Here is a 68392-nt window from a genome sequence, read left to right on the forward strand (position 1 = left end):
AGGCACAAGGCTGAAGGCGTGCCATGGCGGTGGAGGTGGAGGTATTTGCAACAGTATTACAGTGCTGCGAATACGAGGACATCGAGTCCGTCCGCGCGAGTTGTCGATGGCAGGCGGCTGACGGTGACGGTGACAGGTCAACCCTAAAACAGCTCAAAACACCAGTCACGACCACGAACCACGACTCTCGCGTATAATCGTATCCCTCATGGCCCTGGCTTTGGGCTTTGGGCATTGGGCTTTGGGTTCTGGGTTTTGGGCCTGCTGTGATTTTCGGGCCAACCTCCCGCTGGGATCAGAGAGATGCGCCGCTAAAGTCGCATCCCAGCAGCAGCATCCTTCGGCTGTCGCCTGTCGCTTGGCTTTGACATGGTGGCTGGCCCTTCCTTTACACAGTCCTCATACCAATCCTCATCCAGTCGAGAGTTACTGTTGTCCCCGCCATTCGCCAGTCGGCAGTCGGTTGTTTGTTTTGCCGCACAGGGACATGTGCAACACTCCGGGGCATACATACTCCGACTCCGACTCCGACTACGAGTTTATGTGTACATATGCCATTCACTTTTTCGAGTGTGTATTTCACGGCCCGTCGAGCCGAGTTCCCATTTCCCATTTTCCCATCCATCCACCACCCCACAAAAGTCCGCCCAGCCAACCTTGAGCCGCCTTCCCGCAGTCCACCCCTGAAAATGTGGATCTGTGAAAAAAGGGAACTATTTTGTTTGTATTTAGATTGCATTACTAAGCAAATTGCGGAAAAATTAGCGGCTGATTTGGGGATCATCTAATTACACACCAAGTGAAACCCAGAGAGAGAAAAGGGAGAGGGAGAGAGCAGACCAGATGCACGGTCCATGAGGCATGAGCGCAGAGGGTGGACGATTGAAACAGAGACTATATATCACATTACTTTGATTCCGTTTTTGGTCTGCCACGGACCACGGGACTGTGACCAGAAACTGCCATATGTGCCCTTAAATGCATCTGTATCTTTTTTTCCTTTCTTCTTTCACCTCCTCAACCTCATCCTCAACCTCAACCCACCCCCCACCACCTCTTGTTCGCCCAGCGCACTGGAGTGGGATCTCTTCTGATAGAGAAGATTCAATGAAACTACTTATAGCTTCTTCCGGTTCTTTTATTCTTAAAATGCAACTTTTGGAATATACTTGGCACGAAACAAAAATTAGGTTGTATTTCTGGAGGAGTAGATCACATCCTCATACCTGGAATACCCGAATATACCAGAGAATACCAGAGAATACCAGAGAATATTATCTGTAATGGAGAGGCTACATATATCTCGTACACGAAGAGAAAACACTTGGGAGAACACACTGTGATCCGTGTGTCGGATTTTGGAGGTGATCACCGTGGAAGGAAGTCAGCAGTACAGACTGTATAGCTTTCAATCCCAAACTTGTTGCATGATGCTGGGGTCCTTCAAACAACTACTCGGAAATTGCGGGAAACTGTGGTGGAATGGTGGCGTCCTGTATGGCGACATCTTGGTCAATTCCAGTTACAGTTTGCCGCCCCCTTCCCCATTGAATTATTGGTCTCCTCTTGATGATATGTATTTTTGGGGACACATGTGTAGTGAGGCAATCATTAATTGCAACAGTGCAACGTTCATGTTACGACAAGTGTGTGGGGCCCTTCAGTGAGAAGAGTTCTAGTTGAATATGCCACGAATAAATGAGCTGGGGTGCTGCTTCGATCTGAGAGCTCATGAGTGCAACTGTGATCCGATCCCATCGCTTGCTGCAATCGAAAACTCATCGTTGTGCCATTGAAAGTCATTTCAATTGATTGATCGCTTTGGCTTCAGCGTTTCAGCCGAAGAAGCATGGCCCAGAGGTGGGATCATGCAGCAGGCAGCAGGCAGCATGCAGCATGGGGTGCCATCATCAGAATCAGCATCATCGTTTTGGGCAACCGTTTTTCCTCCTTTCTGTCTTCTGCGTACGTATTTATCTTAACAGATGCTAACTGGCTGCCAACTGGGGCTCTCCTCTCCTCGGCATGGCTTGGTTTGGTTTGGGTCTCCGTCTCCCAGGGGAGGTGTTACAGCAGTAACAGTAGCAAGTAGCAAGTAGCAGCAACACCTTAATGCCACACACACACACACACGCACACGCACACAGGTCATCTATATGTAGCAGCATTCCACTCCCTCATTGGCGGCCAACCCCTGCCTGGCTCCCTGGATACTCCGTATCTGTCCTCTATCTCTCTACCCAAAGCACATAAATACTAGTAAGGAGAAAGGAGAAAGGAATGGAAAAATGCAAATCACTGAAGCTCAAAAGCCCAAAGCGAGTACGAAGGGAAGGACTCTGCCTCAAGGGGAAGGGCATGGGGCACTCGCTTTGCCGGGTGGTTTGCGTTTGCCAGCAGCAAAGTCAAGCCATGCAAAAGTATTACAATAATTATGATAATCTATGCCATAAAAAAACGACAGAGAGAGCCCAGGCCCAGTCCCAGTCTCAGGCCCAGTCCCAGGCCATGGCCAGAACCGAAACGAACCGAACCGAAAGTCGCATTTGTGGCTTGACTTTGCTGTGAGTGTGGGTGTGGGTGTGAGTGTAGGTGTGGGTGTGGGTTGAGCTGCTGCGGGTGGTGGTGGCTCAAAAGGAATTACCATACTTTAAGCTACCGCTGGCAGAGAGACGGCAGCACCAGAGAAATGTGCACGAAAATCCCAAAGTTCTGCCAACTTGGATATTTCTCGATTTTATGCTAAATACACAAACGGGGGACTGTGCTCTGTCGAAAGAAGGGAAACCTCGAATGAGATCTTGTCTGGGAGTTGGAGGACTCTGGAATGATATGGAATGGAATGGACGGAACCATCATGAGATTATGAACAGGAAAATCGGTGAAGCAGGATTGTGGTCCCATGGCCATACAGGTGTCGACTTGGCTACACATCCTCTGGTCTCCGGTCTCTGGTCTCTGGTCTCTGGTCACTGGTCACTGGTCTCTCCTGCCCCGTCTATCCTCTGCTCCCCTTTTTCGATGCTGTTTTTCGGACATTGTATGCTTGATTTTTATCTGTGTACGTGGCGTGGACTGCAGCCCCCACGTGCCCCGACATCCCCGTTCTCAGCAAGATGCCTAATGGCCATTGGCATCCAGACATCGTATCGACAGCAACATTGTCCCCAGAGAGTGCCGCGTTGGCAACGTTTGCCAGTTTGCCAGTTTGTCCCCATCGCATTTGCGATGACGCCTACATATCCTTGTGGCCTACCAAAGGGGATGTCAGTCCATTCCCGGTCCCTGTCCCTGTCCCTGTCCCTCTCGTTGCTGTTGCTGTTGCTGTTGTTGGAGCCTGTGTTTGTTGTTGTCGACAGGCCGTCAAAATCAGGCAACGCTGCCACTGCCTCCCAGAACGCTCGTATTTCGTTTACAATTTGACCCTTGAAAGGCACAGACAACAAAACAAACAAACAACTGAACGAACGACGAAGCTCCCAGCCCCAGCGAGGGGTGCCACAGCACCATTCAATATGAACATTGACATTCAGATGAGTAACGCCCTTACATATCTTTGGTACCCGATTTTTTGAAGCTGGCTTTTCACCTGGCTCCAGGCTCGGCCTCAAAAGCCACTCCAACTCGGCTGATCTCTCGTATGAGTCTCGGATTCCCATGCATTTAAACTATGCCTATATACAAGTGTAAGGTGTTTGATAGAACCCACTCGTAGAGCCGTATGGGCCATAGTAATACTGCTTCGGCTCCCATTCTCTTCGTTTTCGTTTGGGGATGCCCATCTATAAGTGTTCAATCCGCCTTCGCTCTGCCATTGGTCCTGTTCGTCCTGCTGCTACTGCTCCTGCTGTTCGATGGGAGTGCAGTGGACGACAGGTTGCTGTTCTATGGCTTTTCTACATTCTTCTTTTTCTTTTTTTTTTATGTGTGTGTCCTTTTCATCCCATAGCTTTCCATGGCTTCAGTTGCCACACGGCTCCACAGAGTCGATGCTGCCTTCTCTGGACTATGGGTTCTGGGTTCTCTGGGTTCTCTGGGTTCTCTGGGTTCGCTGTGTTCTGGGGCCGTGGGTAGTTTTGATAAAACGTTTCAATGGCTGAGCACATAACAGTTGACTGGCTGCCAGCCTCGCCTGCCTGCCCCTGCCCCTTCCCCAGCGACTGTGGGGATGTATGTGTGTGTGTGTGTGTGTGTGACAAAGACCATAAACTCCAAAAAGAAAAGAAAGAAAAAAGAAAAGCTGAGCACACAACCGAGGACAAACGTTAGTGCCCCAGGCTGATGCTTCCAGCTCCTCCGTTCGCCGTCCTCCGTCCTCCGTCCCCCATCCTTCTGCCTCCTGGTTTTGCTGCTGCTGATTCTGATTCCGATTCCTGCTGTTGACGATGCAACGCTGACTGGCATTTTGGGGGGTGGCAGCGGTGATAAAAAGTTGTGCTTGTTGTAATAACAACAGCAGCATCGAGAACTGACGCTCGATGCCAATGCCGATGCCAATGCCAATGCCGATGCCGATACTCGGGCTACAGCCACACAGCTCCCCAGTTCCCTTTTCCCTGCTTCTGTGCTGTTGCTCCTGGGGCTTCTGCTCCAGCTCCTTTACCATTGAACTGCACTGAAAGAAACTCCTCCTCAATATCGATAAGGATCATGTCTTTGTGCTTCAGAACCTATCTGTATATTAAACTCACATTTAGTTCCTGTCTGTAGGAAAAGTCGGGCCCGCTCGAGAGACGTGTGGATCGTGACAGCGAGCGGTAACAGTGCGCTGTAACCGGTAGCGGTAACAGGCTGTTAACCTGAGCTGGTAACAGCGCTCTGTTGCTCTGTAAGAGCTAGGTCCTTTATCAGATTGCCTTCAAGCTCCTCTGCTGATCAGAGCATGATCCTCATACAGTTTCTGGCTTTATCCTTCGATTGAATTTTGCTTGAATTTCCATCTAAAAGAACAGCTCTATATGTGTCTTTTCTTTCAGTGCTTCAAACAAGCCTCGATTTTTGGAGAGCCATAAGAGCATGATGGTGGAGGCGGAGGTGAAGCTCTCTGATGAGAGCTGGGAGCGAATTCCCGCCCGACTCAATGAGGCTATTTGGAACACAACGATTTCGCGACGACGACAACGACAACGACAGTGCTCCTGATGCTGATAGTACTCATGGAGATGGAGATGAGGATGAGGATGGGAATGACGATGAGGATGAGGATGACGATGATGATTACACGTTGAGGATGACGACTGTGTCGCTGCGTGCGTGGGGGGCGGGGGTGGGGGAGAGATACTCATCGAAAGGAAAATGACAGCCCAGAGACACATTCAAGGCACAGGCACACCAGATAAGAAATGAATGACAGGCGCAAGACGAGAGGCAACAAAACAACAGCAGCAGAAGAGCTGGGAGCAGAAGAGCTGAGAGCGGGGAGCAGGAGCTAGCCATCAAGCCAGGAGGAGCATATCAGTCAGTGTCAGTGTGAATGCGAAATTGCGTTGCTTTTACGAGTCCTTGGGCTGGCTGGAGCTGGGTATGGGGATGGGGATGCCCTTGCTGGCAGCCATTGCTTGCCACATAAAAGTAATGCCTGATGGATATGCCTGCCCCCAGCCTCCTTGCTATAGGAAGGTAAACCAGAGCCAGAGCGGGTGTGCGAATCCTTGTCGAATGGATGCTGGCTCCCCCCCAAAAACATACACGTATTTGGGGCCATGGCATGGTATCTGTGAGGAGCATAAATCACAGCTGCAGTCCCCAGAAAACCATTTTGGGGGGCCATACGATAGAAATCTGTCTCGGAATTAAAACGAATATTTATATGCTAATGCTGGAAAATCTGGAGAACTATTTCCAGTATTAAGTGCAAGGACATCTACGGATCTAAATGGAAATGGAAGCCTTGGGAAACCATTCAGGTTCCTTCAAGATTATGGCAAATATTTTTGGATGCTCTCTGGAAAAGTACCAACCATCTACTTTTCCACATTTCCACAGCACAATATTCTGCCATCTGATAACAAAAATGTCAATCAGGAGACCACCTGCACCTCTGGAGAGCCCGTTCCAAATCGAACTTTGCTCTGGGAATTATGCTTATATAAAGGAGTGCCACACAAATCAACTGTGGCAACAGCAAATACGTGCAACAGCGCTCCAGTCACGTACCCCAGAGAGAGAGAGAGAGAGAGAGAGAGAGAGAGTGAGCTTCTTATGGCTGTACGGCAGTAAAACAGAGAAAAAGCTAAAATTCCGTACGGATATCAACAAAATATAGTTCGGGGCCAAACGGGACCCACTCGATACACACAGACAGATACACAGAAATGCAGATATATGTGTGTGTATCGTGTATTTCTATATCGTATATATTTGTACGTGTATTCTCCAGGTCCTTCCTTCCTTCTATATAGTAGTGGGCGTAGCATGTCAACTCTGATGCCTGTGATGGCTCTGATGGTGGCCGCCTCTGGTGTGAGGCTTTTGGGGCGCACTCTGGTGGTTGCCACGCTTTGGCGACCATGCCACCACAGCCGCCATCCCCCCGTCAGTCAGTCAGTCAGTCATTCGTTCGGCCTGGGCCTATCTCCCCTGCATATCCAAGGCCCGGATGTAGTCCTCCTCCTCCTCCTGCTCCTTTTGCTGCTTCCTTTCGCTATATACATACATATGTATGTATGTATGTATCTGTGTAGCTATGGGTGTATCTATGCCCAGACCGTAGCCATTGTTGCACAATGGAATAGAGATACAAAAATCACTATAAGAATATTTATAAACAGAGTAGAATGGACCATTTACAGGAAGTTGTTTCGGTGTTTCTTTAGATATTCTTTAAAGGAACACGATACTTGATAAAAGCTCTTACCCAAAGTCTCTCTAACATTTTAAATAATACCCGATACTCATTCAGTTTGGCCCCCCTCCGCCAGAGGGCGCAGCACACTGCACGATGAAAAGTGTGTGAAAAAGATTGTACGCGATCTACTAGATATGGTTCTTCTCTGCGATTCTGAAAGTAAAGTAACCGGAGTCTGGATACAAAATTGGGCTGCTCTAGCTCTTATAGTCTCGGAGATCTAGGCGCCCATCGGCCAGACATGGCTATATGGACTGGGCTATTGATGCTGATACTTTATGGGGTCGGAAACACTTCCTTCTGGGTGTTACACACATCTATTTCCACCGCAAATCTTTATTTGTGGATCTTCTGGAAAACCGAAAATTAGAAATTAAAAGTATTTTCCCATGGGAAAACGACTGCGAAAGGAAAAGAGAGTTCTCTTTGCATAGTATTTTCCATGCATAATTTTCCATTTGGCATCCATAGTACTACCAAAGTTTTTGTATGGCGTGGCATGGCTGTGGAAGAAGAGGAGGAGGAGGAGGAGGAGGAGGAGTAGGCCAAAGGCAGATGCCAGGCCAAGCATGATGATGCGCCCATCAACGAAGAGACATCGAGAGAGACACCCAAGCTCGTTTGTTCCGCTCCAACTCAGACTCTCCCGTCTACCGACTACCGACTACGGACGGTAACAGCACGAGCACCAGTTCCGGACCCGGACCCGGACCCGGACCCAACCACGACCACGATACCGACACTGACACCATCATCTAGCGATGGACTCCTGCTCCCGCATTGTTTTTCCGGCTTGGGGTATATTTTTCCTGCTATTTGTAATCCTACTGCTGTTCCCTCTTTCGGCATAGAATATTGTTACCTATGGGGCGCCCATGGTAGCCCTTCTCCTTCCTCCTTCCTTTCTTCTCGATGCTTTTGCGAGTAATAACTTTATGCGAGGGTAACACGGGGGTCGGAGGGGGCCAAAAACCAAACCAAAATCGGGCTCAAACAAGCATAAAACTTGCCAAACGCCCAATGATGATGTCGGTGTGTGTGCCAATATCTGTGTGTAGCTGTGGGTGGCTGTCTATGTGTATCTGTATCAGTGTGTGTGTGCAACCCTCAGACAGCACGAGAACGAGAGACGAACCAACGATAAAGCTCCTCCTGTCCTCCTGTCCTCCGTTTGTCCGCTGCTCATTCGTGTTCCCTCTGAATCGCTCTCGTCTCATCCGTCGTTATATCAGCGCAGTCATCATCGATATAAACTCCTCGACTTGCGGCCCAGCAGACTGACAAACTGACAGACCATGCCCATGGCCCCATGGCCCCTTGGTTGGAGCAGAAACACTGACAGAAAAGAAACCCAAAAAACCCCCCAAAACACACGCAAGAAGGAAACTTTATTAACTTCAGAAAAATCTTCAAAGGAAACCCTTGTTTTATTGCCCCTTTATTTCCCTCACTGTTTGGTGACCTCTTCATATATTAACTCTGATTTTTCGTTCAGTGTTGGTGCCATTCCCAGGGACTCACTCTATCAGAAGACTCCTTCGCTGCGGCCGCCTCCTGAGCTCATTCATCCATTCATTCATGCCATATCTCGGTCTCAGCCTCCCAGCAGGGAGGGGGCTTGGGGGCAGGGGGCGTGGCAACACACACCACAGATAGAGATATAGAGAGAGAAAGAGGGAGATAGAGAGTCCAAAGAGAGTCCAAAGTTTGTGGGTCTCGCCATGCGTATACGTAATCTGGTATTAGATTACTGATCCATGTCAAATCTTTGGCTTAGGTCCGTCCTTCCGTCCTTCCGTCCTCTCCGTGCGTCCGGCTGTGCGTTCGCCTGTCCGTCCTGCTTCCCTGCTGTCCGCTCGGTTGTCCGTTCACTTGGTTGGGCCTTTAGTCGCGTTGTTGTGATTGATACGAGAGGAGAGAGAGGCTGGGACTGGGACTGGGACTGGACCTGGGCGAAGACTGGGTATCCTTATCTTCCCTGGTCTCTTGGTGTCGACAACCTCCCTACCCCTCCTCCATCTCTGCCTCCTCCTGCAACCGCTGCTGCTGCTCATGCCGCTTCCATACGCGCCGCTGATTTTATGCGCATCGTTTCCACATCACAAAGCAGCAGCGGCGAAAACGCTTCTCAATCCCCAATCCCCTTTCCCCTTCCGAAGGTGGATCTGAGGCGTGGAGGCTGGTGAGGAGGCATCCGAGGGAAAAGGCGAATTACTTATAATATTAAACAGTGGCCAAAACGATGGACACGCCGAGCAGCAGGTGAATGATTGGACGGATCCAGTGTCCGAGTATCCAGAGCTGGAAAAACTTCAGTTGATTGAACTTTTCACAGAGCGAGTCCGAGTGGGATGGCCATGTGGCATGTGGGGCATGGGAATGGCCGGCGTAAGCCAAAATCCAATCTCGCACTTCAGTTCCTCGAAAAAAAACAAAAACCAAAAAAAAACCAGTGACCATTGTAATCAGTGGGAGATTATAACCAGATTGCGACTGCTATTCCATTCGAGGCTTTCCTCCGATTAGGTGGCCATAATCCCCGGTTCGGTCTAAGCACTTAATTCTATTAGCCAGCAAAAAAAAAGGAGTTTACTAGAAGTACTAGAGCCCACGGAGGAGATTCATCAATTGAAAAACATTCTTCTATAAATACCGGCAATTTTTCAGCCACGAAAAGTGAAAGCACATTTTGTTTTTGCTTTCTTGGGACCGACTTTTGCGCCTCGCCAAAGACTGCGTACATTGTGGTTGGATTCTGGGACCGATGCAGTTGCCCGAGGAGTGTAGAAATGTGTCTATTCGTGCATGTGACTCAAGGAAGCATTCAACTTACTTATCATTAGGTGGTCTTCTGACCTTATGTCCTAATAAAACTTTTCATCACAATAAAACTAGAATGAGAATAATGTTTGGTATAGATTGTAGTCCTCAGAAATTGCGAAGTACTGCCTCACACCCAGATAATGATGAGTGCTTCTTTTGTGGATAAAACATATTCTGATTCAATCTACAGATATCCATCTTCACTTTATGTCATATAAATCCTAAGTAATGTTCATTTATGAAGGAAAACGGGATCGAGTCCCCACTGTAAGTCCTCTCATATTCCTTGTTTTTATGGCAGCCTTAGATCCTAGACATCTTCTATAGATACATATACCCCTCGATATTGTTTTAACCTTTTGATTGTTTTAACCCTTTGACCCCAAAGAAAAAGGAAAAGGGATAGCACTGGAATAATAAGAGCAGCAAAAGTTTACAGGGTTCCCATGGCCCCGTAGCCCCGTGGCCCCGCATGTCCCCTTTCCCTTTTTTGGTGGCTGTTCGTCCACCTTCTCATCCCCATCCTCATTCTCCACCTCCACCGTCTCCATCTCCTCCACTTCATTAATAATGCACAGTTTACCTTAAGAGGATTTTCAACGCCTCCTCTGCTAATAATAAGGACACACAAAAGCACACAACACACTCCCCGCTCCGCCCACTTCTCGTATCCTCCCTCTACCCCTCTACCTGCCCCCGCACGCCCCCTTGCAATTCCCGCCCACGACAGAGACAAATATGAAACAAGAAAGAAATACACGAATTTTGTTGGAGGAAAGACTCGAAAACTTGATACCCTTTGCGGCGATTGATTATAAATAGCTGATCCTCTACAGACATTTTTGTGTACAAAAACGCAGACACACAACAATAGATAATTAATAAATAGAAATGTCAATGTATATGTACAAGATTTAAGTAATTTGTGTGACTATTGCCTAAAAAAAATCCTTGTGGCACTAGGATAGAAGATCAAATAAATTAAAATCATCTCGGAATGTTAGCCATAATGTTTAGTGTCCTAGCAAGTTAAAGGTATTTTATTTATTTGTCAAAAAGAATAAATTAACCGATTGTTCCTATGATAGATATATTATAAGGTTTAGCTTAATTAAGTAGTGTACTAAAGTACTGTCTTTTGTAGCATTTGAGGAATTGACGAATGTCTTCAGAAGCAACAAATGCATGTGTTTCCACAAAATAAGAAGATTCGATCGTATTGCTTTTGATCTACCTGTAAGAATATGTTTGAGCACAGAGTTAGCACGAAGTCCCATATCTATCATCAAGTCATCATACCCTGTCCTTTCGCAGGGTATTCCAATATGAAAATATGTGGGAATATGACGTGCTGGCGGCTGGAAGATCTCTTTCTCTTCTCTTGGCCAGCAAACTGAAAGAAGGAAAGGGCAGGGGAGGGGAGAGCGACCAAAGCACGCCCTAATTTTGGCTTATTATTAACCAGCTCGCTTGGGTTCCGTTCCTTCGTGTTCCTTCGTCCCTTTTTGCCATGGGGTTCCGCTCCTCTACTCTGAACCGTCCTTCTCCCGTGGAGCGGCACGAAATGGGATGGGGGTTGCTGTGTGTGTGCGAGAGTGTGTGGTGGGGCGTGGCCCAGAGTTAACGGCAACAACATCTGTGAAGATGCTGCCAAAAACGCCAGCATAATTATAATAATCATTTCATAATCATATTTTATTTTTATGTTAGTTCTACCCCCGATCACCCCCTCACTCCTCACCCCATGGCGGCCGCGAGTCCCCCGCGGGTTTTTCGCTACGAACTTTTTTCGAAACAGTTGCCAAAAAAAAAAATACAAATAGCGCAGGAGGAGGACCAGGACCAGCATCATGGCCCAAAAAAGGAGAGAGAGGGCGAGAGAGAGGGAGAGGGTGCAACATCGACAGATGTGTTTCTCATTCGATTTTTAATATGCGGCCAATCTAACAGTAATTGGTTTGTTATTGTCTCCCCCGGCAAGGACATGCCAGTGGAACAGAGACAGCACTAGCCTCCAGAGACCAGACCTCCGAAGAGCATCCCCTGTTCCATGCTCGAGCAGTCCCGTCCGCAGTTCCGTCCGTACTCCCTGCTGCGGTAAATATCTATCGTTTATTGTTATTGCTCTTGTTCGCTCTATTGTCCTCTATTGTTCTCGAAGGAGAACAGAACAGAACTCCCCGTCCACATGGCATACCCCCCTGTTGGTCGGTCGACCTGTTTGGTTAAATTTATGAAAAATGTTGTTCACACTTTCCGTTTTTACGTACAAAAGGAAGCACAAGGAAAGAAACGAAACGAAACCGACCTGAAACCGCCTGCTGCTCCGGGGTGAGAGCTTGAAGCGGCGGGAACGGGGCAGGGGGCAGGGGGCACGAGGCAGGCGGACAGACAGGTTGCCCTCAGGGGGAGTCGACCTTTTGTTGGTGTACCAAATGGGTTACATGGTTGCACATGTTGTGCCTCAGTCCGCAGTCCTGTTTACCCATTTGCCCAGGATTCTACCAGCACAATAAAAAAAAAGCTAACACCCCCCACATACAGACACACACAAAAAGATAGATGGAACTTTGGAGGAGGGATGGATAGATGGATGGATGGATGCTGGAACAGCAGATATTTTACAAATCCTTAACCAGATTTTAAGAGGATCAACATGAGGATATCTGACGGAGCTTTTGGGGAGAGAAAAACCTTGAAGAGAAAAGTTATATGTAGGAGATTAAAGTTAAAACGAGGGGGAACGTTTTGAGTTGCTGCGGACACCGCAACTCTACAGTTATACCCGATACTAAGTCAGTATGGCTCTCCTCCGGCAGACGCTGCTAATATTAAACGACACGACAAAGAGTGCGTGCGAGAGAGACAGAAAATCAGTCTGAGCGTGACGTCGGGGGCTGCGTAGCCAGTGCAAATGATTTGTTCCTTTTGGCTATAAAAATGATCTGATCTGATCCAGATGCAGCAATCTGATAGATATGGTCATTATCTATGATTCTGCGTTTTTAGTTTTCTTGAATCTGCAATATTGTGGATGCAACAGATTTTCGTCCTTTGTGGGGGCGGAAGGGGGTGGGGCGAAATTTTGAGATATACGTTTTAAAGTGAGATCTAACAGGAGTGCGGATACCAAATTTGGTTACTCTAGCCTTAATAGTCTCTGAGATTTGTGAATATCCCCAGATTTTCATCCTTTGCGGGGGCGGAAGGGGGTGTGGCGAAATTTTGAAACAAACTCGTCTCGGTCCGATATATAAGGAGTGTGGATACCAAATTTGGTTGCTCTAGCTTTTATAGTCTCTGAGATCTAGGCGCTAATGTTTTACTCTAAGCAAAGCCGGCTATGCTACGTGTGTGTTAGAGAGAGACAGGGCGAGAAAAAATGAAATTGTTTTCTTGATGCTGGCTACAATAAAAATACGATCTTATTCAAATTCTGCAGTCTAAAAGATATGGTCATTCTCTACGATTCTGCGTTTTTGGTTTTCTCGTATCTTAAAAATTGTGGATGCCACAGATTTTCGTCCTTTGTGGGGGCGGAAGTGGGCGGGGCGAAGTTTTGAAATATTTTTGTAGCAGTGACATATCACAGAAGTCTGGATCCAAAACATCGTTGCTCTAGCTCTTATAGTCTGTGAGCACTAGGCGCTGAAGGGGACGGACAGACGGACGGACAGACGGACGGACGGACGGACGGACGGACAGACGGACGGACGGACGGACAGACAGACAGGGCTCAATCGACTCGGCTATTGATGCTGATCAAGAATATATATACTTTATGGGGTCGGAAACGATTCCTTCTGGACGTTACACACATCCACTTTTACCACAAATCTAATATACCCCAATACTCATTTTGAGTATCGGGTATAAAAATATTAATCGTTGCAGAACTTTTGTTGAGTTTTCTTTGCCTTTCAATGCAGTCTTTAATCTATTATATTTTGGCCATAATTCAGCTGGCTATCATCACTTCTTCTACGCCTAATCAATGCCCTCAAAATACTATTTCGGTTATACGATGGCATCTCCTCTGCTCTGTGGAGTGGCCTCTGTCCCGTTTTTGTTTGGTAATACTCGAAAACGAAACGTTTTTTTCGTAAGCTGTCTGCCTGCCTTTTCACTTTCTTCGGCGATACGTATTGGCCACGGCTGAAAAAGGGAAACCCCAAACATTCAGTGGCTTACGCGAACGAATGCAAGAAGCCCGGCCTTTAGTGTGTGGTAGGGGGGCAGGGAGGGAAGGACAGGGATAGGGATATCCTTGAGAGCATTGGGCCCTCCGACAACATTTTATTTGAGACAGTTTGCTGATCAAAAACGTTGAGAATTTAAGTACATTTTATGGATCGTATTAGTGCCGGGAAGGGCGCGGGAATGGCGGCTGACGAAAGTCCAAAATGTAGCGATCACTCACACCCGGATAGCCACCCACGGATCGGGCTCCTCCTGCGTTGGACGATGCCTTCGGCGCATCGGAGTCGCTTTCCTTGGCATTCCAGGCGCCGTGAGACTTGGTCCTGATGGTGTGCGGACGTGTCGTCCAGCTGTGGTCATAAGTGTCCTTAAAATTGTTGTTCGCGAAGCTGCGAATCTTCGGGGAGCTGCACCCGTTTGCCGGCTTGTTGTTCGGCGTTGAGGTGCACCCGGTCCACATTGAGTGATCGAAGATGCCCGAAGGCGGCTCCGATGACTCCTCGCTCCCCGCGGACATCTCCGACATCATGTGGTGGGACATCTCATCGATTTCGTCGCGTATCTCCTGTATGACCCTTTCGAGGGCATCCAGCACCCGCCCATTCGCCTCCTCCTCGATGGCATCGTGCAGTCGCTGCTTTTGCTCCGATGTCAGCCGGAATTTCGGCGACCGCTTGACGGTCACCTGCGGATCGTCCGCCTGCGTGGAGATCCCGATCATGCCGAAGCTCTCGAACACCAGATTCATGCAGCGGGCATCCAGCGGTGCCCTCTCGCTCCTCGCGGACGAGGCCCCAAAGGGTCCCTTTCTGGCGAGCACTCGGGCCGTCTGAGTGGTCACGGGCTTGGGCGCCGTCTCAAATTCATTCTCATCTAGCGCTCTTTCTGTTGCCGTGGCCGTTGCCGCCTCCTGGTGCGGCACGGGTGGCTTGCTGCTGCTTTTGCTGTTGCTGGTGACGCTGTCCTGCCAAATTCTGTCCTTCATACGCACCCAATGGGGCAGCAGGGTTCGTGCCAATGGAGGCTGCTCCCCGGTGCCCGACGACGATTTGGACTGCTGCCGCCGCTTCGATGCGTGCCGTGGCTCCTCCAGGGGCGGAAAGTGTGCGGGATTGTCGTACGGCAGATCCCCCAGACACCCGGGATTGCTGCTAGTGCTGGCCGGAGCAAAGTTCCGCCAGACCCCGCGAGACCTCGCCTGCAACCGATCGCCCATCTGTCCGGACGGCGACGAATGTAGCTTTCTGTGGTTTAGGGGAGGAGTCTCGTTACTCCTTTGCCTTGCTCCTCAGTCCGTTACTCACTTGGCTTTGTGTCCCTTTGGCGCTGTGGCTTTTCTGGTGGCGACGTTCATTCTAATACCTGTTTGACGTTTTTGCGTCAGTCGAAATATTCTATTTGGTTGGCACTCGTTGAGGGATTCACGCACGGCACACAGCCTTCTGGGATTGCCTTGAAGGTTTGAACCCCCTATGGAACGAATTCGACTCGTCTCTGAATTTGGTTATTGCCGGTAAATCAGCTGTTTGCGTTTGCATTTCCCATTCGCGCGTTAACGTTGAATGATGGCTAAAGCAGCTTTTAACTGTGGCATGACTTCTCTCTCTATCAGTCGTTTCCCCCCTTTCCACGCAGATTCTGTGGTTGATTTATGTCGATTTGCAGATCAATTATGCAATAGTTCCACAAAGTAAGAACTGAGGGTCATATTATTTAATATACATATATGATTAATTTATACCCAATATTAGACCAATTTTCGTTGAAAAATGTGTACAAAATAATGAAAAACGAGGGGGAACGTTGTGAGTTGCTGCGGACACCGCAACTCTACAGTTATACCCGATACTAAGTCAGTATGGCTCTCCTCCGGCAGACGCTGCTAATATTAAACGACACGACAAAGAGTGCGTGCGAGAGAGACAGAAAATCAGTCTGAGCGTGACGTCGGGGGCTGCGTAGCCAGTGCAAATGATTTGTTCCTTTTGGCTATAAAAATGATCTGATCTGATCCAGATGCAGCAATCTGATAGATATGGTCATTATCTATGATTCTGCGTTTTTAGTTTTCTTGAATCTGCAATATTGTGGAAGCAACAGATTTTCGTCCTAGAAGGGGGTGGGGCGAAATTTTGAGATATACGTTTTAAAGTGAGATCTAACAGGAGTGCGGATACCAAATTTGGTTACTCTAGCCTTAATAGTCTCTGAGATTTGTGGATGCCCCAGATTTTCGTCCTTTGCGGGGGCGGAAGGGGGTGAGGCGAAATTTCGACACAAAACGGTCAAGGTCCGATATCACAGGAGTGTGGATACAAAATTTGGTTGCTCTGGATCTTATAGGTTCTGAGATCCTTGAACTCATATTTTGCAATTGGCAAAACCGACCATGAAACCTGTGTCTTAGAGAGAGACAGAGCGAGAAAGAATGAAATTGTTTTCTTGATTCTGGCTATTATAATTATACGATCTGGTTGAGATCTTACACTCTAGAACATATAGTCATCCTCTACGATTCTGCGTTTTTGGTTTTATCGTATCTTTAAAAAAGTGGATGCCACAGATTTTCGTTCTTTGTGGGGCGGAAGTGGGCGGGGCGAAGTTTTGAAATATTTTTGTAGCAGTGACATATCACAGAAGTCTGGATCCAAAACATCGTTGCTCTAGCTCTTATAGTCTTTGAGCACTAGGCGCTGAAGGGGACGGACGGACGGACGGACGGACGGAGGGACGGACGGACAGACGGACAGACATACAGGGCTCAATCGACTCGGCTATTGATGCTGATCAAGAATATATATACTTTATGGGGTCGGAAACGATTCCTTCTGGACGTTACACACATCCACTTTTACCACAAATCTAATATACCCCAATACTCATTTTGAGTATCGGGTATAAAAAGCACAGAATGCGTGTCCTGCAACAGCGCTCATCGGTTGGAGGCGTTTCTGTGTTGGGATGGTGCCAGCGTTCTAATACATTGAAAAATGTGAAATATGATGGAACTATATACACCAAAAGGTATGTATCTAGAAGGACAAGGTGAAGATACAATGTAAAGATACTCCAGGATACACTCAGGAAAGGCCACTCGAAGGAATTGTAGAAACGTAGAAACGAAATACTTCGCGGAGTACGGAAGGCCTTCTTCTGCCTCACACCCATTAAGCCCCACCCGGAATCCACTTGCCATTCCATCACTCGACTCCCCTCCCCTCCTCTCCACTCCACTCTACTCCCCAACCGCAATGACATTCGTACGAGGCACGTCGAATGAATACCCACCGAATGGGTTAAAGTGTTGCCAAAACTTGCCATGGCTCGATGGTCCAAGTGGTCCAGGGGTTCAGGGATTGTGGATGGGGGGTCGATTTTTGTGGGTGTGCGCTTTACACGCACTTAAGCCTCGTCTCGGGACGCATCTGATATCAGATTTGTCGCTATTGCTATCGCCCTGGCACTGGGTCTGGGTCTGGGTCTGGGTCTCCGGCTGGATTGCCGTACGGCTTGCGCTGCTCCTCTCTAAACGATTGATGGCAGGCGGCAGTCGTCTGCCCTGTCAAAAATCCGTATCCGTATCCGCATACGCATTCGCATCTACTCGTACCATCTCGCAGACCCAACCCCCCTCCTCATTCCAAAAAAAAAAAAAAAACAAGAGCGGATGAACAATCCCTTTGCGATGGGTTGTGTTAGGGGTTTTCCTGGTGAGGAAATGATAAATTGCGCATTTGGGAGTTTTAAAGGTCAATTTAGGGGTTAGTCCTCTCAGTCGTTTCTCGACAGAAAGACAGAACGCCACAACGACTGACTGACAGATGAACGCACGGAAGGGAATGGACGGGTTTTAGCTCTGGCTCTGGATCTGGCACTTCCGCAGCCCATAAACAGCGACACTTCAAAGTTAACTCGCACAATAAAAAATCCGTGTACGAGTTCGAGTTCGAGTTCCTCCTGGTGTCTGGTGCCTGGTGCTGGTGCCTGGTGCCTGGTGCCTGCTGCCTGGTTCCTGGTGTTTTCCAAGCGTTTTGAGTGTCGAATGGCGAATGTCGCAACAGCGGGGTTGTACTTGAGCGATCCAAGGGGCAAGGAGTGGTGTGCAGTGCTGTGGAGTGGCGTGTCGTGGAGTGCTGTCCCGAATTTGCTTATGGGATTTGTTGTCTAGTGCGGCGCCTGTTGACTTCCTAGTTGGCATTTATATTAATGGTTCGGGCTCGAGTTCTACTTGCACTCGTTTTCCCTCGTTCCCCTTTGGATTGTTAGCTCCTGACGCGTGCCTGTCCAGGGATATGCGGGGCTGGAGTTAGGGTTGGGGTTGGCTTTGGGGATGGGGATGGTGTTTCATAAAGTGCCTAACAAGGTGCAGGCAGCAGGTCAGGTAAATCCACACGGCAATTATTTACCCATTATTATTATTTATTTCCTATTATTTGGGATAATTCGATTGGTAAGAAATGGGATTAAATTCGTTTTGAGCATCCGAATTGAATCACAGCCGCAAGCCTATCATGGGCCTCAATAAATTGAGGGATACGGGGAGGTATCTGCTAAATGCACCTTGGTTGAAGCTGACTGTGTCTCAGTCCGCCGGTGGCCAAATAGGTGGCAGCCCACTCTGGCGTTCCGATCATATTGGCTGCGTAGTTCTCCTCTACCGGTGACATCACGGTGACCTCGTCATCAGTGCTTTTGCTCTCCGATTCACTGTTCCTGGGTATCCGTACTGTCTGGTATTGGATATCCTGGACTTCCTCTTCGGGGTCCCTGCCTCGATCCACCGCTTGTTCTTGTGGAGGATCCGAGCTCCCACTTTTGACAAAATTCCGACGCAATATTTTATAGAAATTAAGAGTCAATGTGATGAGCACCAACACGGAAACCGCCACGTCCCAGGCGACAAGCATAGCCTCGACGCGTTTGATAATCCTGGCCTCCAGGCTGGCTGCCTCATTGAAGATCTCAACCAAGTTGTACACGTCGTCGGCCATGAGGAACATGCTCATATCCACTGCATTCTTGTTGAACATCTTGATAAACGCCAAAACCTGAACCCAAAATTATTGAATTTTGTACTGACAATTTTGTGAAGTGCCAAAGGAACGCTCTGATAATATATAAACAAACATATGACGCAGTACTCCCTGTACGATAGTAATAGTTTCCCAATGCATTAGATGTTTTCTGAAAAATATGGTATGGTATTTCACTATTATTATTTTTATATACAAAAAGTCCTTTCTTCGTTCCTATATTCCTATTCCTATTCCTATCCATCTTCCATTGCTTCCCATTCTTCTAGTTATGTTATATCATATTATTGTAGATGGGAGCATGCTCGCAAGTGTCACCTTCCAAGGGCCTTAACCAAATCAAATCCTTTCGATCTCCCAATTGAACCGCCCTCTCAGACCGCTTCCCACGTCTATAGCACTCTTTCTATGAATTTGTATGATTATAATGTTCCCAAAATGGGATTATACATTCTGTTGTAAGCTCGTTAGGTCGCCGCTGCGTGTGAATGGGCATGGGAATGGGAATGGTTGGGGGACAACGCTTTTCGGCCTTTTCCGCGCTTTTCTTTTGCTAGCCCGAGCCGAAGCGTTTTTCTCATGTCAAATGCACACGATTCACGCGTGTCGGGGGCGGTGAAGCGGCGAATTAAGATATTTACGGGAACAAAACCATTGACACAGGCAGCAGACAGCAGACAGCAGGCAGCAGGCAGCGGTCCCCCGGTCTACGCTGTACCTTGCCTCTTCCGCTGATGCTGCCGGTACTGCTGCTGCTGCATCATGATAAGCGGGACGTCTAGAGGGCGGGGCTGCAACCCAAGCTGCTGCAAAAACGGAAACGCGAGACCTGGTCTCTGACATCTCTTCAGGAACACGCGTGTAGAGTTGCCAGGTTGCGCTTATCACAGCAGAACAGGCGACAACTGTGGCCGGGGGACGGGGCCTTGCCACGGGACGAATGTCCCACGTGCCACGTGCGGCCACGTGACCGGGGCTACAAACTTTACACGTGCCCCCAGAACGTTCCACGTCCCACAGCCCACAGCCAACATCCCACACCCATCCAATGTCACGGTTTTTGAATGAGGATATGACTGAGGATGAGGACGAGGATGTGGCTGTGGGCGTGGCACTTGCTCAGCGTTTACTCGAGGAAACGGGGAAGCGGGGTAATGGCCACAGATGTCATTCGCAAGCCAATTTCCAGATTCCAGAGGTGTTTCTAGAGGGGCGTAAGATTCGGCATCTCGGTAACATACGAGTGGATACCCCATAGAAGAGACCAGTGAATGATCTTCTGATCTGATAGAAAAAACATGGGAGTTCGCTTCGCAGAATGGAGGAAAGGAAATTCTGCATTGTCCAAAGACTCACACAGACATTTCCCTCTTGCATTTCAGATGTAATGCGCTTTCCTACTATTCGTGCTCTGTTTCGCGAAAAATGTTTGAGAATTATATATCTGTTTATCATTGAAGGTATTGTGGGGATTTATATATATTTTGGGATATTCTAGAGTTGCGACAAAGAATTTTTGATAGTGGACTTTGGCGTTGGTCCTTGCATACGAGAGAAAACCGAATCAGAAGGAGGACAGACTCCCCCCACAGTAAAGTAACCTCCAATTTCATGGATATCCCTCGCTGTGGGACTGGTGGAAGATGCAAAATGCTGGGTAAATTATCCCCAAAATAATCGTATTACACGACCATCCATCGCTTTTCAATCCATCAATCGTTTTGGCGCTGGAAATGCCGAGTGAAAATTAGTCACAAAGTCAAAGATTTTTGAAAAATATTGCACGTTCTTAGTATGGGGTTGCGATCATCTCCTCTCATCTTTCGATACCGCTTCTTTCGTATGTTAAGAACCGTGGATATCAGATCCATCCGCCCCATGCTCAAAGGCTCAGAGAGACACTCAATCATGGAATGTAAACAGATTCGGGTTTCCATATTTTCGGTTAGGGCTTGTTAGGGTAAAAATCAGAGACCGCAGGCGACAGCCAGAGAGACAAACAGACAGACAGACAGACAGAAAGCCACCATAAAAACATATGACACCATATTCTGATGAGTCGCGTCGCGCGTTTTGGCACGCCAAATTATGCACAAAATAGATGGCTGTGTTGACACTTTCCAGGGCACACGACCCACACTACACGGGAGGTACGGGATACGGTTTACACACGGGAGGATGGACTCGCTGACAGCGCCGCAGCGAGAGGGAGAGGGCGAGAGCCAGAGCCAGAGCCAGATCCCGGACCAGAGCCGGCGGCCCTAATCGGACTTGTCATGTGCGCATCACAACAGCAATCACAGAGGTCGGGTCGAGTCGGGCCCAGGGGTGGGACGACGCGCGAACAAAGCCAAAAATACGCGACTGAAAGAAAGCCTTCCACAAATTTTTTAACTAGCATCAATTGGGTTTGTAATTTGAGACCTAGCTTTGTGCCCCCTACCCGATAACCGGGAAAGGGAATGGGAACGGCAACGGGAACAGTAACGAAGGGTGGTGGTCGTGCAAAAAGGCGATTGCGGTGCAGCATGCGGCAGAGATTGTATGAGGACGAGGGAGTGCCACCACCCTTGGCCCTAGGTCAGGGTTTCACATGAAATTAGTTGACTGGCAACAAGCTCGAGCGATCCGCGACAGTTTCGCTTTTCCTCTTTTTTTCAAGAAGTATGGGATTACATATTTCCATAGCTCTTTGCGGTCTGATACTTTCAATTGCACTTCTGCGTGCTGTTCTGTTTTTTTTTTGTTATTCATTCAAAGCTAAATTGTTTTTTGTGTAATATATTAACACAGTCTCAGAGAAGTGTGGTACTAAATGAGGAGAAACAAGCCGCAGACACCTTGTAGTGCAGGCACTTGGGACCATCAGGATATACTATAGTCCCATCCTTAGAAAGTGGTCCGGCAGAAAAGGGAACTCTTAGCAATGCAGCCCCCAGGACTGGTTTAGGTATTGGCTAGGCACACACAACGCCCTCTCGTGGGTTCGTTCACTTTAGAGCATAATTAGAGCAAGGTTCGTGTCTGTGATGATGGGAAAGCTTTAGGGATGTTAGATGTAAAATTGTAATGAAATTATCGATTGCAGCCATAGCAATATCGAGAGGTGACATATCTATAGTTCGTTTAAAACGATACTTGATTCTGCAGCCCTAGCAGTCCTAATGAATCTTGAAGAATTTTAACACAGTTTAGTGTAGGATATCATTTTTTCCGATGGCAGTCGATTGGCAGGACTCTCCCGATCATGGAGAGACATTCCGCGCCAAGATCGGCTTCCGTATTGCAGAGATATAGCGTACAGAAGAAACCAGTATTCTACAGATACGCCAATCCAAGTCTTCGGAAGGCTATATCTGAGACAAATAGGGCCAGATCGTCCTTTGTGGGGGCGGAAGTGGGCGGGGCGAAGTTTTGAAATATTTTTGTAGCAGTGACATATCACAGAAGTCTGGATCCAAAACATCGTTGCTCTAGCTCTTATAGTCTTTGAGCACTAGGCGCTGAAGGGGACGGACAGACGGACAGACGGACGGACGGACGGACGGACGGACGGACGGACGGACGGACGGACGGACGGACGGACGGACGGACAGACAGACAGGGCTCAATCGACTCGGCTATTGATGCTGATCAAGAATATATATACTTTATGGGGTCGGAAACGATTCCTTCTGGACGTTACACACATCCACTTTTACCACAAATCTAATATACCCCAATACTCATTTTGAGTATCGGGTATAAAAATATCAATCGTTGCAGAACTTTTGTTGAGTTTTCTTTGCCTTTCAATGCAGTCTTTAATCTATTATATTTTGGCCATAATTCAGCTGGCTATCATCACTTCTTCTACGCCTAATCAATGCCCTCAAAATACTATTTCGGTTATACGATGGCATCTCCTCTGCTCTGTGGAGTGGCCTCTGTCCCGTTTTTGTTTGGTAATACTCGAAAACGAAACGTTTTCTGCCACTGCCAAACAATTGGCGGGCGCTGACAAGTCACTTTTTTGTGCCCCACCATTCCCTCATTTTTTGTTGCCATCTTTCGTAAGCTGTCTGCCTGCCTTTCTTCACTTTCTTCGGCGATACGTTTTGGCCACGGCTGAAAAAGGGAAACCCCAAACATTCAGTGGCTTACGCGAACGAATGCAAGAAGCCCGGCCTTTAGTGTGTGGTAGGGGGGCAGGGAGGGAAGGACAGGGATAGGGATATCCTTGAGAGCATTGGGCCCTCCGACAACATTTTATTTGAGACAGTTTGCTGATCAAAAACGTTGAGAATTTAAGTACATTTTATGGATCGTATTAGTGCCGGGAAGGGCGCGGGAATGGCGGCTGACGAAAGTCCAAAATGTAGCGATCACTCACACCCGGATAGCCACCCACGGATCGGGCTCCTCCTGCGTTGGACGATGCCTTCGGCGCATCGGAGTCGCTTTCCTTGGCATTCCAGGCGCCGTGAGACTTGGTCCTGATGGTGTGCGGACGTGTCGTCCAGCTGTGGTCATAAGTGTCCTTAAAATTGTTGTTCGCGAAGCTGCGAATCTTCGGGGAGCTGCACCCGTTTGCCGGCTTGTTGTTCGGCGCTGAGGTGCACCCGGTCCACATTGAGTGATCGAAGATGCCCGAAGGCGGCTCCGATGACTCCTCGCTCCCCGCGGACATCTCCGACATCATGTGGTGGGACATCTCATCGATTTCGTCGCGTATCTCCTGTATGACCCTTTCGAGGGCATCCAGCACCCGCCCATTCGCCTCCTCCTCGATGGCATCGTGCAGTCGCTGCTTTTGCTCCGATGTCAGCCGGAATTTCGGCGACCGCTTGACGGTCACCTGCGGATCGTCCGCCTGCGTGGAGATCCCGATCATGCCGAAGCTCTCGAACACCAGATTCATGCAGCGGGCATCCAGCGGTGCCCTCTCGCTCCTCGCGGACGAGGCCCCAAAGGGTCCCTTTCTGGCGAGCACTCGGGCCGTCTGAGTGGTCACGGGCTTGGGCGCCGTCTCAAATTCATTCTCATCTAGCGCTCTTTCTGTTGCCGTGGCCGTTGCCGCCTCCTGGTGCGGCACGGGTGGCTTGCTGCTGCTTTTGCTGTTGCTGGTGACGCTGTCCTGCCAAATTCTGTCCTTCATACGCACCCAATGGGGCAGCAGGGTTCGTGCCAATGGAGGCTGCTCCCCGGTGCCCGACGACGATTTGGACTGCTGCCGCCGCTTCGATGCGTGCCGTGGCTCCTCCAGGGGCGGAAAGTGTGCGGGATTGTCGTACGGCAGATCCCCCAGACACCCGGGAGACCTCGCCTGCAACCGATCGCCCATCTGTCCGGACGGCGACGAATGTAGCTTTCTGTGGTTTAGGGGAGGAGTCTCGTTACTCCTTTGCCTTGCTCCTCAGTCCGTTACTCACTTGGCTTTGTGTCCCTTTGGCGCTGTGGCTTTTCTGGTGGCGACGTTCATTCTAATACCTGTTTGACGTTTTTGCCTCAGTCGAAATATTCTATTTGGTTGGCACTCGTTGAGGGATTCACGCACGGCACACAGCCTTCTGGGATTGCCTTGAAGGTTTGAACCCCCTATGGAACGAATTCGACTCGTCTCTGAATTTGGTTATTGCCGGTAAATCAGCTGTTTGCGTTTGCATTTCCCATTCGCGCGTTAACGTTGAATGATGGCTAAAGCAGCTTTTAACTGTGGCATGACTTCTCTCTCTATCAGTCGTTTCCCCCCTTTCAACACAGATTCTCGCAACTCTACAGTTATACCCGATACTAAGTCAGTATGGCTCTCCTCCGGCAGACGCTGCTAATATTAAACGACACGACAAAGAGTGCGTGCGAGAGAGACAGAAAATCAGTCTGAGCGTGACGTCGGGGGCTGCGTAGCCAGTGCAAATTGATTTGTTCCTATTGGCTATAAAAATGATCTGATCTGATCCAGATGCAGCAATCTGATAGATATGGTCATTATCTATGATTCTGCGTTTTTAGTTTTCTTGAATCTGCAATATTGTGGATGCAACAGATTTTCGTCCTTTGTGGGGGCGGAAGGGGGTGGGGCGAAATTTTGAGATATACGTTTTAAAGTGAGATCTAACAGGAGTGCGGATACCAAATTTGGTTACTCTAGCCTTAATAGTCTCTGAGATTTGTGAATATCCCCAGATTTTCATCCTTTGCGGGGGCGGAAGGGGGTGTGGCGAAATTTTGAAACAAACTCGTCTCGGTCCGATATATAAGGAGTGTGGATACCAAATTTGGTTGCTCTAGCTTTTATAGTCTCTGAGATCTAGGCGCTAATGTTTTACTCTAAGCAAAGCCGGCTATGCTACGTGTGTGTTAGAGAGAGACAGGGCGAGAAAAAATGAAATTGTTTTCTTGATGCTGGCTATAATAAAAATACGATCTTATTCAAATTCTGCAGTCTAAAAGATATGGTCATTCTCTACGATTCTGCGTTTTTGGTTTTCTTATATCTTTAAAAGGCCGATTTTTTGAGAATTTAATGATGGTTACATCATGATTTTTTGCGAAAATCGCGAAAACATGGATGTCCTGTTTTCCGATGGCAGGACTCTCCCGATCATGGAGAGACATGCCGCGCCAAGATCGGCTGCCGTATTGCAGAGATATAGCAATCTGATAGATAAGGTCATTATCTATTATTCTGCGTTTTTAGTTTTTTTGAATCTGCAATATTGTGGATGCAACAGATTTTCGTCGAAGAAACCAGTATTCTACAGATACGCCAATCCAAGTCTTCGGAAGGCTTCAAAATCTCGACTACGAAAATGAGGCCGATTTTTTAAAAATTTAATGATGGTTACATCATGATTTTTTGCGAAAATCGCGAAAATATGGATGTCCTGTTTTCCGATGGCAGTCGACTCTCCCGATCATGGAGAGACATTCCGCGCCAAGATCGGCTTCCGTATTGAAGAGATATAGCGTACAGAAGAAACCAGTATTCTACAAATACGCCAATCCAAGTCTTCGGAAGGCTATATATGAGACAAATAGGGCCAGATCGAAGAAGGACCCACTCTCCCAGGATTGTGAGGGTCCAGACTGTCGACTGGCGTCAAAATCTCGACCACAAAAATAAGGCCGATTTTTTGAAAATTTAATGATGGTTACATCATGATTTTTTGCGAAAATCGCGAAAACATGGATGTCCTGTTTTCCGATGGCAGTCGATTGGCAGGACTCTCCCGATCATGGAGAGACATGCCGCGCCAAGATCGGCTGCCGTATTGCAGAGATATAGCGTACAGAAGAAACCAGTATTCTACAGATACGCCAATCCCAGTCTTCGGAAGGCTATATCTGAGACAAATAGGGCAAGATCGAAGAAGGACCCACTCTCCCAGGATCGTGAGGGCCCAGACTGTCGACTGGCATCAAAATCTCGACTACGAAAATGAGGCCGATTTTTCAAAAATTTAATGATGGTTACATCATGATTTTTTGCGAAAATCGCGAAAACATGGATGTCCTGTTTTCCGATGGCAGTCGATTGGCAGGACTCTCCCGATCACGAATAGACATAGACAAATAGACAAACCAGTATTCTACAGATACGCCAATCCCAGTCTTCGGAAGGCTATATCTGAGACAAATAGGGCCAGATCGAAGAAGGATCCACTCTTCTAGGATCGTGAGGGCCCAGACTGTCGAATGGCATCAAAATCTCGACTACGAAAATGAGGCTGATTTTTTGAAAATTTTATGATGGTTACATCATGATTTTTTGCGAAAATCGCGAAAATATGGCTGTCCTGTTTTCCGATGGCAGTCGATTGGCAGGACTCTCCCGATCATGGAGAGACATGCCGCGCCAAGATCGGCTGCCGTATTGCAGAGATATAGCGTTCAGAAGAAACCAGTATTCTACAGATACGCCAAGCCAAGTCTTCGGAAGGCTATATCTGAGACAAATAGGGCCAGATCGAAGAAGGATCCACTCTGAGCCACTCTGATTTGGCCCGAGCGGGACGAGCGATGGCCTCCCGTGATCAGAAATATGTCCTTGATCCTTCGGTAAGGACTCCAACAACCAAAACCAAACATATTTTATTTTCTCGGCTATTTGTGGGCCGATCTGGGCGTGCGATGGCTTCCTGTGATCGAAAAAATGTCCCTGATTTAATGCAGTCCTTATCAAGGACCAAGGACTATTTCCCCAATACAAAATATTTAGTTTTCTCCGCTATTTGTGAACCGATCTGGGCGTGCCAAGCCTTTTTGTAATCGGGATAGTTTCCCCCATACAGGATACAGCAAGGATGATTTTTCAATATTTTTATTCATCAAAACTCAGCTTAGGATAAATAAATAAACAAGTGAAAAACATTTGTATCTACTATCTAAATGAATGCACGCGTATATCCTTAAACCTAACAGCAACGAGATCTATCTAGAGTCTAGTAGCGCTCGTAGCTCCTCCCCTGGTTTCCATAGTCAAACTCCTTGATGTCGATTCCCAGTTCGAAGGATGCCGATGGTTTGTAAGGTGCGGATCTTGGAAGGGGTGCGCTTCTGTCCTGCTGGGATACGATTCTCTCTGCCTGGGATAGGACTTCGTTTGTCTCGAACACGCTTCGGTGCTTGGATGAGTCTCCGTCTGGCGGGGGGAAATCGGATACGACTCGGCTTGTGGAAAAATGTTGGGTACATAAGTCGTCTGTGAAAGAAAATATATTTGAATATGTCCACAATTATATACTGATTCACTTACGCGTTTTGAAGCTGTAGCCAAGGACCATTGCTGCTCAGATCTTTGTCTATAAACTCTATGTGGGTAACATCGATAGCCCTGACCTGCTTGGTAGGATTGGCTTGAGTACGCCTGCAAGGAGCCTAATGACCCAAGCACCCTTTGAAGTTAATCTCCACCGGACCAACTATGGCAAGCTGGGATGCGAGGGGAAAGTAGCCATCAGACGGTTGATTATAGATGTTTTCCTATTTCATGTATGATTTTTTAATTGTTTGTTATTATTTAAGATATTAATAAGTTAGCTAAGGATTATTTTGAGCCCGCTGTGGAATAATAAAATAAATAAATAAATACTGATATGTTTGATTGGGAAAAATATTCTGGATTGCCATCGGAAAACAGGACATCCATGTTTTCGCGATTTTCGCAAAAAATCATGATGTAACCATCATTAAATTTTCAAAAAATCAGCCTCATTTTCGTAGTAGAGATTTTGAAGCCTTCCGAAGACTTGGATTGGCGTATCTGTAGAATACTGGTTTCTTCTGTACGCTATATCTCTGCAATACGGCAGCCGATCTTGGCGCGGCATGTCTCTCCATGATCGGGAGAGTCCTGCCAATCGACTGCCATCGGAAAACAGGACATCCATGTTTTCGCGATTTTCGCAAAAAATCATGATGTAACCATCATTAAATTTTCAAAAAATCGGCCTCATTTTCGTAGTCGAGATTTTGATGCCAGTCGACAGTCTGGGCCCTCACGATCCTGGGAGAGTGGGTCCTTCTTCGATCTTGCCCTATTTGTCTCAGATATAGCCTTCCGAAGACTGGGATTGGCGTATCTGTAGAATACTGGTTTCTTCTGTACGCTATATCTCTGCAATACGGCAGCCGATCTTGGCGCGGCATGTCTCTCCATGATCGGGAGAGTCCTGCCAATCGACTGCCATCGGAAAACAGGACATCCATATTTTCGCGATTTTCGCAAAAAATCATGATGTAACCATCATTAAATTTTTAAAAAATCGGCCTCATTTTCGTAGTCGAGATTTTGAAGCCTTCCGAAGACTTGGATTGACGTATCTGTAGAATACTGGTTTCTTCGACGAAAATCTGTTGCATCCACAATATTGCAGATTCAAGAAAACTAAAAACGCAGAATCATAGATAATGACCTTATCTATCAGATTGCTATATCTCTGCAATACGGAAGCCGATCTTGGCGCGGAATGTCTCTCCATGATCGGGAGAGTCCTGCCAATCGACTGCCATCGGAAAACAGGACATCCATATTTTCGCGATTTTCGCAAAAAATCATGATGTAACCATCATTAAATTTTTAAAAAATCGGCCTCATTTTCGTAGTCGAGATTTTGAAGCCTTCCGAAGACTTGGATTGGCGTATCTGTAGAATACTGGTTTCTTCGACGAAAATCTGTTGCATCCACAATATTGCAGATTCAAGAAAACTAAAAACGCAGAATCATAGATAATGACCTTATCTATCAGATTGCTATATCTCTGCAATACGGCAGCCGATCTTGGCGCGGCATGTCTCTCCATGATCGGGAGAGTCCTGCCATTCGACTGCCATCGGAAAACAGGACATCCATGTTTTCGCGATTTTCGCAAAAAATCATGATGTAACCATCATTAAATTTTCAAAAAATCGGCCTCATTTTCGTAGTCGAGATTTTGATGCCAGTCGACAGTCTGGGCCCTCACGATCCTGGGAGAGTGGATCCTTCTTCGATCTGGCCCTATTTGTCTCACATATAGCCTTGCGAAGACTGGGATTGGCGTATCTGTAGAATACTGGTTTGTCTATTTGTCTATGTCTATTCGTGATCGGGAGAGTCCTGCCAATCGACTGCCATCGGAAAACAGGACATCCATGTTTTCGCGATTTTTGCAAAAAATCATGATGATAAAATTAACCATCATTAAATTTTCAAAAAATCGGCCTTATTTTTGTGGTCGAGATTTTGATGCCAGTCGACAGTCTGGGCCCTCACGATCCTAGAAGAGTGGATCCTTCTTCGATCTGGCCCTATTTGTCTCAGATATAGCCTTGCGAAGACTGGGATTGGCGTATCTGTAGAATACTGGTTTGTCTATTTGTCTATGTCTATTCGTGATCGGGAGAGTCCTGCCAATCGACTGCCATCGGAAAACAGGACATCCATGTTTTCGCGATTTTTGCAAAAAATCATGATGTAACCATCATTAAATTTTTAAAAAATCGGCCTCATTTTCGTAGTCGAGATTTTGAAGCCTTCCGAAGACTTGGATTGACGTAACTGTAGAATACTGGTTTCTTCTGTACGCTATATCTCTGCAATACGGCAGTCGATCTTGGCGCGGCATGTCTCTCCATGATCGCGAGAGTCCTGCCAATCGGCTGCCATCGGAAACAGGACATCCATGTTTTCGCGATTTTCGCAAAAAATCATGATGTAACCATCATTAAATTTTCAAAAAATCGGCCTTTTAAAGATATAAGAAAACCAAAAACGCAGAATCGTAGAGAATGACCATATCTTGTAGACTGCAGAATTTGAATAAGATCGTATTTTTATTATAGCCAGCATCAAGAAAACAATTTCATTTTTTTCTCGCCCTGTCTCTCTCTAACACACACGTAGCATAGCCGGCTTTGCTTAGAGTAAAACATTGGCGCCTAGATCTCAGAGACTATAAAAGCTAGAGCAACCAAATTTTGTATCCACACTCCTTATATATCGGACCGAGACGAGTTTGTTTCAAAATTTCGCCACACCCCCTTCCGCCCCCGCAAAGGATGAAAATCTGGGGATATTCACAAATCTCAGAGACTATTAAGGCTAGAGTAACCAAATTTGGTATCCGCACTCCTGTTAGATCTCACTTTAAAACGTATATCTCAAAATTTCGCCCCACCCCCTTCCGCCCCCACAAAGGACGAAAATCTGTTGCATCCACAATATTGCAGATTCAAGAAAACTAAAAACGCAGAATCATAGATAATGACCATATCTATCAGATTGCTGCATCTGGATCAGATCAGATCATTTTTATAGCCAATAGGAACAAATCAATTTGCACTGGCTACGCAGCCCCCGACGTCACGCTCAGACTGATTTTCTGTCTCTCTCGCACGCACTCTTTGTCGTGTCGTTTAATATTAGCAGCGTCTGCCGGAGGAGAGCCATACTGACTTAGTATCGGGTATAACTGTAGAGTTGCGAGAATCTGTGTTGAAAGGGGGGAAACGACTGATAGAGAGAGAAGTCATGCCACAGTTAAAAGCTGCTTTAGCCATCATTCAACGTTAACGCGCGAATGGGAAATGCAAACGCAAACAGCTGATTTACCGGCAATAACCAAATTCAGAGACGAGTCGAATTCGTTTCACAGGGGGTTCAAACCTTCAAGGCAATCCCAGAAGGCTGTGTGCCGTGCGTGAATCCCTCAACGAGTGCCAACCAAATAGAATATTTCGACTGACGCAAAAACGTCAAACAGGTATTAGAATGAACGTCGCCACCAGAAAAGCCACAGCGCCAAAGGGACACAAAGCCAAGTGAGTAACGGACTGAGGAGCAAGGCAAAGGAGTAACGAGACTCCTCCCCTAAACCACAGAAAGCTACATTCACCGCCGTCCGGACAGATGGGCGATCGGTTGCAGGCGAGGTCTCGCGGGGTCTGGCGGAACTTTGCTCCGGCCAGCACTAGCAGCAATCCCGGGTGTCTGGGGGATCTGCCGTACGACAATCCCGCACACTTTCCGCCCCTGGAGGAGCCACGGCACGCATCGAAGCGGCAGCAGCAGTCCAAATCGTCGTCGGGCACCGGGGAGCAGCCTCCATTGGCACGAACCCTGCTGCCCCATTGGGTGCGTATGAAGGACAGAATTTGGCAGGACAGCGTCACCAGCAACAGCAAAAGCAGCAGCAAGCCACCCGTGCCGCACCAGGAGGCGGCAACGGCCACGGCAACAGAAAGAGCGCTAGATGAGAATGAATTTGAGACGGCGCCCAAGCCCGTGACCACTCAGACGGCCCGAGTGCTCGCCAGAAAGGGACCCTTTGGGGCCTCGTCCGCGAGGAGCGAGAGGGCACCGCTGGATGCCCGCTGCATGAATCTGGTGTTCGAGAGCTTCGGCATGATCGGGATCTCCACGCAGGCGGACGATCCGCAGGTGACCGTCAAGCGGTCGCCGAAATTCCGGCTGACATCGGAGCAAAAGCAGCGACTGCACGATGCCATCGAGGAGGAGGCGAATGGGCGGGTGCTGGATGCCCTCGAAAGGGTCATACAGGAGATACGCGACGAAATCGATGAGATGTCCCACCACATGATGTCGGAGATGTCCGCGGGGAGCGAGGAGTCATGGGAGCCGCCTTCGGGCATCTTCGATCACTCAATGTGGACCGGGTGCACCTCAACGCCGAACAACAAGCCGGCAAACGGGTGCAGCTCCCCGAAGATTCGCAGCTTCGCGAACAACAATTTTAAGGACACTTATGACCACAGCTGGACGACACGTCCGCACACCATCAGGACCAAGTCTCACGGCGCCTGGAATGCCAAGGAAAGCGACTCCGATGCGCCGAAGGCATCGTCCAACGCAGGAGGAGCCCGATCCGTGGGTGGCTATCCGGGTGTGAGTGATCGCTACATTTTGGACTTTCGTCAGCCGCCATTCCCGCGCCCTTCCCGGCACTAATACGATCCATAAAATGTACTTAAATTCTCAACGTTTTTGATCAGCAAACTGTCTCAAATAAAATGTTGTCGGAGGGCCCAATGCTCTCAAGGATATCCCTATCCCTGTCCTTCCCTCCCTGCCCCCCTACCACACACTAAAGGCCGGGCTTCTTGCATTCGTTCGCGTAAGCCACTGAATGTTTGGGGTTTCCCTTTTTCAGCCGTGGCCAATACGTATCGCCGAAGAAAGTGAAGAAAGGCAGGCAGACAGCTTACGAAAGATGGCAACAAAAAATGAGGGAATGGTGGGGCACAAAAAAGTGACTTGTCAGCGCCCGCCAATTGTTTGGCAGTGGCAGAAAACGTTTCGTTTTCGAGTATTACCAAACAAAAACGGGACAGAGGCCACTCCACAGAGCAGAGGAGATGCCATCGTATAACCGAAATAGTATTTTGAGGGCATTGATTAGGCGTAGAAGAAGTGATGATAGCCAGCTGAATTATGGCCAAAATATAATAGATTAAAGACTGCATTGAAAGGCAAAGAAAACTCAACAAAAGTTCTGCAACGATTGATATTTTTATACCCGATACTCAAAATGAGTATTGGGGTATATTAGATTTGTGGTAAAAGTGGATGTGTGTAACGTCCAGAAGGAATCGTTTCCGACCCCATAAAGTATATATATTCTTGATCAGCATCAATAGCCGAGTCGATTGAGCCCTGTCTGTCTGTCCGTCCGTCCGTCCGTCCGTCTGTCCGTCCCCTTCAGCGCCTAGTGCTCAAAGACTATAAGAGCTAGAGCAACGATGTTTTGGATCCAGACTTCTGTGATATGTCACTGCTACAAAAATATTTCAAAACTTCGCCCCGCCCACTTCCGCCCCCACAAAGGACGATCTGGCCCTATTTGTCTCAGATATAGCCTTCCGAAGACTTGGATTGGCGTATCTGTAGAATACTGGTTTCTTCTGTACGCTATATCTCTGCAATACGGAAGCCGATCTTGGCGCGGCATGTCTCTCCATGATCGGGAGAGTCCTGCCAATCGACTGCCATCGGAAAACAGGACATCCATGTTTTCGCGATTTTCGCAAAAAATCATGATGTAACCATCATTAAATTTTCAAAAAATCGGCCTTATTTTTGTGGTCGAGATTTTGACGCCAGTCGACAGTCTGGACCCTCACAATCCTGGGAGAGTGGGTCCTTCTTCGATCTGGCCCTATTTGTCTCAGATATAGCCTTCCGAAGACTTGGATTGGCGTATCTGTAGAATACTGGTTTCTTCGACGAAAATCTGTTGCATCCACAATATTGCAGATTCAAGAAAACTAAAAAAGCAGAATCATAGATAATGACCTTATCTATCAGATTGCTATATCTCTGCAATACGGCAGCCGATCTTGGCGCGGCATGTCTCTCCATGATCGGGAGAGTCCTGCCAATCGACTGCCATCGGAAAACAGGACATCCATGTTTTCGCGATTTTCGCAAAAAATCATGATGTAACCATCATTAAATTTTCAAAAAATCAGCCTCATTTTCGTAGTCGAGATTTTGATGCCAGTCGACAGTCTGGGCCCTCACGATCCTGGGAGAGTGGATCCTTCTTCGATCTGGCCCTATTTGTCTCAGATATAGCCTTGCGAAGACTGGGATTGGCGTATCTGTAGAATACTGGTTTGTCTATTTGTCTATGTCTATTCGTGATCGGGAGAGTCCTGCCAATCGACTGCCATCGGAAAACAGGACATCCATGTTTTCGCGATTTTTGCAAAAAATCATGATGTAACCATCATTAAATTTTCAAAAAATCGGCCTCTTTTTCGTAGTCGAGATTTTGATGCCAGTCGACAGTCTGGACCCTCACGATCCTGGGAGAGTGGGTCCTTCTACGATCTTGCCCTATTTGTCTTAGATATAGCCTTCCGAAGACTGGGATTGGCGTATCTGTAGAATACTGGTTTCTTCTGTACGCTATATCTCTGCAATACGGCAGTCGATCTTGGCGCGGCATGTCTCTCCATGATCGGGAGAGTCCTGCCATTCGACTGCCATCGGAAAACAGGACATCCATGTTTTCGCGATTTTCGCAAAAAATCATGATGTAACCATCATTAAATTTTCAAAAAATCAGCCTCATTTTCGTAGTCGAGATTTTGATGCCAGTCGACAGTCTGGGCCCTCACGATCCTGGGAGAGTGGATCCTTCTTCGATCTGGCCCTATTTGTCTCAGATATAGCCTTGCGAAGACTGGGATTGGCGTATCTGTAGAATACTGGTTTGTCTATTTGTCTATGTCTATTCGTGATCGGGAGAGTCCTGCCAATCGACTGCCATCGGAAAACAGGACATCCATGTTTTCGCGATTTTCGCAAAAAATCATGATGTAACCATCATTAAATTTTCAAAAAATCGGCCTCTTTTTGTAGTCGAGATTTTGATGCCAGTCGACAGTCTGGACCCTCACGATCCTGGGAGAGTGGGTCCTTCTACGATCTTGCCCTATTTGTCTTAGATATAGCCTTCCGAAGACTGGGATTGGCGTATCTGTAGAATACTGGTTTGTCTATGTCTATTCGTGATCGGGAGAGTCCTGCCAATCGACTGCCATCGGAAAACAGGACATCCATGTTTTGGCGTATCTGTAGAATACTGGTTTGTCTATTTGTCTATGTCTATTCGTGATCGGAAGAGTCCTGCCAATCGACTGCCATCGGAAAACAGGACATCCATGTTTTCGCGATTTTCACAAAAAATCATGATATAACCATCATTAAATTTTCAAAAAATTGGCCTCTTTTTGTAGTCGAGATTTTGATGCCAGTCGACAGTCTGGGCCCTCACGATCCTGGGAGAGTGCGTCCTTCTACGATCTGGCCCTATTTGTCTCAGATATAGCCTTCCGAAGACTGGGATTGGCGTATCTGTAGAATACTGGTTTCTTGTGTACGCTATATCTCGACCTTTTATGGACCGATCTTGGCGCGGCATGTCTCTTCATGATCGGGAGAGTCCTGCCAATCGACTGCCATCAGAAAAAGGACTCGGAAAACCGAGTGTCAAACTCGAAGAATATGATTTCCGATCATGGAGAGAGAACGATTAGCCCATTATCCACTCCACACTCCACGAAAATGATGAATCTTGAGGAATTTCAACACAGCTTATGTGAAAGTGGTTCCGAATTAAGTCGAATTTCTTTCCTTGTTTTGGATCACGATTCTTGTTATACACCCGCTATGGATGCAGATGCATCCATAAAGTGGAATTCGGAGGCAAGAATCCTGTCTATATTCCTCGACCGTTCAGTAATTGGACACGTGTGCCAGTAACACTTAATCGCTTTATTCAAAGAAAAAAAAAAAAGAGGAACTTTTGGTAATCCCTCACTTTTTGCGCTCATAGCGGAACTCGTAGACCGGTGCCCTGTCCGCTGTGGCGGGCTTCAGCTTTTGTGGCTTGATGAGACGCGGTTGCTTGAGCTGCTTCTTCAGCAGCAGCTTCTGCTGGACAATGCTCAGCTCCCGTTCGCGCTGCACGCGTTTTTTCAGCTCGTTGATGCGCTGCTGCTTAGTGCTATTGGGTGCGAGGGGCTCCTGGTGTTGGGGTGGAGAGATGGTACATTAGTGTACATTGGCTACTCAATCGAGGGGGAAAACTTACCTTTGTGGCCTCCGTCTCCTTGAGGCGCTCGCTCAGGGTAGCTTGCTGTTTTCTGCCCTGCTCATCGAAGGTGTAGTGCTTGTTTGCCTTACCCGCATCGATGTCCATGAGCTCGACCTTCAGGCGGTCGATTTTGCGACGCTCTATGGTACGCTTCATCACCACATACTTAAGATCCTGGGTCTGCATCAGGGACAGCTGTTCGGGTGTGTGCTCGTCTTTGGCCTGCTTCTCGTGGTGAACATCGTCCGAGAGCTTCGAGTTGATCATGTGGTGGTAGAACTCGTCAGGGTTCTTGTTCTGCGCCCGCTTGTAGAGCAGCTTCAGGGTCTTCTCCTTGCGTTGGGCGTCGAGTGCGCGCTTCTTGTAATCCTTCTTCTTCTCGAGCAGCCCCAGATGCTGACGCGCATCTGGCTGGTGGCGCTCGCGATGCACCTTCTGGTTGCTTTTGTTGGCCTTCTTCCATGAGGACATGGCTCCGATTTATATATGTCTTCTACAGTGTAACTAATGTTTAAGACTCGAAAAACATTTGTTTACACAAAAACGTGCGAGCCACAAATGGAGTGCTGGAAAAGACAAGACATTCAAGTGCTGTGAAGCGTCTAAGCGGAACTAGTTCATTCTGTTCTTAATAAAATACATATAATAGATCTATGTATTACATACATACAAAACTACTACTAGTTATGATTTTATATATAATTGAACTATGAAAATTTTTTGGAGTTCAAAAATCACTAAATTTTGAATATACGCGTTGCATTGGTATTTAACACTTGGTTCCCTCTGAACCATTTAGTTCGTTCAGAATGGAACTAAGTTTTGAGCTGCTATCGCTGGCTATCTGGGGATGGGCGATATTTTGATACCGTGACAGCCGCAAGTAGTTATGCGATTTCTACCTTAAAGCATTAACATTCTAGTAAATTGTGAGCAATATGTATTAAAATTACTACGACTAATTTTTGCTGTCTTTAACCATACAGTATATTGTTATGCCAGTTCATACAACGTTCATGCACTGAATTAGATCCCAGCGATCCCAACGATATATGTACATATATAAACATATATGAAAATTGTCACGGAATACTTGTGAAGAGGAACAACTATCGCACATAGAGATGCGTATCGAGACTAGAGCGCACACGTGCATTTTGAACTTCTGCGGCTCTCGCAGATAATTCTTTTATTTATTAGATTTAGAGCTTAGTACAAGAGTTAGCCAAGATGGTCAAGAAGAAAATTGACAATCGCATACGCGTGATGATTGAGAATGGCGTCAAGCTGGGCCATCGGACCATGTTCATCATCATTGGCGACAAGGCGCGCGACCAAGTGCCCATACTCTACGACATCCTCACCAAGTCCACGGTGAAGGCGCGCCCCACAGTGCTGTGGTGCTACAAGAACAAAGACGAGGCCATATCCAAGTGAGTGGGGGATCAGTTATTGTCTGGCAAATGTCCAACTTTCACGTAATTCCCTTCCTTTCCTTCAGCCATGGCAAAAAGCGGGCCAAGAAGATTGCCGTGGGCAAGGTGGACGTGAATGAGGCGGATTTGTTCGATTCCTTCCGTGTTGCCACCACCATCCATGGGCGTTACTACTCGGAGACACATGCGGTCCTGGGCCGCACATATGGCGTGTGCGTGCTGCAGGACTTTGAGGCTCTGACGCCGAACCTGCTGGCTCGCACAGTGGAAACCGTCGAGGGCGGCGGCCTTATCATTCTGCTGCTGAAGACCCTACAGTCCCTGAAGCAGCTCTACACGATGAGCATGGATGTGCACAAGCGATTCCGCACCGAGGCCCATCAGACAGTCACCTGCCGCTTCAACGAGCGTCTGATCCTGTCGCTGGCCGACTGCAAGCGCTGTCTGGTTGTCAACGATGACCTGACAGTGCTCCCCCTCAGCTCAAAGACCATCAATGTGGACCCAGTGAACGTAAGAACCGATTCGATCAGTGGTTGTGTGGTAATATCATTCCAGTGCTTTTATTATAGCCTGCAGGAGCGGGGCGCTCTGAGAACGATAGCAGCCTAAAGGATCTGAAGGAGAGCCTGATGAATGTACAGCCGGCGGGGGCCTTGGTTAACCTCTGCAAGACCTACGACCAGGCCAATGCCGTGGCCCAGTTCATTGAGGTGCTGGTGGACAAGCAGCTGGAGCCGCCCATGTCTCTGACAGCGGCACGTGGTCGCGGCAAATCGGCCGCCCTGGGTCTCTCGATAGCCGCGGCCGTGGCCTTTGGCTATGTGAATGTTTACGTGACCTCGCCGCATCCCGAGAATCTGATCACGTTGTTCGAGTTTGTGCTGAAGGGATTCGATGCGCTCGAGTATCAGGAGCATGCGGACTACACCATAATCCGGTCGACAAATGCCGACTACAAGAAGGCCATCATCCGGATCAATATTACGAGGAGCAGCCGGCAGACCATCCAGTATATAGCGCCCAGCGACACGCATCTGCTGAATGCCGCCGATCTGCTGCTGATCGACGAGGCGGCCGCCATTCCGCTGCCGCTAGTAAAGAAGATGATCGGCCCCTATCTGGTGTTCATGGCCAGCACCATCAATGGCTACGAGGGCACAGGACGCTCCCTCAGCCTGAAGCTCATCTCGCAGCTGCAGAAGGAGAACAATGCCCGGCCGCCGCTGAAGCTGGATGAATCGATTCGGTACCAGGAGAACGACGACATCGAGCGCTGGCTGATAAATCTGCTCTGTCTGGATGCTAGCACTGTGCCGTCCATCAGCTCCGGCTGCCCTACACCCGATGCCTGCGAGCTGTACTACATTGATCGCGACGCTCTCTTCTCCTACCACAAGGCAGCCGAGTCGTTCCTGCATCGCCTCGTCTCCATCTACGTTTCCTCCCACTACAAGAACACTCCCAACGACCTCCAGATGATGAGCGACGCCCCAGCGCATCATTTATTCTGTCTGCTGGGTCCCGTCCAGCGTCTCGATCAGCTTCCCGAAATCCTCGTCGTCATCCAAGTGTCGCTGGAAGGACAGATCTCCTCGAAGAGCATCAGCGAATCGTTGGGACGCGGCAAGAAGGCCGCCGGCGACCTCATACCCTGGAACATTGCAGAGCAGTATGGAGATGTGGACTTTCCCAAGCTCTGCGGCGTTCGGATTGTGCGCGTGGCCACGCATCCCAATTACCAGAGGATGGGCTATGGCAAGCGGGCGATTCAGTTGCTCAAGGACTACTATGCCGGACGGCACACAAACCTGGACCTGGATAGACCCACTGCCTCCAAGGATGGCGGCCAAAATGGTGAGAATTCTACCCTCCCCAAAAGTACTCCCGAAATAACATTTCATTCCGCATCCCCTGCAGGCATAGAAGAGGTGGAGGAGGAGCAACTGAGTCTCCTGAAAGAGCAGATCCGGCCGAGGAAAAACATTCCCACACTCCTGCAACGCCTGCACGAGCGCACACCGGAGCCTGTGGACTACATTGGCACCTCGTATGGCCTGACGCCGGAGCTGCTAAAGTTCTGGAAGAGCGCCGGCTTTGTGCCCGTGTACCTCAGCCAGAAGGCCAACGAACTGACCGCCGAGCACAGCTGCATCATGCTGCACACGCCCACAACTACTCCGTGGTTGGGGCTCTACTACCAGGACTTTAGGCGGCGTGTCCTCAAGCTGATGGGAAAGACGTTCCGAGAGTTTGAGACAAAACTCTGCCTGGCACTACTCAAGAACAAGTCCGCGGCGGAGTCTGGGAGCAGCAGTAAACCCCTGGACAAGAACACACTGGACGTGTTCTTTTTGCCGCACGACCTGGAACGCCTCGAGAGCTACGCGCGCCAGCAGTCCGAGTTCCGGCTGATCCTCGACCTCCTCACAGACATCGCCCAGCTGTACTTCCAGGGCCGGTTCGAGTCCCTGCAGCTGGACCTGGTGCAGCAGGGCATTCTCCTGGCATTGGGTGTGCAAGGCAAGACGGTGGACACCCTCGGGCAGGAGCTGAATATGCCGGGAAACCAGCTGCTGGCAAAGTTCTTTGATGCCATGAAAAAGTGCAATCAGTGCTTCCGCTCCATCATCGAGCAGCACATCGAGGGCGGCATGTTGCAGGAGGCGGATCTGCCGCGCGGCGAGGACCTCCAGCCGATCAGCCTCTCGCTCGACCAGGAGCTCGACCAGACTGCCCAGAAGCTGAGCAAGCAGCAGCGCAAGGAGCTTAAGCGCCTCAAGGCCGAGCAGCTGGACGAGTTCCTGATCAAGGGCACCGAAGAGGACTGGTCCAAGGCCCTGCAAACGAACGGCAGTGGCGTCGACAGCGGTCTCATCTCCGTCAAGAGGTAGGTGCGCGTGCAGCAGCTTTCCCCTCATTTCAATGGCCATCTCATTCATCTCTCTCTCTCTCTTTTACCCAGTGGACACCTGAGAAGCGGTGCCATCGAGCCGATCGAGGATAGGGAGCTGGCCGGACCGCAGGCCAAGAAGAAAAAGAAGAGCAATCCAAAACAGAAACGCAGTCTGGGCAAGTCCTTGATCTAGGAAGATCCACCCTATGTGTGGGTGGATTTTAATTTCTGTAGAAAATTAATTACATTTTTGTTAAACGAGGAAAAAAACCGAATATATATAATCGATGATTTAAGGCCTTATATTTGAATGGTATCCTGGGTCTGCTTGGCCGCCTTGGCGGCGGCACGACGACGATCGGCCAGATCTTGGTAGCTGGTTCCGGGATCCTTGTGCGAGTTGCGCTCGAAACGCTTCACCTTGGCCTTCTTGCGGGTGACGGCCACCGTTGTGGGCAGCATGTTGTTCTTCTGCAGCAGATGGAATCGGTCCTTCAGCAGATTGCTCTCCGGTTTCACGTTGCGCAGATTGCCGGCCAGATCCTCGGGCATATTGACATCCACATCGGGCTCTTCGAACTTGTGTCGCCCCAGGCGCTTCGGCTCGAACTTCTTCTTCTCCGCCCGCTGCTTGCGACGCTTCTTCAGGTCGTTCAGGTCCTCGGCCTCGTCATCCAGTTCATGGCGAATCGATTTGATGCTTAAAGAGGAGTGGAGTCCAAACTTAGTAACAGATAAGGCGAAAGGATGGGGGGAGATGGCTTACCGGATCAGATCGGCTGTCTGTTGCTTGAGCTTCTTTTTGAGCTCCGTTTTGCGCTGCAGCTCCTTCTGCTTGAGCTCCTTGCGGCGGGCCTGTTTGCTCTTCTTTGAATCTCGCTCCACGGCGGCATTGATTGTGCGATAGGCCTTATCCGAAGAATCGTTTGTGTCATCCTCCTCCTGCTCGGATTCCTCCTCTTTCTCATCCGCATCTTCATCCATTCCCTCGCTCATCTCAATCAGGCGAAGCTCGTCGCGCTGCTCGGGTGTGACTTTGCTGAACATACTAGTGGTGACGCGCTTCAGATGCTGCTCCTTCTTGATGATGCCCTCCTCACGCTCCACGACCTCCGACAACAACTGCTTGTGCGCCTCCAGTGCTGGATTGTAGCTCATGCCGGGATGTGGAGGGACAAACTTCTTGCCCTTGATGGTCTTGTGGTGCATACTGGCGTGAGTCTTGACCAACTTTTTACCCACGTTACCAGCTATGTGGAGGGCCAGATCGCGGCTGATCCAACCCTTTTCGTCTTTCAGGCCCGGAATCTTGTCACGAAAGTCCACATCCTGCCAAATGTCGTTGTCAAAGTTGGTCTTCTTGCTCTTCTTGTCGGCCAGGCGCTGCTCCATCTTTACATAGTACTGGCCCCGATCGCTGTTGGCCTGTCGATGGCGCGGCTTGGTGGGATTACACACCTCCATTTCAATATTGCGTCCGTTCTTCTTTTGCTTCACATGATTGCTGAAAGAACGCACTTGCATTTGGAGGATCAATACAAAGGTGCACCACCTACCGCTTGACAATGGGATCCTGCACTTTGGATGTGTTCTCCATGGGTTGGAATGTGCGCATGGGCTTCTTGGCATTCAGCTTCCGCTTCTGCTTGATGCTCAGCACAGTGGGCTTTGCCTTCAGCGGCGTGGAGTCCAGCACGAATAGATCCTCATCCTGCTTTTCTGTGAACGTGCTGTGTGGAAAAAGTTAAGAAAACTCCAAGATTCGGGGCTGCAAGAACCCACCCAATGCGCTCCTCCTGGCGCTGATCCTCAAGGAACTGCTCTACATCTTGAATGTCTGTCTTGCGCCAGGCGGATTTGTTTTTCTTCGAAATGCGCTTCTTTTTCGTTCCAGGCTCCACGGCAGTCATGGTAAAAGATGTTTAAAAACGAAAACAAATTGAAGTGCCAGAGCGGCACACGTGCAATATGAATATGGGGAGAGGGAGCAGTGTGACCGCGGATTTATCGTTAAAATATACCGTCCGACCCTCAGAAATATACCGTAAATATACTGACGAATTCAAGTTCTACTATACATATTCCTTGATTTTGATATTCCGTGGAAAATTTTTAGCTAGATAGAACATTTAGCCATGCCCACATAATTTTATCGAATTAATAAACCTATTTTCTAATTGACTGGTTTGTTTTAAACACTTGCTTTTATTGCATTTTGCGTAAAAAGAGGTTTTAGCGAAAATGGTCAAACAAAAAAAACGAAAGAGGATAGTCGTTCCTATTGTTCAATTTTGATATTCCGTCGAATACTATTAGCTAGATAGAACATTTTGCCATGCCCACATAATTTTATACGATTTATGAATCCATTTTTTACTTAACTGGCTTATTCTAAATACTTGCTTTTATTGGATTTCTATATGCCGTTGAAAATAAAATGTAATAGGATGAAATTGATGGTATCAGCTCGATAGTGCCCTCGGCAGTGATGGGCAATAACAACTGCTTTTCACAGCTAAGAAATACAAAAATGACTAAGCAACAACACGATTTGCATGCTAAATGAAACATATATTATTGATTTCAGCACCAAACAATAATATAATAATAATATTTTGCGAGGAGAGCAACAGTTGGTATAAAGAGCTAAAAATTGATATTAAATATACATGTATACCTAAAAAAGCTAGATATGGTATGGTAAATAATTGAAATAGCTGAAAAATATATCAGCAACAGGGTAAACAAGCTCAACTTATAAACAGTGAATCTTTGCAGTATGTACAATAAATATATGCAATCGTACAGTAACGAAGCTATCTTTAATAGCTAAATAGCTGAAAGTAGCTCTGGCATGTAGCTAACGAACTGCATCTCTATACCCAACAAGTGTCAGTTGCACAAAAATTTGCATCAACGTGCGTAATTTTGTGGGTGCGTTTCTGCGGACCATTCAGCCGTATCAAATTTTGGGCTCAATTTAAAAGGAAGCCACTCGCTCAGGCAATCCACAGAAGCAAGTCGCACTCCGTTAGAAGCAAAAGGGCGAGCAATAAATACGGGATTCCGAATAAAAAAACTACAACACAGAAGCAGTGCGAGAGCAACAACCAGAAGCAGCCGCTGAATAAAAGCCGGTAAGTTAACGCCGCGCCGCCGCTCCGCCAGCGCTCACAGTGGCTGAGGACAGAGGCAGCGCTGCGAGTGTAAATCGGGAACTACTGACGTGTCCAAACACAAACCCAGCCAGAATAAACGTCGCTGCCGAAGATGTTTTTCACTGATTAAAGCTGAATGTCAAGTGCTGTCCGCTTATCAATTGAATATTATCTAATTTTCGAGCAGATTGTTTGCTACAAATACCAGATAAAGATCCCCGAGCGGAAACACTAACCCATCAGCCGGCAAGATGAGCTCAACTGTGAAATTGGGAGACATTTCCGCCAAGTTTTCGGAGGCGACGCTGGACGAAATCTTCCAGAAGGCGGGTGGCACCAAGTACACCTCGTACAAGTTCGGTCCCAGCGGCAAGAAGGGCGATGCCTACTTGAGCCGCGTCTTTCGCATCACCATCTTTGGCGTTAAGGCAGGCCCAGATGGCAAGGATGTGGAGCTGGAGGTGAATACCATCGTCAAGGCCATGCCGGACAATCTGCACAGGCGTCGGTTGTTCCGGTCTGTGATATTCTTCCGGAACGAGATCCATTTCTACACGAAGGTCATTCCAGCCATTGAGGCCTTCCAGGAAGCCAGGCAGCCCAAACCGAATAATCCCTTTGTGGAGTACGCCAAGTGCTATGCCTCCTTGTGCGATGGCATCAACGATTTCATTGTTCTGGAGGATGTGGGACAACGCGGCTATAAAGCACCTGTTCGGTGAGTCTCATCCATTCCAGCAGCCTATAGCGATGACTGAAACAATCTCTTGCAGCCAGGACTACATTGCTCTGCCGGATGCCCTGCTCACGATGCGCACTCTGGGGCGCTACCATGGCGTGGCCCTGGCCTTCAATGCCTTGGACCCGAAGAACTTCGAGAAGGCCGCCTCGGCTTTGGAAGAGACCTACTACGGGGAGCACACCCGCGAGTGGTACACCGGCTTCTTGGGGCTGGCCGAGAACGTCGCCAAGGACGCCATTGCCAAGACCTATCCCAACACCAAGTACGAGACGATTGGCAACAACTTCCTGCAGCCGTCGCTCTTCGACGATTTGATAGACCTCGTGTCCACGCGCTCGAAGCTGAGCGTGTTCGGGCACGGCGACTGCTGGACGCCCAACTTCCTCACCAGCTACGGGGATAAGAGCCAGCCGCTGAGCATTATCATCATCGATTTCCAGTTGGCACGCTGCTCCTCACTGGCCCTCGACCTAAGCTTCTTCATCTACTCTTGCACCAGCCAGGAGCTGCGCGAGAAGCACTATGAGGAACTGCTGCGCGCGTATCTGGACAGTGCCCAGAGCCTGATCACCGATCTGGGTGGCAATGCCGAGTCGATCATCTCATGGGATTCGCTAAAGGCGGAGCTCGTTCAGTTTGGACGCTTCGGCTGCGGCATGGGAATTGAATCGCTGCCCATGACCATGATGGAGGACGAAGAGGTCGCCGACCTGGATGCCATCAAGGAGAATGCCATTCTCACCGACATCTGGAACATTACGCCCTTCAAGGAGTCCGCCAAGCAGCAGCGTCTGGCCGACATCTTCAAGCACGCCATCGACCAGAACTACATCAAATAGAGCGCCTCGATTGTAAGGAGCACCAAAAAGATCAAAGGCAGTGGAGGACAATGAAAAAGGGCCCCCAGTATTATTGGCTACATATTCTACCCCACATCATATCGCACATCGTATATCCTATTTAATATAATGTAATTTTTTTTTGTACGAAATAGAGTGTCCCATTATATGGACTATAGTGTAATCGCATGTGGAAGTCGTGTTGTAGAATATTTTAACGAAAAATTCGTTTGTTTGTAATTCTTTACTTTTACAGCGGGTCTCTCCCGATTGATCACTGATCTGGCTGATGCTGTTTCGGACAATACGACAATAATCTCTTGGGATAATCCTATTTTCGGATTATTCGGATAATTATTTGTGGATTGCCAGCACCGTTTTCCAAACAATGAAGTTGCAACATGAAAACATTTTATATCTCAAGCTTTTAAGACCAGCATCAGAATTTGCCGAAACGCAGAAATATATAATACCAAAGTCCTGGGCAGAAGATCGGAAAGGAAATTCGAAGAGGAGAGTTTAAAGATGAAACCCAACAAATGGATATGGAAAACATTGGATTCAATTTAAAACAACCCTCCAAATGTTTAAGAATGGATAAATATTAAAAGCAGCATATAACGCCAATGAGGGGCCCCTCCGTATGACGCGTGAAACACCAAGATTGGATACAGATACGAGTTAATTAAGATCTTATGCATCCCATATCAAGTACTGTGATTCCTCTTCGAATAATCAATCAAAAACTTCGATTCTTGTTAGATAAGAATGAATTTTTTTGTTGTATGGATAATTAACGATGGAGATAACATAACTGATAGTAGACTGAAAACATATATACACAGTGCTGTTCGGCCATGTCCGGGACCTCTGTCTAGAGACACCTCCCCTCGTGTAGGACACACCAGCGTGGGATGACGGCGTCCGCATGGATGCCACGTGCCAGGAGGCGCTCTCGATAGCGATAGAAGCGACGCTGGGCCACCAGAGCCGAGGACTTTGGATTCGACCAGAGGCGTTCGGCGGCCGCACCAGCTCGTGGCCAGATGCGGGACTCTAAAGGATCGGATAAATGAATGATCTGAGGGGGGATTCGCTAAGGGCATGCACTTACCCAAGGAGTTGTGATCGACAAACTCGCTCCACATGCACACCTCGCCGCCGAGGACCTGGTTCCCGTGATTGCCCATCGGCATGCCGCTGGCGTAGACTGTGCGCCAGTTGTAGTAGCTGGTGCTGCCCCAGAAGCCGTGGTCCAGATACCAGGCGTTCTTGGTGGAAACAATCAGGCGGTAGCCGCGTTGCAGCAGGTCCCGGTTGAGGGGGTCCTGGGAGTCGACCCACGTCTGGATGATGAACCGCTCCTTGGGCAGGAAGGTCTCAATGTATTTCGGAACGGTCAGGTGGCTGGACCAGAGGATCACTGGCTTGGGCTCTTTGATGCTGGGATACATGCGCTCGTTGATGTCGTCCCAGGCGTTCAGATTCCGCTGATGGAACTGCGACCACAGTCGGAGGAAGCTCTGCTCGCTGAGATCGTAGCCCTGGGCCCGCATCTTCGTCACGATCTCCTCCGTGTTGTTCCAGCACGGGAGAAACACCTCGTCGCCGCCCATGTGCACGGTCTCCTCCGGTGCCCCCACCTCGGCCACATCCTCGAGGATCTCCTTCAGCACCGCGTACATGTGATCGTTCAGGGGGTTCAGCTGACCGCACGGCGGCTGCACGCAGAAGCGCCGCCAGGGCGACTGATTTAGGCACACGGACATGTTACCCAGGCCCGCCGCCGGGCCCCACTGCCACCCGTTGCCCGCGTGCGAAGGCCCATCGATCTCAATGAGGATGCGGATGCCCCGGAGGCGGGCATACTTCACCAGATTGACGGAATCCGTGCGGGAGTAGGTCTGCGAGGCGGAGTAGGCGCCGTAGCGCTGCATCTCCGGCACACGGGTGATCTCAAGCGGGAAGCTGTGCGTGTCCACCACATGCCAATGGAGGACGTTCATCTTGGAGGCGGCCATGGCGTCGAGGGTGCTGCGCAGATACCGCAGCGGTATGAAGTTGCGCGAGGTGTCCAGGAGCACGCCGCGATGCGGGAAGGCGGGACGATCGGAGATGCGGGCGGCGCTAACGAGGAGCAGGCCGTTGGTCACGCTCCCCGCCACCAGGTTGCTGAGCGTCTCGAAGGAGTGCCTCGCTCCGTACACTGTCGCCGCCTGGATGTCCACGAAGGTGGCCGTCTCCGTGGTGCGGAGCACCATCGAGTAGCTCTCGTCCGTGCGCCAATCGAGGACGAGACTGTCGCTGCTCACAGTGGCCCGCACGAGGATCTGCTTGCTGCTGGCCAATGTGCAGTTGCGGCTGCACTCCTTGAGCAGATTGCTCACAAACAGGCGGTTCGTCTCGCGCAGGAACTGCGTGGTCACCTCGCTGGGGGCCACCACATGGAAGCGCACCTTCCACGGATCAAAGTGCACCCGCTCGTGCGACAGGCTGCACTCCTCCCCCGTCGGCATCGGCCAGATGGATCCATACTTGCCGCACGACAGCCGGCAGTCTCTTTGGCTCTCGAATCGCTCCTCCAGATACTGCGCCCCATCCTCCATATCATCCTCGGACGTACAGATGTCCGTTTGGCTGCAGAGCCACTTTCTGAAATATGGAAATATGTTTATGTACTCTCGGGCGGAAGACTCTAGCGATAAGTTTATCAAATTCTTCTTCGAGGCGGTTCCGTTCCACTCGAAAGACCCACAAAGATTGCAGAGGATCTACTCGTATAATCGTATATTTGCCTATTATGGAACATTTTTTACTAAAAAATTGTTGTATTGTATCTGTAGTTTGTAATAGCTTTATGGCTTTTGCGGTTCGATAATGATTCGTGGTAGTGCCGCCCAAAGACCCATCAAAATATACAAAACAAATATCAACTTTTAAAGGGGATCTTTTCAGTAATCTCTTAAGTTAAGGGAACCACAGTTTTATTTATCTTGCATTTAAGTTCGTTTGAGCATGAATTGTTCCCTTTGTTCAAGCTTGGGGGAACTTTTAGAAACCGTCTTTCAAGGTCAGGAATTCTCTATTCCATGTAATGAATATGATATATGAAATATTTATTGCACAGGATCTTTAGATCTTCACTATTGCACACGAGAAAAACTGGAAAGCTGTCTGGAAAAACCACTTTTTCTCCATGGCCTGGGTTTCAATTTCACTTGATCAAAATTGGGTTAAAAGTGGATTTTGGATTGCACTTTTAATCGCTTTTTGCGGTTATAGAAAAAGGGAACACACCGGCTGCCGCTGCCGATCGCTTCGACGCTGTCGTCGTACTGCGCCGGCGCTGCGCTCAGGGCTAGGCAAATGCAGACAGCCAGCGTCGCTGTCGCTGTCGGCGTCGAGCAGTAACAAAGGTTGTGGCCGCTGAACCGCAACTTCGTTTTTAACTGTTTTAACGGTTTATACACCATATGCATCAAAGCGAGATAATGACAGCCAAACCATACAAATATGTATATCAAATGATACCCTTATTCCGTTTGGGTTTGTAGGTTTGACCCAAAAAGGATATTAAACAATGTCTTTTTATCCTTTTGTTTGCATAGATACTTCAAAACTTAACAAAAAAAACCACAAACTTTTTTATAATTGATTTAAATTTTACTTTCATCTATTCCGAAATAATTCACTTTAAACTTAAACATTTTCGGTTTCATTTATGGGATCGTTAGATCGTCACTTTTGCACAAGAGAAAAGCTGGAAAGCTGTCTGGAAAAACCACTTTTCCTCCGAGGCCTTGGTTTCAATTTCACTTCAGCGACATTAGGTTTGATATGGATTTTGGAGTGCACTTTTAATCGATTTTTGGGGATATGGGAAAAGGGACACACCTGCTGCTGCTGCCGATCGCCTCGGCGCTGTCGTCGCCCTGCGTCGGTCCTGCGCCAAGGGCTAGGCAAACGCAGAATGCCAGCGCCGCTGTCGCCGTCGAGCAGGGATAACGGTTGTGGCCGCTGAACCGCATCTTCCTTTCTAACTGTACTCCCTGGCTATGCTGCTCGTTTTATACACAATATGCACCAAAGCGAGATAGTGACAGCCAAAAAAAAGCAAAAAAAAAAGAGAAAAAAAGTAGGTGAAATTTCACTTGCTGCAGCGACACACTAGGGGGGCCGGCACACAAGCAAATGGACGCAGAACTGAATGCTGACTGGAAACTGAATTAAAAACGAGCGGGAATGTTGTGAGCCGAGGCTAGGGCCGCGGCTCTACATTTATACCCGATACTCAGTCAGTATGTGTGTGTTGCTATCTCGCCTCCCTCCGTCAGACGGCGCACACTTCCCAAGGCAGAGTGTGAGAAAGCGTTACGTAGACACTGATATTTAATTTGTTCTTTCTGGCTATATTGATCCGATTCAAGACTTGTAGACATGCTCCTTCTCTACGGTTCTGGGTTGTTGGTTTACAGACTTGCCACAGACTTTCGTCATTTGAGGCGGCGGGGCGAAATTTTGAAATAATGCTAAATCGTAGTCTCTGAGACAGACAGACAAACACATATGACTAAATCGACTCGGCTATTGATGCTGATCAAGAATGTATATACTTTATGGGGTCATAAACGCTTCCTTCTGGATGTTACACACATCCACTTCCACCACAAATAAAATATACCCCTTAACTCTTTGAGTACCGGGTATAAAAACGCTGCAAAGCCGGGCTTATCGGCAGTATTAGCAGCCAGCAAGCAGCACACACTCACGAGTGTTTGGTGACGGGCATAGTCTGAGCATTGTAGTATGATTGTAGGGGGAGATCTTCACCCATCGAACAAATTCCTTCACTTGGGTGAGTGGGTGGTGCCATGTGACACATGAGAGCGAAAGAGAGAGAGTGATGACAAAAAAATACTCGACTCGATTAGCGGCAATGCCTCACCTCGTATAAATACACCCTGCACAAAAGCGTCGCGGTCACTGGGTGAAAGAGAGTTCCTCCAGCAAGCCAGAGTGAGAGAGAACACCAGCGAGGGAGGGCCGACAGCCCACTCGCACTCCCCCACCATCCTGTGTATCAGGCATACATACGGAAATAATGGGAGGGGAGAGCGACGACTAGATAAAATAAAAGAGAAACGGAAAGAAGACGAACCGAAGTGTGGGCTACCCTTCCTTGCAGATCGATCATTCGCATGAGTGCCTGGCATGCGATAAACTGTAGTTACCATATCAGATTTCGATGTCCATTTCGAATATGATATGTACAAAAATGAAAACCACAAACCATATCAATTCTTTAGTCCCAATGCTATTCTTATGAATGTTGCATGGAAGACAAGCTTTTCTCAGCTTATCAGCGAACATAAGGTTGGTTCAGTTGAAAGAGCCATGGAGGAGCTTAGTCTACAACTTTTATCACACAACTTTGTTGATCCCCAGCCGGAGATTAAACTAAACTGGGAATAGGCCAATACGGTCTGAATCACACGGCTGTTATCAAGAAAATAAGATATAATATCCATCGATCGATTGTAGGATTTCCCCAATTTGTGATTAAATATAGATAAATGTGGCTCAACGAAATGCTCACAATGAAGTAGTCCCAAATAAAAATAAGAATGCCAGGAGAATATTTATAGGACACCAATTCTATACAAATATATATATATGTACCATAATAAATAAATAAAATATTTTTTTGAAAACGAATGACGGCTTCGACGTTGGTATCCAAAACAAAAAGTAAATACAAAACCGATAATATTATCCCAACGTCCCATTGACTCCATATATTATTTATTAAACATAAACGGATACCGAAAGAGTTGAACTTAGAGAGAAACCCATGGCCTAATGTCCACATATGAGACGATACCGGAGACTGGAGGCTATAGGCCAAAATATGGGCATTCCGCCGAAGGGACGTTTTCGAAGGGGCTCCAGATCGGGGGCAGTGTCGGCGGTAACTTTCCTATGACGTTGTTGGAATCTCTGGGTGGTGTCGAACATACTCAAAATCCTGAGGACGTGATGGCCATTATCTTCCAGACAATGCGCTGTGGTCATGTTCCATGTAGCCTCCTTAGTTACATATTTACATACAGTATGACAGGGGGAAGAACCAGTGTGGCCTCATGCTTATTTTCTTGAAAGTGGCTACATTCTGGCATGCATTGGGCGGTTCCTAGGAGGACGAAGAGGTGTGGCCGGACAGGGGCACTCCAGAGAGTGGCCACGCAAGACGCCAGGATTCAGCATAGCTTGGAAGCTGCTGAATAGTATGCAATGATTTCTTCACAGAATCCTGGATGCTTGGACATAGACGAGATCGGAGTTATGGTGTCCCTTCCTCTTTTACCACAGTTTCTGAGGTGGTAGTCCATTGTGGTTCCAATTGTGCCATTGGAACAAATGTGAGCTTACATCAGACAATAAGAAGACCATGCTGAACCTTGTCTAAAATTGGCTCTATACTTTCAAACCTACGATAGACATCATTGTTTTGGAGGCCTTTGGGGGTATATCTGGCATAAGCACTGTACCATACACTACCGAGCATATCATATCGATAAGACCACCGAACAAGTGAAGAGCGAACAAAAAATGGCTCGTTAAAGAAGAAAAACAATTGTGGAATGTGGTGGTCCATTCTCGTTCGTCTGTTGCTGCGTTTGTGGATGATTATTTTTTTTATTTTTATTCGTATTTTATTGTATTCCGGCATTCACACATCCCATAGCCATAGAACACAAGAACTATAGTTTTATCACTCACAACCCTCTCCCACTCTGTTTTTTGTGTGTGTTTTTTTTTTCGTTTTTATTAATATGTATTATTGTTTGTGGGGGTTCTGTTCTGTTCTGTTGGTGTATGAATTCCAATTCCATTTCCAAGCGCGCCTTTTGTGCGCCTTTCAAATGAATTATGCGATAGCGCCGCCTTCGTCCATTGTTGTTGTCCAAGTGCATGTGCCCCTGTCTCCCCCATCCCACACCTCTCTCTCTCTCTATGTGTGTAAAATTATAATAATTAAAAAAAAAAAATTACACATAAAGAAGAGGAGGGAGGACATCATGTCGAGCCATATGGATTTGAGATGGCTGCACACCATCACGATGCACGATAGTTGCCAGTTCTCTCATCATTCGTAAGGGTTACCCATCAAAGGTAAATAAAATCTATAATTCGAGGCACACAGGCCTCGACATCAAGATACCATCAAGATATATACATATATTCATATACATGCATTTATGTATTTTCATATAGAATATACTTATTTGTATCTTATTTTATAAATCACTGGTACTTTATGTTCGGGTATAAACCTATTAACTTTTTGTATTTCCTTTCCATTCCGATTCACGCACCCATCTCTAGGTTCCATCGAATGCGATTCCACACACATGCGAACCAAATGAGTTTTGCCCAACTCGGACAGGACCCGGCCACCAGAAGGAGGAGCAGTAGGATCTGCAGAAGTGGCAACATCATGATGAGGCAGACAAACTGCGGCGGCTCCTCCTGTCGCTTCCGGACAATGAGGATGCGAATGTGGAGAGATGCAAAATGCTGGCCCCGTCGCCAATGATTATGATGTTGATTACATCTGCATCTCTGCTCTGCTCTGCTCTGCTGTGCTCTGCCCTTGCCCGCTGGTCACGTCCGTCAGTCGCCGTGTTCGTGTCCGTGTCCGGGTCCTTCATTCAGGCTTCGTCTGACGGGCATGGACTGAAGGATTCTGCTGCTTGGAACAATGCAAGATTAAAAAACTGTAACAAATTACAAGCAAAACGGCAAATGAATTACACAAAACACACAAAAACGTTGGGCAGGGGCGGAAAAGCAGGGAAAATGCAAACAAAAAAGTTCCAACTGTTGGGCGTGGAGGGCCGCTGACCTCAGTACTGGAAAGGTGTAAGAGGGAGGGGGAGACGGAGAGGGAGAGGGAGGGACTGCAGCATACATATGCACATATGTGTGGAAACTGCCAACTTGAAGCAAAAGTTAATTAACATTGTGCCAGCGGTGGGTGAGAGAGGAGACCTCTCTCCAAGGTATGGTATCCAGGGATCTCCGAGATCCGAGCACTTTTGCTCCTATGGTGATCCCTGCAGGGAAAGGAAGAGTAGATTTCATTATAAATTGGTCTTTAGATGGAACTCTTTTGTGTGGAATGAAATCAAAAATTAAGTTTATCCAAATCGCTGAAGCGTGCTTTCTGCTTCTTTATCATCATCCACTGCCACTGCCACTGACGCCCCCACCTTCTTCTCCTCCACATCGCTGTGTGGTGTAGTGTGGTGTGGTGTGCTCCCATTGTGGGCACAGATGGGCACAGGTGGCCCGACGAAGCGTTTAGCCAGGAGGGGGCTGGTCGCACTGATGTCGCACACAGATCGGAAGTGGATGAGTGAGGCACGGGCCCGGGCACGGGCACGGGCACGGCAGGGTCGGTGGTCGGACGTTGTGTCCCCGGGAACCGTCAAACAATGCAAATTGCATGAATGAATGCCATTTTGCATTTCATTTGAATGACTGACTGCCACCACCATGGCCAGCCAGCATTTTGCCGGTGAACCTGAACCGGTACCCGAACCGCATTCTGCTCTTTGCTTTCTGCCTGCTTCTACTGCTGCAGCGGGCCTTCGCATTCTGTTTTTCTTTTGATTAAATCAAATGCATAAAATGTTTTCAATTCAATCAGAATACAAGTCGGGAATCGTATGGACAACAGGGGAATATGTATATGCGGACTGTGGAATACCCCCTTTGGGATTTCCTTCAGGAATACTTTACTGTCCACATTCCACAATAAATCTCCGTATTTTAATAGATAATTGCTCTAAATATACATACAAATAATAGGATGTCAGTAAAATGGTCCATCCCATAGGATTTTCTAGGTCCTATTATCGCTGGGTTTCTATTAGAGACATTATTTTCTCTCTCTGGTTTCCCCTCTCTCAATATACCCATCCGTTTACAGGGAATCAAAACAACCAGTGCAAGAACAACTGTAAAAGCACAAGCGAGCAAGAGAGATAGATATATAGAGAGAAAGAGAGAGAGATTGAGAGAGAGACTGAGAGGAAAATAGAATCGAATGTTGAGTCTACCATTCTTGTTGTTGTTGCTGTTGATTTTTTTTTTTTTTTTTTTTTTTAATTTGTGCAAAGTTTTCCTCCTTTTTTTTACACACATGTGGCATTTCTTCTTTGCATACCCTGTGCAGAGGGTTCCCGAATGGAACACAAAATGGAAGACAAAAATTAGGTTGTAGGCCTGAATGCCTAGAGAGCATATCCTCATGCATAGAAATACCTAATATATCGACATAATCTTCTTTTAGGTACATTCAAAGGTTTCCAAAGGTTTATTATTCAAAGGATATTTCATTATTTTTCTAATGCTCTGGAAACTTCAATACAAAGGATCTACTCGTAGCTATGTATTCTGCTTACGTAATAAAAGATCATAGAACATTCTCATATTTTCTGAGAGAAGAATATTACCAATCAGTTCTCTATAATCATATACTCTTTCTGCCTGATAAAAAGTGGGATTGCTCTATCATGAAAGGGTATCTGGGCCTTCGTTTCGCTCAAAAAAGGGGGTTGCTTCCGTTCCCCCTGTGGCTCTCCCCCTTTTTGTTCTGCCGATGCACACATACATATGTACATGAGTGGGGTGTGTGTGAATCTAGCTTTTTAATTAATTGCACTAACATTGCCCACAGCCACCACAGGCCCCTGTCCCCTGTCCCCTGTCCCCAGTCCCCTCCTCCTCTCCCCGTCCTCTGGCTCTACCCTGTCTCTGGTTTTTTTCGCTTTTTGCTTTTTGACTTTTGTGTTTTGTTTTTCAGATTTCTGTTTGTTCGGTTTGTTGTTGCTGTTTTGTTTTTGATTTGATAATCCAACAATTTCAATTGTTGTTCAAGTTCAAGGCCCTCTGAATGCTCTTTGATTTCTTTTTATTCATTTTACGAGTATTTTTCTTGATTTCATTTTGATTTATTTCTTATCGGAGCGGTATGCATATGGAGGCCGGTCAGAGAACCCCCACTCGATGGAGTGTCTGTGCATCGTTTTCGGATCAATTATCTAATTAGATTTAAGCGAAACGGCAATCGATGGACCCCAGGGATCTGTAACACCTTTTGGACACATCTGAGCCATTAGGCAATTAGGTCATTAATAACCAGTTCTGAACGGGTTTATAAGCGGGTTTAAGCCTCTTAAAAGTCAAACGAGATATAGCCATGAGATCCATAAAAAAGCAAAGGGCTTCGAACACTCCTACGAACCTGGCTACCCTTGTTCCCGGATGGGATGTGTCTTGTGTCCTTCCATCGGTCTGAACATTATCCAATCAATTATGTTTCGAATTTGCATTCCAAGCTGTTGGAACAATGACTTTGCCCCACAACAAAACACACTCCCACAGAAAGATGGAGAGAGCGAGAGAGAGAGACACTGATGCACAGACACGACCGAATCCTGATTACATATTATGATTTCATTTTTCTCAAGGAACAACAGCACTGAGAGGAGAAAAAGAAACAGAGACCGAAATAGGAAACATTGAAACAGACACGGCAAAAAAAGAAGTAGAAACGAAACAAAAGCAGATGACAAGCTGATGGTACAGGAGGAAAAGGGGGACCTGCAGGCAGTCCTGGTCTTATACACTGCTAGAAATATGAGGAAAGAAATGCAAATGACATCATTTGAATTGAATAATCCACGCGAATGGCTTCCATAGTACTGAGCAACTATCGATCGCATTTGCCATTCACCCGTAAACGTAGAATTATACAGAAGCCATACCTAAATATTCCTTTTATTGTTAAAATAATTCAAAGATGGATCAAATACAATATAAATAAAGAGAGCGCTCGGGCTGGAGGGGTTTTTGAGAGCTCTCTTGTGGTTCTTCAACAAAAATTAAGGAGAGTCTGGAGCGACTTTCAAAAGCAAGCCTTGCTTTTTTTTACTATTTACATTCTCTTGTAAACGTAGAACGAAACGAGTATCAGTGGTAGATCTTTCATAATTTTTTGATTTAAAGAAAATATATTTGCAAATCATAATTTTTCATTGAAAATATAACATTTGCTCCCCTTTTTGAGCAGCGGCTTTCCCCATGATTCGAATTGACAGCCAGGAAGGAAGCTTGTGGAGGAATATTCCTGATTCTGTTGTGAATACTCCCCCCCCTTCCCACACACTATCCCTCTATCTCACTCTCTCTGCTGGTCTGTGTCTTTGTCTCTGTCTCTCATTGGAAGGCGCCAACATAATCAGTATAACAAATGAGATCCTTGTCGACAGTTGTTTGCTGCTTTTGTGTCAGTGGCATCATCATCATCATCACAATGCTGTTGCACGGGGGGGATGGATGCGGGGGGTCGTGTTGCAGTGGGGTTTTTCGCCTGTCAACATCTCTCTCTCTCGCTGGCTTCTTTCTCTCTGACGTTCTACATTGTTATTGTTATTATTTTTGCTGCCTTTATGCAATGTTTTGATTAATTTTTGCCGCAGCCATCTTACTTCAGCTTCCCCCCCAGCTTCCCCCATTCCACCAGAGCTGCCACCCACTATCGCCCCACCACTGAAGGAGGGGCGGGCGCGTGCATTTGCTTGACTGCATTTTCCGAGCCGCCTGCCTGCCTGCCTGCCTGCTGGAAAATGCTGGCTCGTAGGGCGTTACACGACAGGCATTCCACCGATGTTTCTTTTAGACGACAGGCATTCCATCTAAGCATCGGTACAATACAATAATAATAATAAATGATAATATTAGATAAGTATGTATGTACATATTTACTGACTGAGGAACGGGTATGTAAGTAGAGGCGCAGCCCTTGCCTCCCGGCTCCCAACTATCCCACTCAATAAAATTACGCTCAATAAATCAACCAGTCTTATAGAACATATTCGGATCGGATACAATAAATTGTCCCTTAAAAGTCGTCCTAATACTTGGGTTTGTCACTGTACACAGGCGAATGGCAGGCATTCCACAGATGCTTCACTAGAAGACAGGTGTCCAGGTATCACACTGATATTAGCATATCGAGACGACTGGCATAGCACCGAAATACCGAAATGAAGCTCTCGGTTCCTTCGGGAAAAGAGAAGCCCCGTAAACACGAACAATACACCGCTGCAAATAGTGTGAATGGCAAACAAAAGTCGACGGTGGAATGCCCATCGTGTAGCCATCGCGTGCAGCAACAATGGAAATGTGGTGCTGATGATGGGTGGTTGTTGGTGGTTGGTGCTCTGAGGTGGTGGTGGTGTAGGCGTGGCTGTTTTGTTTAGTAGTTTTATGGCCTCAACTCGCGGTAAACAATGAAAAATTCTGTCGCTGTTCATTGTCTCCTGACGAAAACTTGCGAGACGAGCAAGAGACAGGCGGACCGAGGAGCTGAAAGGGGGTCTCTCGAGAAAGGGATAGTAGACAAGGAACAAACATATATTTCGTTACTGTAGATGAAGATATACGTAAAAGTTATTTTCTACTTTTGCCATAGAAAATAAGACAAATTTCTGGCAGATTCGCACCAAGGGGTAGGATCTATAAGAAGAGAAACAGAACCACAGTTGATCCAATCTTATGATCCGTCCGCCCTTAAGTAAACCCAAAGTAAAGGAGAAATGATATATCTGAAATGAAATTTTATTAGAGGATTTTAATTCGGGGAATTAGTAGCCGCCTGTGATGCTGTGATGATTCTGGATCAATAGTAAAAAACGAGTCTACAGCACTGGATGCAAATTTCCAAGACATTCCGTATGAATCCCAATGCCAACACAGCATCCAGATGTCAGATGTCGTGTCAGAAATGGCTGGCCATTTAACGCCCTTTCTTAAGGGTTCCATTGGGTCTTCGAGAGGCAAAGGACCTCTTCGTAAGACAAGTACCTTGAGTGCCCCCTGGTGCATGATATAAGAGGAACTTTCGGGTAAACCAAGGAAGCAGCTTATCCATTCTGGACCATTACTTATCCATTACTTTCCCCTGAGATCAGTGGCCTTGCCTTACCCCAAGATAAACGCGGTGGCAACATTTGGGGTCGCTGTGGGGTTGAGTCGAACCGAAATCAAATCAAAGGGGTAAACGCAATGATGCAAGGATACAAGGATACAAAAAGTATGAATACTTCTGTGAGGACCGAACGAGAGACTCCAGTTGCTAATTGAATTAAACATTTTTTGGGGGCAAGCGGCCAGCCAGGCAATTTTTGTTTTGGCCAATAAAATTCGGCACATCGGCACACTCAATCGAAAATCAAAATCAAAATCAAAACTGCCAGCAAAATGCATTTGCATTATTGCACTTTTCCGATGCAGCAGGGCGGCTGCAGCTGTTGCAATGCCAATGCAATCAATATAATTGATGCAGCAATGGAATCCAGCGTCTCTCTGTGGCTCCTCCTCCTCCTCTCTCACCTCTCGACCTGGATCGCTGCGGCGCTCCCCGAGTATATTCCCATTGAGACCCCCAAAGGCCAACAAAGGATGCAGCAGCAGCAAAAAAGTAAAGAGATTTATATAGATATATGCATGTAGATATAGGATTTATTTGTGCGCATTTCTGTGTTCTTTTGTGCATTATAATTTACAAAATTGATTTTGCCAAAATGAATTGCAAATCTGTTATTTCCGCACCAACAAAAAGCCGGACAGGACCGGACAGGACACATTGATGAGTGTAAAAGAGCTGAAAATGAAACGCGTATGGGAAAAACTCCCACAATCGATGCTTTCGAGAATGCTTTAAGAAAATGCATACTCTCTATCTTCCAAAGCTCCAACCATTCCACCACCAGGCGAATCCAATTTGTTGTTATCACTCGTCTTACATGTGTGTGCCCCCCCCCCCAGTCCTCGCCTAGTGCGGCCTGAGGAGGGAGGCGGGTGGCGGAAGGCGAAAGACATGTGGCAAATTAGCGCGCGATGCCAATGCCATTTCAATGCCATTTCTTGTACTTTGCAGTACATCGTGCTCTAAATATGTTTAATTAGCAACGACATGGTCCCGATCTCCACCCTCCATGAGGGCAATCTGTTGATATGGGGCACAATATAAATATGTATGTGTGCTCCCTTCCTCATCAATATCTCCAATGAACTTAAATCCAAGAATGTGCACTCCGTTTTCCCGAATAATCGATGGATCACCTTGGACCTTTACCGTTCACCAAGAAAATTGGGCATCTTCTTGCCCACCGTTAAGGTAAGGGAACATTTATATGTATTTCCCCAAGACAGCCACATCCGTTTCCCACCTCACCTTCACTTTTTGAATCTACCCATTATCTACCTCAAGAAAAGTTTGGACCGACATTAAACGATTAGCGGGTGTTCCCACCCAAGCCTCTAAAATACACTCAAACGGCCTCAGGACTGGTGACCTGTTGCCACCGAGTAGCAGAAGTCTGGCCAAATTTTCCAGCCGAAATATTCCATCAAAACATCTTCTATCAGACACTCCCGGACATCCGCAAGATGTTGAAATGAACAGAAATCGAAGCAGCAGTTGCAAGTGCAAAAGGGAAAGGTCCAGGTGCACGTAGAACATCATATCCCATTTTAAAGCATATCCCAACGTATCTAACGTATCATGCTCAATTCTGGTACCTATCCACATAAAAGGAGATCAGTAGTAGCAAAAGCCCTATAGCAAAACCAAATGAAACACCCGATGAAACTAACATGATTTCAACATCAACTTACGAACCGCAGCCAAAAGCGAGACCTGCAGTTCTGAGTTTCTAGCCCGCTTATAACTACACCAGCTCGGATCAAGAGTTTGGCTCTACACAGACGGCTCAAAAAGAGCTGATGCCACCACCCACGCCGTAACCACTATTGTCGAAAGAGGATCTCTCCACAAAGAACTATATGTAATGTGCTCAGACTGTCTCTCGACAATATCTGCTTTACAAAGCTCACCACCAATCACGAAACAAAAAATCACCATTCTCTGGGCCCCCAGCCACCAAGGGATCCCTGGCAACGAAGCTGCCGACAGGGCCGCTACTGATACTACAAATCCAGCTACAACTTAATGAAAAGAAAAAGCATGGAGACTCTTCAGGCTCTTCAGATAAGCCCCTTCCTTCTTTCCGCCAACCTTGGGAGACGGGCATGCGACCCACACAATGTACACATAGACACCTACTGACCGGTATGCCACGGCCTCCCTGTCCACTTTGCGGACTGCTAAGAAATGGTCAGAACAAAATTTTTTTTAAATATACAACTTTATGAAAGAAGCAAATCTCAATATATAAAGGCACTGCAGCCCTAATTTGCAAGTCGAAGGCCCTAGCAGGTAGTGCTTGTAGTTTAGTATTGTATGCTAGATTCACTGAGTCCGTGACATCCCTGGATAGGTCCCTCTCTCTAGCAACGCAATCGGAAGCTTCCACCGTTCCTATTCTTACATTTTCCACAGAAGATTCACTTCATCATATGTTCCATTCCGCTGTCTCTATTGGCTGTCCAAAGTGCAGTAGCCTTAATTCCGTATAATTCTCGTGCGTCATTTCACAGATCATCTTATCTTTTCTTATTTTTATAGGCGTTTTATTGTTTTCCAATTAGCTTGTTCAGCTTCGTATATTTTTATTGAGATTGAGACAGACCCCTCGCGAAGCAAAGGAACGGGGGAGCGAGGGGTCTGTCTAGCTTTTCAACGTGTTTTATTTTGATAGTGCCATTTGGCTTTCCTTTTTGGGGGATGAATTCCCATGAAAATTCTTTACCATTCTAGTTTTGTTTCATTCTATTCGATTCGGTTTTTTCTGCATATGATTCCGCACTTATTGCTGCGTTTCCCAATGTTAGTTTCGTGCTGTTTCATTTCAAACGTACCACTTAGATCGTAATTTTCTTTTACAACTTCCTTTCATTCGATTTCAACTGTTCCATTTTTATCATAGTTTCATGACTTCGTTATTAATTAATTTCATATTTTAGGTGGATTCTGCTTTCGCAGTGATCCATACCGTTTGTTCCGTCCTGATCCTGATATCCTGATTCCCGCTGGCGCATCTTGACTTTGTCTTGGCCCTGGCGGTCCTTTCCGCTTCCCTCTGCATCTTGTTGTGTGTTTTTTTTTTAATTACTTTTTTTCCAACTCATTTTCTTTTGTGAAATGCAACCGTGCCTCCACCGAGCGCAGCTCAGAGTTGAGTCCTTGCCTGGCGTGTTAGCGTTGTTGTTGTTGTTGTTCTTGCTTGGCTGCATTTGCAGCATAAATTCAGTTTTCATCTCCCTCTTTGGCTGGCACATCTTCCCATCCGCCATCCGCTATACCCTATACATCTCCTCCAGCCATTCCCCCATTCTCATTCTCATCTCATTTCGTTTCATTCCGTTCCGTTTCGTTTCGTTTTCGTCTCCGCTGACAGACAGCTGTCATGGGCGGCAACCCTGGCTCGGCGGCGCGCGGCTCATTCCCGGCTCATTCCCCCCACCGCTCCGGAAAATGACATTGTGACTATGCAATTAGTATTATGAGAAACATTTTCTCTCATCCCGTTTCCGCTTTTTCCATTTTTTCCCATTTTTGAGGCGCCTAGACCACGCCTCCACTGCCACTGCCACTGCCACCGCCACCGCCACACTGCCACTGCCACCCCAGATGCCCCATCCAAAAAGCCCGAGCATTACTCTGGCAGCATCACCGTGTGCTTTTGTGTGGCGCTGATTATAATTTTTGTGTTTTTTCTTTGCCCCTCCATCTGCCTCTCTTTCTGTGCCTCTGTTTATGGTTCTGCTTCTGCTTCTGTTTCTGTCCCGCTCGTGTTGTTGCATTTGGGCGCGTGCAAAAAATGTAATTAACTTAATGATTTTCATAAGCGAGACTGGTGCCAAGAGGCAGCCTTTGGAGGCAGAGGCAGAGGCCCTGGCAGAGGAGAGCTGTACTCATTATTGGGGCAATTAAAATGATTACAAAATGCAACAGAGATGCAGATGAAAAAAAATATATAATGATGGTTGGCCCAGCCCGGCCGCCTAGTTTTATGCGTGCCACCGTGCCAGGATATGCGGCATATTCTGGGCTTGGGCTTGGGCTTCGCTCTGTTTTGTTCTCCTTTCCATTCTACTCCTTTCCCGTTTTTGTTTTGCCTTTTTTCCCCCATTGCATTGACAAATCATAATTAAAAATTCCAATTAACTAGCGTCTTTGGCGGCAGAACAACATCAGAACCCCAGAACCCCGAACCATTCCCACATCTCACGAACCACAGCCCACATCCCACTGCCCACAGAGCAAAAATCTTTTTGACGCGACAATCATTCTCCCACAGAAGCAACGAAACAGCAAAATTTCATTGTTTGCTTTTTGTTTGTCGCTTGAACGATTGTGGGGCTGGGTAAAAGTTAGGGAACATCCATCATCAGTTCCGTCAGTGGGATGTATATCTATCCGCTTCCGCATCATACCAATAGATTTTTAAATGAATCTTCAAAATGGTAAGGCTTTCAATCGTTGGGGAAATATGTTCGGTCTGTTATGTTAGGAGAACTCGATGAAATTCGAGTTCCGGAAGACCAGAAAATATACCAGCAAATATACCAAGAAATATTCCCAAAAATTAATATTTCTTTCTTTTTCTCTCTCTCTCCTATGTTTATCATATTATATATATTATTATTATCTATATAATAATTGTTAATAAATAAATAAAAATTGGGTAATCGAGGATCTGGTGGGCCTGTTGATATTATGAGTCTAATATAAACTTGTTTATATAATGGAGAGATACAAATAATAAATAATACAAATAAAATAAAAGATATAAGCTCTAAGTAACACGATACTTTTTACTATACTTTTTGTTGACTTTAAAACCGCCAAATCTATGGAATGTTTGATTTTTTGTTTAATATATCGTAAACAAGTATTTTTCTTAGAAAAAAAAAACCCGATGTATTCCACAAAAAGATGTCCATCAGCCATCAGACTTAATTCAATAAACACTTACCACAGATAGTTTGTGCACATATGTACACATGTGGTATGTGTTATGTGTTGATGCATTTTCTTGGATTAATTTCAATAGCAGAAAATACAAAAAAAAAACATTGCCTACTTTGGGGCGGCACGTGATTATGCACCGGATGATGCCCGGTAGACGCCATTTTGTTTTGTATTTCGGGCGCAGAGAGGCATATTAAATCAAAAAAATCTTAAATAAAAAGCAACAATGGAAAGGAGGGGGGATGGGGAGTAATGGGACACCAGGGGTCGGGGTAGGCAGGGGAAGAGCGCGCTAAAATAAATAATTAACAGCGGCAGCAAAATGCTAGAGCGAGACAGGGCTTTAACAATGGAGCACACACATACACAAGCAAAAAGCCACACTCCTCACACAGTCACAGACACACACACACATGTACAGGAAGCTAGTGAAAGACCAATCAGCGCGACAAAACAATGGACCCACACATACTCGTGCACACAGCGAGCGAGCGAGCGAGTGAGAGCGAACGAAGGAATGGGAATGGAAAAGAATAGAGCACCGAGTGGGTGGAAGATGGGTGATTTAAGCAGCCGCTGGGGTGTGGGGGGATAACTCCACCCCACCACCGTCTCCCCCACTCCTATGCTCAGGTGAAAAACGCGTTGCCTAATGAATTCCAACAACAGAGAGACAGCATCAAATTACAAAATTAAAAATGGCGCTGAGGGAATGCCAGGAAGCGAGACCAAAGAACAAGAGAAAACACACAGAAACAAAGAGGCAGTGAGGCAAAGCAAGGACAAGTAGAGGGACAGAGAAGAGGGGGCTAAAAGAACAGTCAAAAATAATGCCAAAATATATTTATATTAATATATATGGGATTACAAAAGGTACTCAAGTTAGTTAACAGCAGGAGACTGTACCATAAAAGTGATCTATTAGGAGGGAACACGCTGAAGAAAGTGCTAGAGCGGGACACGAACGGCGACTCTTTATACGAACAAACATTAAATTGCAGAACTTACGTATTGTATGTCGTAGACTGTACAAAAATGCCCCGCCTTTCAAGACATAAGCCGAAGTATGACCTGCGACGAGACGTTGCCAAAAACAGAAGTGGACTTTGAGCTTGGCTTATAAAAATTCACGACTTTGCGAATTGGTTCGAAATCTCTACATATACTGAAAAAACTCAATTTTTTCTGCTAATATATTAAATAGTGAATGTTAATTTTCCAATTAAATTTATTAGATATAAAAAACTTTCCTGCTTTTGTCTTTTTTACTGGCGTTACATTGCGATCAAAATTTAAAAATCATACCGTTTGCAATGACTAGGAAAATATTCTTGTATTTTTGTTTAGATAGTTTAATAAGTTAGAGATACTTTGTGAAAGAAAGTTTATCAAGTTTCTTATCGGACATAATAATGGAAAATGTGACTATAAAAGTAGGCAAAAAATACCGATAGAATAAAACTAAATTTTTTGGTAGATATTCACTTTAAAGTTAATGAGATTGTACTTGTGTCAATTGGTCAAATGAGTAATATTATGAAGGCTATATGGAACTATATGGAAATACTTTTCACTAACTTTTACTGTTTATTGAATTATTTAAAACAGTAAAAGTATTTAAAAAATACGTGTTTTTTTTACAGAACATTCAAATCCGTTTCATGGGAGGACAAAGAAACATATCTTATTTATCGCCAGCTGATATTATTTACTGTCCGAAGAGTATGAAAAATAGTAACTATCCATATATTTATGCTAGGCGTTTAGAGTTATCCAATTCCTTGTTGAAGTTCCCTTGTTATCCAATTGAAGTTGGTGTCTTACCATTTTGACAGTATCCATAAATCCGCTTAAGATATCCGCAACAAGATCATCAAATATCACTTTTATAACTTCTATAACATATGTATATCTCTAAGTAGTAGATGACTACGTAAAGTAGAAACCAGGCTTTTTTTGTAATCCTTTTTTCATAATTTCAATGAACCTGTCAACGCTCCCTGGCTGGTCGTCGTCGTTCGTCAACGCTGTCAGCGCCCACGCTCCTGTTCTGCTTGTTATCCCTGGTCAACCCTCTCACACTCACGCACACACGCACACACACAGAGACAAGCCACCCACCCACACAAAGACACACAGAGACAAGGACATCATCTGGTCTCGCTTATGATTGGCTTCGGCGCAAAAAGAAGAAAATGAAAATGAAATAAAGCGCACACAAAAACAGCGAAGCGAAGCGAAGGGAAGGTGGTGGTGGATGGTGGGGTAAGTTGGGGTGGGGTGGGGAAGGAGTGCCACGCCTATTCTTCATAAATAATAAATAAATATAATTTCCAGCGCAAGCGCAGCGCAAAAAGTAAAACGGAAAAGCGTGTGGCAGTGGCAGGTGGCAGGTGGCATGGGGGCCGGAGCCGGAGCCGGAGCCGAACACAACACAACACAATACAATGCAAATGCAAATGAGAAAATTACATCCCTTCATTTGTTTAACACACACACACACACACACAGAGAGAGACGCAGACAGAGAAAAAGAGACAAGGATGTGCTTGCATTGTTTCGCTACTCCCTCCGCTGATGGTGCTGGTGCTGTTGCTGTTGCTGCAACATCAGCATCATAATCATCATCAGCTGTGGTGGCAACCTCATTTTCTTATGCCCCATACCACCCTCTCATCGCCACTCCACCTCTGTGCCACAGGGTGTTGCCTCATTGTTCTGCTGCCGACGTCAGTGCCGAAGCCTGTCTCTCTCTTTCTCTCTCTCTCTCTCTCTCTAGCACTGGTGCTGGCACTGCCACTGCCGCAGCTTGTAGCATTAAGTGATTTGAATTTTATTATTCACAGGTACAACATTCCAAACACAAAGACAACTTTGGATGGGAGGTGGGGAGGCGCCACAGTGGAGCAAGGCAAGGGTAAATATACTTTTATGGTTCGGTGGTACTTGTATGTGCCCACGGTCGGCTGTGCCTGGGATAAGCTTGAAAGTTCAAAAAGAAACAAAGTCCAGCCCTGCAGATCGATCGTTCCTAATCGATTCGCTGGGATTGATCAATCATCAATCTCATTACATCGTATTGCTCGCCCAAAACGGACTGAACGAAACAGGTATCTCCATTTTTACTGTATTGGATCCGAAAATTTCGGTTTTTTTTCTCGCTCACTCGCTCACACGAATGCTTATAATATAGCTTATTCTACAGAAGGTTTCCAACATTCTGGCGTTCATTTCTCCTGTTTCCCAAAACTGACGGATATCTTTGACATGCTGCCACTTTTCATTGATCCTAAGGACACGGTGCATGGCACAGAACTCATCTAATGAAACAGCACGACGTCCGCTGCACACAGGACTTTCCTTCTCTTCCCACACAGACACACACACAAACTCACACACACACAGATAGCGGAACAACGCTTATGAGGTTTTTGTGCTTGTGCCGTAATTTTAACGAAGTCAAAACGAGAAAACAATAAACCCCCGACGCAGTCACAGAAACAAGAGGAGAGCAGCAGCCGAATGAACACGAACGAATGAGCGAGCTTTTGGTTCGGAGGCTGCGCAGCGTGTCCCAGGCCAGAGGGAGATAGCAATGCCGGTGTGGGTGGTGGCGTGGGTGCGGGCAGCCAGAGAGCCAGAGAGCGAGAGAGATGTGAGGCCCAAATGTTAATTGCATTCAAGCAATCCCGTTAAACGCATTTTAATTGGCACACCTGAAGAGAGGCAGAGCGAGAGAGAGAAAGAGGATGCCGCTCTAATTAGTTTTCTTTTCTGAAGAAGTTTCAAGTGTTTTACGAGAGAGAGATGGCAAACATAATTAGTTGCTGGGGGTTGGGGGGCTCGGGGGAAAGCTCTCTTAATTATCACAACTACAAATGCAACGAAGAGTCGCAGGCGCACCATCGAACCGCCACACACACACACACACACACAAAGATTAGCTAGAGTCCTGTCGCTGCCTCTGCCTCTGCTTCTGCCGGTTCCATTCGCTGCTCTGCTTCATAAAAGCCACAGACCACCGACTGCATTTCAACAGTCGCTGGCCAAACGTTCAGCAGAATACACAGCCGACTCCTTCAAATCTCTCTCACTCTCTCCCTCTCTTTCTCGATTAATTACCGTTACCGTTTTTTGTTGCTGTTGTTGTTGTTGTGTCGCCCACTGGCGGGAGTTTGAACTACTGTGCGTCCTCGCATCAAATTTTTTTCACCTGTGTGCCGCGTTTGTGGAAAAAGGGCCCAAAAACCCATCAAAAACCCAAAAGAGAATCAAGAAGAGACTCTCCGGAACCCCAGCCAAAATCCAAAATCCAAAATCCAAAAGTCCAAAACCCAAAAGAAGAAAGTATTCCGAAAAATCAGTAAACTATGGCTGGACCATTCATATCGCCGCTGCCCGGCGATCTGCTCACAGAGTACATGTTCGGACGGAGGCGGCAGCGACGGAACCGAACCACATTCACGCCGCAACAGCTGCAGGAGCTGGAGGCCCTCTTCCAGAAGACCCACTATCCCGATGTGTTTCTGCGCGAGGAGGTGGCCCTGAGGATCAGTCTCAGCGAGGCGCGTGTTCAGGTGAATGAACCCCCCAATAATGTTGTCCTGTCCTACGAAATGTCAGAAGAACCCCTAAACACTTGCCTTCATGGAGAGGGAGCACCCTCATATATAAGTACATTCACTTTCATAGAGATTACGAGAGAGCAATTTTCTCCATAAATGATCTTCATTCAGGATTTTATTACATTATCTTTTTGGATCCAAGAAAAAGTTAATTATATTAGCACTATTCCTAATAGTAGAGCAGATTCAATTATGTAGAGGTCCAGTCTATCAAGATTTCATGGGAATTCTACGATTTATTGTACTAGTTTTCATACTGGGATTTTGTAGGATCCTTGAAAACAATATTAGGTAGAAATCATAATTGATTGAAGGATTACCGAGTATTATTGTTTAACCTCCCATGTATCCCTTAGGTGTGGTTCCAGAATCGTCGCGCCAAATGGCGGAAGCAGGCGCGCCTGCAGCTACTCCAGGATGCCTGGCGGATGCGCTGCCTCAGCCTGGGCACGCCTCCCGTCTTGGCCGGTGCAGGAGCACAGTCAGGAGGTGGCAGCAATCGTCCGCCGAGCCAAACGGCCGAGAATCTCTCAGCCGGAAAGGACTCCCATTCGGGCAGCGACTTAAACGCCAGCGGGGATGCGGCCAACTTCACCATGATGCATCCGGCATTCCAGCATCAGCAGCAGCAGCAACAGCCGGGGCAGGGACAGGGGCAGGGGCATCCCCATAGCCAGGACAAGCTATCCAAGACCTAC

At 47.1% G+C, this 68392-nt stretch overlaps 9 protein-coding genes across 11 annotated transcripts in view; 4 read left to right on the forward strand and 5 right to left on the reverse strand.

Moving 5' to 3' along the window:
• Positions 1–13932: 13932 nt before the first annotated feature.
• LOC117192811 lies at positions 13933–15323 on the reverse strand. The gene is made up of 2 exons (XM_033397564.1): positions 15175–15323; positions 13933–15114 (listed from the first exon to the last, which is right to left on the reverse strand). The coding sequence occupies exons 1-2, from the start codon at positions 15222–15224 to the stop codon at positions 14028–14030; spliced, it is 1137 nt and encodes a 378-aa protein (XP_033253455.1). The 5' UTR covers positions 15225–15323; the 3' UTR covers positions 13933–14027.
• Positions 15324–18279: 2956 nt separating this feature from the next.
• Positions 18280–18991, reverse strand: LOC108151668. Its single transcript, XM_017280410.2, has one exon. The coding sequence runs from the start codon at positions 18898–18900 to the stop codon at positions 18421–18423; it is 480 nt and encodes a 159-aa protein (XP_017135899.1). The 5' UTR covers positions 18901–18991; the 3' UTR covers positions 18280–18420.
• Positions 18992–31028: 12037 nt separating this feature from the next.
• Positions 31029–32428, forward strand: LOC117186032. Its single transcript, XM_033386080.1, has 2 exons — positions 31029–31186; positions 31247–32428. The coding sequence occupies exons 1-2, from the start codon at positions 31137–31139 to the stop codon at positions 32331–32333; spliced, it is 1137 nt and encodes a 378-aa protein (XP_033241971.1). The 5' UTR covers positions 31029–31136; the 3' UTR covers positions 32334–32428.
• Positions 32429–35651: 3223 nt separating this feature from the next.
• LOC108164830 (probable U3 small nucleolar RNA-associated protein 11) lies at positions 35652–36554 on the reverse strand. The gene is made up of 2 exons (XM_017300756.2): positions 35986–36554; positions 35652–35918 (listed from the first exon to the last, which is right to left on the reverse strand). The coding sequence occupies exons 1-2, from the start codon at positions 36457–36459 to the stop codon at positions 35709–35711; spliced, it is 684 nt and encodes a 227-aa protein (XP_017156245.1). The 5' UTR covers positions 36460–36554; the 3' UTR covers positions 35652–35708.
• Positions 36555–37099: 545 nt separating this feature from the next.
• On the forward strand, positions 37100–40616 carry LOC108161099 (RNA cytidine acetyltransferase). Of its 2 annotated transcripts, none has more exons than XM_017295340.2 (5): positions 37100–37421; positions 37490–37937; positions 37997–39281; positions 39345–40314; positions 40390–40616. In XM_017295340.2, exons 1-5 carry the CDS (start codon positions 37219–37221, stop codon positions 40511–40513), a joined length of 3030 nt encoding a protein of 1009 aa, XP_017150829.1. In that variant the 5' UTR covers positions 37100–37218; the 3' UTR covers positions 40514–40616. The 2 variants fall into 2 exon arrangements, with proteins under 2 accessions (XP_017150829.1, XP_017150830.1); XM_017295341.2 differs by having other exon boundaries at positions 39345–40318; positions 40390–40464.
• On the reverse strand, positions 40505–42308 carry LOC108161123 (ribosome biogenesis protein NOP53). Its single transcript, XM_017295348.2, has 4 exons — positions 42103–42308; positions 41877–42050; positions 41087–41824; positions 40505–41020 (listed from the first exon to the last, which is right to left on the reverse strand). Exons 1-4 carry the CDS (start codon positions 42228–42230, stop codon positions 40621–40623), a joined length of 1440 nt encoding a protein of 479 aa, XP_017150837.1. The 5' UTR covers positions 42231–42308; the 3' UTR covers positions 40505–40620.
• An 832-nt stretch (positions 42309–43140) lies between these two features.
• On the forward strand, positions 43141–45248 carry LOC108164404. Its single transcript, XM_017300069.2, has 3 exons — positions 43141–43457; positions 43666–44196; positions 44252–45248. Exons 2-3 carry the CDS (start codon positions 43730–43732, stop codon positions 45057–45059), a joined length of 1275 nt encoding a protein of 424 aa, XP_017155558.1. The 5' UTR covers positions 43141–43457; positions 43666–43729; the 3' UTR covers positions 45060–45248.
• A 563-nt stretch (positions 45249–45811) lies between these two features.
• On the reverse strand, positions 45812–49236 carry LOC108164402 (chitooligosaccharidolytic beta-N-acetylglucosaminidase). Of its 2 annotated transcripts, none has more exons than XM_017300057.2 (3): positions 48954–49236; positions 46174–47711; positions 45812–46115 (listed from the first exon to the last, which is right to left on the reverse strand). In XM_017300057.2, exons 1-3 carry the CDS (start codon positions 49085–49087, stop codon positions 45934–45936), a joined length of 1854 nt encoding a protein of 617 aa, XP_017155546.1. In that variant the 5' UTR covers positions 49088–49236; the 3' UTR covers positions 45812–45933. The 2 variants fall into 2 exon arrangements, with proteins under 2 accessions (XP_017155546.1, XP_033246370.1); XM_033390479.1 differs by lacking the exon at positions 48954–49236 and adding an exon at positions 48357–48547.
• Positions 49237–67097: 17861 nt separating this feature from the next.
• LOC108151598 (paired mesoderm homeobox protein 2) overlaps positions 67098–68392 on the forward strand; it is a 3261-nt gene continuing 1966 nt past the window's right edge. The window contains exons 1-2 of the mRNA XM_017280282.2: positions 67098–67646; positions 68051–68392. The exon at positions 68051–68392 is cut by the window's right edge and continues 1966 nt beyond it. Coding sequence (XP_017135771.1) covers positions 67440–67646; positions 68051–68392 — 549 coding nt within the window. The 5' untranslated portion in view covers positions 67098–67439. The remainder of the gene's footprint in view (positions 67647–68050) is intronic.

Source organism: Drosophila miranda, chromosome XL, assembly GCF_003369915.1.
Source record: "Drosophila miranda strain MSH22 chromosome XL, D.miranda_PacBio2.1, whole genome shotgun sequence".
Lineage (NCBI taxonomy): Eukaryota > Metazoa > Arthropoda > Insecta > Diptera > Drosophilidae > Drosophila > Drosophila miranda.

What these genes read in the sequence shown, in the direction of transcription:
- LOC117186032 (XM_033386080.1), top strand. Translation starts at nt 31,137, where the DNA reads ATGAACGTCGCCACCAGAAAAGCCACAGCGCCAAAGGGACACAAAGCC. An exon ending in CCAAAGGGACACAAAGCCAA is followed by an intron (nt 31,187 to 31,246) that starts GTGAGTAACGGA and finishes CCTAAACCACAG; the next exon opens with AAAGCTACATTCACCGCCGT.
- LOC108161123 (XM_017295348.2), bottom strand. Translation starts at nt 42,230, where the DNA reads ATGACTGCCGTGGAGCCTGGAACGAAAAAGAAGCGCATTTCGAAGAAA. An exon ending in CGCCAGGAGGAGCGCATTGG is followed by an intron (nt 42,051 to 42,102) that starts GTGGGTTCTTGC and finishes TTTTCCACACAG; the next exon opens with CACGTTCACAGAAAAGCAGG. An exon ending in CAGGATCCCATTGTCAAGCG is followed by an intron (nt 41,825 to 41,876) that starts GTAGGTGGTGCA and finishes GCGTTCTTTCAG; the next exon opens with CAATCATGTGAAGCAAAAGA.
- LOC108161099 (XM_017295340.2), top strand. Translation starts at nt 37,219, where the DNA reads ATGGTCAAGAAGAAAATTGACAATCGCATACGCGTGATGATTGAGAAT. An exon ending in TCAATGTGGACCCAGTGAAC is followed by an intron (nt 37,938 to 37,996) that starts GTAAGAACCGAT and finishes CTTTTATTATAG; the next exon opens with CCTGCAGGAGCGGGGCGCTC. An exon ending in CAAGGATGGCGGCCAAAATG is followed by an intron (nt 39,282 to 39,344) that starts GTGAGAATTCTA and finishes CATCCCCTGCAG; the next exon opens with GCATAGAAGAGGTGGAGGAG.
- LOC108164404 (XM_017300069.2), top strand. Translation starts at nt 43,730, where the DNA reads ATGAGCTCAACTGTGAAATTGGGAGACATTTCCGCCAAGTTTTCGGAG. An exon ending in GGCTATAAAGCACCTGTTCG is followed by an intron (nt 44,197 to 44,251) that starts GTGAGTCTCATC and finishes AATCTCTTGCAG; the next exon opens with CCAGGACTACATTGCTCTGC.
- LOC108151668 (XM_017280410.2), bottom strand. Translation starts at nt 18,900, where the DNA reads ATGTTCAACAAGAATGCAGTGGATATGAGCATGTTCCTCATGGCCGAC.
- LOC108164402 (XM_033390479.1), bottom strand. Translation starts at nt 48,538, where the DNA reads ATGCATATGGTGTATAAACCGTTAAAACAGTTAAAAACGAAGTTGCGG. An exon ending in GCGATCGGCAGCGGCAGCCG is followed by an intron (nt 47,712 to 48,356) that starts GTGTGTTCCCTT and finishes TCCATATTTCAG; the next exon opens with AAAGTGGCTCTGCAGCCAAA. An exon ending in TGTCGATCACAACTCCTTGG is followed by an intron (nt 46,116 to 46,173) that starts GTAAGTGCATGC and finishes CCGATCCTTTAG; the next exon opens with AGTCCCGCATCTGGCCACGA.
- LOC108164830 (XM_017300756.2), bottom strand. Translation starts at nt 36,459, where the DNA reads ATGTCCTCATGGAAGAAGGCCAACAAAAGCAACCAGAAGGTGCATCGC. An exon ending in AGGAGACGGAGGCCACAAAG is followed by an intron (nt 35,919 to 35,985) that starts GTAAGTTTTCCC and finishes CCCCAACACCAG; the next exon opens with GAGCCCCTCGCACCCAATAG.
- LOC117192811 (XM_033397564.1), bottom strand. Translation starts at nt 15,224, where the DNA reads ATGAACGTCGCCACCAGAAAAGCCACAGCGCCAAAGGGACACAAAGCC. An exon ending in CCAAAGGGACACAAAGCCAA is followed by an intron (nt 15,115 to 15,174) that starts GTGAGTAACGGA and finishes CCTAAACCACAG; the next exon opens with AAAGCTACATTCGTCGCCGT.